Consider the following 72,089-nt stretch of genomic DNA (forward strand, 5'->3'; position numbering starts at 1 on the left):
TTGTCAAAAAATTGGCCATCTACACCCACACACCCACATACCATTTGAGAATCATACAAAAGTCCAGAAGAGAGAAATCCATGCAGATAGAAATAACTAGTAGTTGCTTTTGTCTTGGATAGAAATGTGAGTGAAGATGAAACTTAAAGGGCATAGGGTATTTGGGGGGATTGATGAATATGTTTGAAAATTGATTGTGATGATGGTTGTAATTATCTGTTGAAGAAATAAACAAGACCAAGTAAATGAGCAAATGCCTTTTATCTCTGATTACCATAGCAAAGGAGGACTCCGCTATCATTTCTGTTTGACACAGCCTCCAAGGGAGGCTTTGTTGTGGAAAAAAGTTGGCTCTCTATGTGCCTTGACTGGACCCACCAGAGTTCAGTCAGTTAACTAAAAGCAAGGCATTCTATGTGGTTTGGGCTTCTTCTGGTTGGTGCTCAGAATTAATGGCAAGAATTTTGAAGGCTAGCCTGGGCAGTGTCAGTGAAACCCCACCAGTCATCTGGTTGTGGTGTATGCACCTGTCATCCCAGCTATGCAGAAAGCATAAACAGGAAGACAGAGGCTCAAGGTAGTCTGGGCAAAAATAGGAGATCCTACATCAAAAAATTATTAAAGCAAAAAGGCCTGGAGGCACGGCTCATGTGATAGATCACCTGCACAACAGGGATGAGGCTCTTAATTCAAACTCTAGTACCACATAAAAAATAACATAGATTATGTGTGAGGTATGTATGTGCGAGAGAGATTGATACAGTAAACATGCTATAACTAAGGATTTCATTTGCAAGAAAATTAGTAGAGCTAAGTATCATCACATCAAACCAAATAAGCCAGACTCAAAATGACAAATATTGAGTGTGTGGAATCTAGAAAATAAAGACACAGAAATAGAAAGACTCAAGGAATAGGACTGGGTTGAGGATGAAGGGGACAGGAGAATAATAAAGAGTAAAAAAGGAGCAAATATGATCAAAATACATTGTATCCACATATGAAAAGGTCACAATAAAGCCTAGTATTTTGTATAATTGATATGCACTAATAAAATGTTTCTTTGAAACTCTCCTCACTCTGGAATAAAATATTTTCTAAATTTAATAACTATATATAATGCCTATGATATATTGTTCTTAAGCCAGAATATTAAGCACTTGAAACTTTTTATTTCCTAAGAATGAAAACAATATAAGAATGTATATTCTTGCCACTTATAGTCAACATCATATTGAATAAGGCAATAAATGTCTACAGTATTGCAATAAGGTAGGCCTTTCAATAGTATCACTACTTGCATTTTGGGCTGGATAGTTTTACATTGTTAGAAGTTGTTCTGAATACTTTATAATTTAAGGCAGCATCTCTGATCTCTACAATTGATATAAAAACAGCAACCCATATCTTAGCTATGGTAAATAATGCTGCAATAAATATAGTCATGCAGGTAGCTTTAGTGTGGTCTTGTTTGTGATCATTTGGGTAAATGCCCAAAAGTGGGATTGCTGGGTCATAGGGGAGCTCTATGTGGAGTCTTCTGAGGAACCTCCATACTACTTTCCAAAGTGGTTGAACAAGTTTACACTCCCACCAACAATGCAATAGGGTTCCCTTCTGGCCACATCCCCTCCAGCATCTGTTTCTAATTAGAGTTCTTGATTATAGCCATTCTAACTGGAGTGAGGTGGTATCTCGATGTTGTCTTGATTTGCATTTCTTTTATGGCTAGAGAGGTTGAGCATTTCTTCATGTGTCTATTGGCCATCTTTCTTTCCTCTTCAGAGAAGTTTCTCTTTAAGTCTTTAGCCCACTTACTTATTGGGCAGTTGTTTCTTTGAGGATATGTTGTTGGGGGAATTTAATTTTTTGAGTTCCAGGAGAAAATGTGGTATATATACACAATGGAATTCTATGCCCCATTTGTTAGGAAATGGAAAGACTTGGAAAAATTATATTAAGTGAAGTAAGCCAAGCCCAAAGACACTTAGGTCCCATGGTTTCCTTTAATTGCAATACCAGTGTATGTCTGAGTCAAGCAGAAAAGGTCAGATAAGTTGATGTTAGGGAACTGAACCCCAAGGTAAGTATTCAAATTTTTTCTTTCATGCAATTGTTTCTAACATATTTATAAGAAGATTTCTTTGTTGCTTCGTATGTCCCTCCCCCACGGTATAACCCCTGCTTTCACTGTGTTTGATATTGGTATAATTTGTGGAGGGGAAGGGAAAAGACAAATCGTTTAAATAGGGATACAGATAGAACCATTGCAACAATGAGATATACAAGTCGTTATGTCAAAAAAACAACTTTACAACTTTGGTGGGGCGGGGTAGGATGGGGGGGGGCTGGGGGGCGGATATGGGAATGGATGGGAAGGGGAAACAAAGGAGGAGGCAACAATGCTTGATAAGAAATGTACTCGTTATCTTGCCCATGTAATTGTAACCCCTCTGTACGATATTTTCACAATAAAAACAAACAAATAAACAAACAAAAAACAGCAACCCTTAAGTTGACAACCTAAATAATACATTGCCAATGTCCTTTGGAAGATGTGGGACAAAACCCCATTCATTGTTTATGTGCAATAATACAAGAAAATAAAATGCATTACAGGGCTGGGAATGTGGCTTAGTGGTAGAATGTTTGCCTAGCATGCATGAAGCCCTGGGTTCAATTCCTCATACCACATACACAGAAAAAGCCAGAAGTGGTCCTGTGGCTTAAGTGGTAGAGTGCTATCCTTGAGCAAAAGAAGCTCGGGGACAGTGCCCAGGCCCTGAGTTCAAGCCCCAGGACTGGCAAGAAAAATAATAATAATAATAAAAATAATAAAAGCATTACAATCCAAAGTTAAGACATAGAACACTCTCCGCTTGGCGCTTAAAATTCCTTAATAATTCACACAAAAATTTAGCAAAGTTGAGCTGGGAAGGTGGCTCAGTGGCAGAGTATTTGCCTCACATGCATGAAGCCCTGGGTTCAATTCCTCAATACCATATAAACAGAAAAAGCCAAAAGTGGCACTGTGGCTTAAGTGGTAGAGCACAAGCCTTGAGCAAAAGCAGCAGGGACAGTGCCCAGGCCCTGAGTTCAAGCCCTAAAACTTGCAAAAAAATTTTAATTATTAATTAATTAATTTAGCAATGTTACTAGATGCAAAGTTAATACAGAAAAATCAATTCTATCTTATACATCACAAGCAATTAGCTATTGTGATTAGAACAATAATTTACAAGCAGTATAACAAAAATACGAAGTAACTATTAAAAAATAAATCTAACAAAAGATATAGCATTCTCTGTGTGGTTCTGTTGAGCTCTTATATGGAGAATATTACTGACTGATACTAAAGGCTCAAGTAAGTGTTGAGGTGTACCATATTCATTACTTAGAAATGAGCAACTCAGTCATTCTGTAGTATAAGTTGTGTTGATACAGGAAAATTTGTACTGAGCCTTGCTGATGATAGATGATTAAGTATGATAAGAGCATACAAGTAAATTGTTAACTATAGTATCTGGCACACAGTAGGCATACAACAAGTCTTACTGATTATCATTATTTAATTATAACATCTCCCCTGTCAGACTCTAGTTCTCCAAGCATTAGTTTTCCTTCTTAAAACTGGTCAAAACTTCCCTTTATTGGATTAGTTTAGGCTTTTCTTTTTCGTGGCTTTACCTGAACCTACATGGCATAGAATGCTAGAACTGGGCATCTATAGTAGGTGAACAATTTACCCACTCAGTAAATGAGTTGCTCCAGCTTTCTCTAAAGGAAGAGTTGGAAAAATAGCAAAAGTCGTCCATTATCCTCCTTGTCATAGTATTTTGGCTACAAAGCCCCTTCAAAGAAAAAATAAATAAATTCACAATGTGATTCTCATGTGAAGAAAAACAATACTTGAGACTACTTTTACAGAGTTATAAGATCACCTCAAAATAATGTTATGTGTGTAAGTCAAATTAAACAAGAAAGAAAAAGTTACATAAAATATTCGTGAATATAAACCTATAGCCCCTCAATCAACATTCATATTCAGCTTTCTCTGATGTTAGTTTCTCTAAGTTAAGCAAGGAATCAGACATACCTCTTTATAAAGCATACCCTTTGTGGAAGCTGACCTTACGGTTATTAATTTTACTTCTTAACAATTTTCACATGAGCTGTTGTGGTAATGTTTTGAACAAAAGCTTAAATATAGAAACAAAGAAAAATGATAGTTTTGATTAAATAAGCTAAAACTTGGAAGTGATTAAGAATTCAGTTTTTTTCAACCTTTGCTGGCACCTGCTTTTGACCTGCTCAGAGAAACCAAAAAGGAACAAGCTGTGATGGACAATTTCTGTTGAAACTAAGTAATGAAGCCATTATGCAATGATAAATCAAAAACGAGTCTTTTCCAGTAATGTGATTAATAATTCCAGGGTCAGAGGCAGTGGCAAGAAGAGAATCTGATGACGTAAGCTTATAACCTCCATGACCTAACTGTGTCTGCTAGTAAAGAAACTCAAATATCATTTTATTACACCAGTAACCTTCCTGGGTCAGAAGGGGTAGGAATGGGGGTCAACCTCAGGAAAATCACACACAGCTACAAACTATTTTTATTTGGTTTTATATAAGCAATTGAATATAAATGTGTCTGGTGAGCTGCTAATGAAATCCTTTTCTCTTTGCCATCTAATCAAAATTCACAGCCAGAAGCAACATGGAATGAGTATCCCAGCTGAAACATTAATTATTCTAGTGTTAACACTGTCTCAACAGTGGGTTTCCAGCAGACACATGCCTTGTGACCGGAAATGCTTAAAGCATCATGCTCACCCTTTGATGTTTGCACATTTCAAATTAGATAGGAAGGAGGGCAAATAAGCCATCCATTTTCCAGCAGGTCCTACAGGAATCATGACAATCAGAGGAGAAACAGGAACATTTATAGCTTGTGTCCTTTAAATTCTAAACTAAATGGACCCTTAGATTCTGAAAGTCACAAGCATAGGAACTAAGCCAAAAGAAAAAATTTTCTGTGGGGGGGGGTCCGGTCGTGAGGCCTGAACTCTGGGCCTGGGTGCTGTCCCTCAGCTCTTCAGCTCAAGGCTAGTGCTCTACCACTTGAGCCACAGTACCACTTCTGGCTTTTTTCTTTTTTGCTTATGTGGTGCTGAGGAATCGAACCCAGGGCCTCATACGTGCAAGGCAAGCGCTCTACCATTGAGCCACCTTCCCAGCCCTAAGCCAAATTTTTGAAGATTGAATACCTTTGATTCCAAGTAGCTACCAATACATAGAGTGTCATTGTTTTATTGCTATAGAATTTGTCTGAAAGATATTGTTAAGTTTAGAATAGCCTTGTTTGCACTCATCTGTTGCTGGGTTTTCTCTAAGGGTAGAGGCATCACTGGCAAAGCCAAGAACATGAAGCATCACAGACCAACAGAAAGAAAGAAAGTAAACATCTCAACACTGAGTGCTTGCAGAGTTCTGGGCATGGTGAGCTGTGTAGAAATCCAGTGTAATTTGCCTACCAGATGGCCTATTTTCTGCTTACTTTTTAATGGCAACTATACATGGCCTTCATATGTCATATTATATGTTGATGACTGAAGGTCGAAAAATAATTATGAGTTCTTAGAATCCTGGTTGGCAAAAAGTTAGCCTATTATTAATGATGGTACCAATATTTATAACTAAAATTAACAAGTACTTACTATTTTCCATATCCTTCAGTAAATATTTTGGATGGAAGATGTCATATAACTCTCATATGATGAAGCTACATTGTTGTGTTTGTTTTGTACAGGGAGAAACATGACACTTAAAGGAGTGGTAATTTAATCTAGGTAAATGGTGGACTGGAGTTATAACCCAAAAACAGCAGTGTGGGTTCAGCATTCACTTGGTAAATCATTAGCTGTGGTAACAAGTGGACAGGCTTCAAGCATGACTGTTGGGCCTCCTTCCAAATGCTTGACATCACTTAACTTTCAGAATCCTAAGAAATAAATTGTATTTACTTGCCTGTCTCCTACATAGATGTGTGTATGAGCACTCCACCTGTGATGGAAAAATTATTATTTTGTCTAAAGCCAAAATATGGTTTCCAACTTTTCTTTTAGATATCTCGTTACCTGTCATTGGAGACGAATCTGATTCTGTACTTCTGAACAGATAAAGCTTCAGGTTTATGAAAAGTCTTTATAAAAAGCACACATCTCCCTTCCTTGGAATTAGTTTTAGCATATTGTGGTTTAAATAACATACATTATCATCATCATCATCATCATCATCATCATCATCATCATCATCATCATCATCCTAATAAAGCAGTCAGCAAATCTTTCTCTCTAGAGCCTTGGGGAAGATCATCAGAGTTTAATAGCCATGGGGAGGTAGTTTTTCTGATATGCATTTTTAATTTGCATTCTGAAATTCAGCTGAGCACATAGTCAAGCATGCTTCCATATAGTAGACTATTTTAAGTTATCTTCTAGAAACTAAACCTCACAGCAGGCTAGAAGGCATTCCCTAAGAAAGGGTACAAGGAGTAAGGTATAACCACTGCGCTTCTGGGGAGAAGGCAGAACAATAAAGAGAAACAGAAAGAAGACAGTGTTTGAGACAAGGAAGATGAACAGAGTACATATCCCATAGAGGAAGAAATATGCTTTTGAGAACAGCCATACCCCTAAGAGGAAGTTCAGGACACTTGAAGTACTGTCATTTTTACAAAAGTTAACCATAATGACCAAATGTTTCTAAATGAGTTCCTATTCTAGAACCACTTCAGGAATGAAATCAATATTTGCATTTTCCTCAGAAGTCTAAGAAAATAACAAAAATACCTAAAATAGGATATGGGTTGAGTAAATTTACCCTGTGCCTACAAAGGAATGCAGCTCAATTGTTAAAATAATATTCTAGAAACGCTTAATGAAAAGATATTGATTACATATTTGAAATTTTAAAAATATATTACAAAACAGTAGCCAAGCTTGGGTGCCTTTTTTGTAACCATGTATGTGTATATCTACACAGCTACCAATATGTAGGTGTATATACTTCTTTTACTTGTTTTCTAGTTTTTCTGTAATGAACATATGTTCATTCTGTAAGGAAAGCAAATGTATTTTTTCAGTAGACCCAGAGAGCAGACATAGTGCAATTAGCGAAACACAATATGTCTCAAATGACACCGTTGCTGAGCCTGGGGATTTGTGGTAAACACAAGTGCTTCCCTAGGGAAGCTGTTCTGAGCTCCAAGCCACTGTGGCTAGTCTGTCAATAAATAACTCCAGTGTGGTCAGCTTAGTATGAAGCACTTTTGAACATCAGCACAAGAGCCAAGTGGGAGTTGCTATTGATTAGTTATCTGAGAAGATAACCAATGGTTATCTGCTTGACAATATCATCCCAGGAATAGCTCTGGGAAGGAAGAGCTGGGAAGAATTGGAAATGGCAGCAGCCAGCAAAATATCAACTTGAACCCACCAAGGATATTTAACCCTGTGGCTGGCGAGATCAGATTTACAGCTGGAGCCAAAGAGTCTGTTCTTCTCTCCTTGATTTACTCTTGAAAATGGGGAAAGCACATTAAAGAGATTAAGATGTGCAACTCTGGAAAAATACATCATAAAATACCTCATTGTGTTGGTGGCAGAAGTATTAGAAATCAGAAAAATAAAAGAAGCCAAGAACAGAAAGCTGTACATTAAAATATGCCTTCAAGCTTAAAATCTTTTAGAACAAACCTCAAGGAGGAAACAAATTACTGGCCAGAAAGTCTCTCTACATTCATCCTTCAAAAAATTACTTTTTTTTTTCAAATGTGTTCTCATTTTCTAACAAAATAGAGTAAATAAATTTCTGTGCATTCAAATTGCATTCAAATCATGCAAGTTAGTACAGGTTGGGCTCAAATCATTGCCCAAGAACAAGGGCACTAGCATGAGACTGAGTAGATTCTCCCCACTCCCACCCCCCCACCCCCGCCTCCCACACTGCACAGAATCAGGCAGAAGAAAACACTGAAGAATATCCTGTACCATACAGCCTTACAAAGCAATTTCACCTGCCATACAGGTCTGGTTCACTCATAAAAGTATCCGGTAAGGCCAGACACTGGTGGCTTATGCCTGCAATCTCAGCTACTCAGGAGGCTGAAATCTGAGGATCATAGTTCAAAGCCAACCTGGGCAGGAAAGTTCAGGAGATGCTTATCTCCAATTAACCACCAGAAAACAAGAAGTAGAGCTGTGGCTCAAAGTGGTAGAGTGCTAGCCTACCACTTGGGGACAGCACCCAGGCCCTAAGTTCAAGCCTTCTGACTGTCCCTCCCCCCCGCCACACACACACACACACACATATCAAAAAACAAGTATCCATGAAATATGCAGCGTATTCATGGCTGTTTTTAATCTCTATTTTTCAGGTTAAGACACTCCGTGTAATGGATTATCTACAACCAGAGCATTCTGTACTTGTGAAAATGACTCTCAAAACTGACAGTAGCAAACATTCAAAAACATAGAAATATTAGTTTGATAGATCATTGTTTTATTGCTCACCAGATAGAATATTTTTTCTAATTTAAGTTCTATAGTATGACTCTTAAATATCTACCTACTTTTTAGAAATGTGTTCCTTTATTTTTATAGTTGAGATGAAATTAACATAAAGTTCTCCATGTTAAAATGAACAACATACCAACAAACTATGGCTTAATATATCCATAGTATTGTACAACCACCATCTTTATTTAGTTACAGAATATTTTTATCATCCCAAAATAAAACCCTAATAAGCAATCACTGATCTCACTGCTTTCCAAAAATCATCAACAGTCACTAATCTGTGTTATCCTTTATGGATTTACTTACTTGAACATTTCATGTGAAAGGAAGGATGCAATAGTGAGTTTTTGGTGTCTGGCCTGAGTTTCCATAACATGAACTTCAGAAAACATGTTTAAACCATAACACCTTTCAATTTCAATAGCTGATTCTTGATATTTTTTCTCCATGGATTTTATTGATTTTATTTTACTCCAGTATAGCTGTGCTACCATCAATCCTTCATACTCTTTTATATATGTGTATATATATATATATATATATATATATATATATACAACATATAAAAATGTTGTAAAGAGGGGTTATAGTTACATGAGTAGGGTAATAAGCACATTTCATAGCTAGCATTGCTACCTCCTCCTTTGTTTTCTCCCTACCATCATTTCCCTCCCTACCTCCCAACTCTGCCCTCCCCCCCCCCACATTGTAAAGTTCATTTTCAACATAGTGTCCTGTCCTGTACATCTTGACATCACAATGACTCAGCCTGCATCCTCATTGAAGCATTCTGCAATATCCCTTCCCCTCCCCAAATTACAAAAATGTATATACAAGATGCAGAACACAAGCATCAAATCCAGTTAAAATATGGGTTATACCATGGGGGAAGAACATAGCAAAGAATCACATAGTGCATTGTAAGTACATTAAAAACACTAGCAAGAAAGAAAAAACCACTTGTGTCTCTATCTTGGGGTTCATTTTGCTTAATATCTTCTTATCTGGTCATATGTACATAGCTTTTGATCTTTTCTGGGTGTCCCAGACATATACTACTTATTGCTAATAAGGGAAACCATGGGATCTATTTTTCTGTGGACCTGGCTTACTTCATTTAATATAATTTTTTCCAAGGCTTTCCATTTCCTAACAAATGGGGCAATGTCATTCGTTCTGGTGGAGGCATAGAATTCCATTGTGTATATATACCACATTTTCTTGATCCATTCATCTACTGAGGGGCATCTGGGTTGGTTCCATATCTCAGCTATGGTGAGTAATGCTAGGATAAACATGGTTGTGCTGGTAGCTTTGGTATGACATTGTTTGTGATCATTTGGATGAATGCCCAAAAGTGGGATTGCTGGGTCATGTGTAGTCTTTTGAGGAACCTCCATACTGCTTTCCAAAGTGGTTGAACAAGTTTACACTCCCACCAACAATGCACTAGGGTTCCCTTTTGGCCACATCCCTTCTAGCATCTGTTGTTACTAGATTTCTTGATTATACCCATTCTAACTGGGGTGAGGTGGAATCTCAATATTGTCTTGAGTTGCATTTTTTATGGCTAGAGAAGATGAAGATTTCTTCATGGGTCTAGTGGCCATTATTTCCTCTTCAGGGAAGTCTCTTTTTTAAGTCTTTAGCCAATTAATTAATTGGGAGGTTGTTTCTTTGAGGATTTGTTGTTGGGGGATTTAATTTTTTGCGTTCTAAGTATATGTTAGGTATGAGACCTTTCTTTGTCTGTTGTATGGCTAGTGAAGATCTTCTCCCAGTCCGTGGGCTTTCTATTGATCTTACTAGCTATATCCTTTGCCTTGCAGAAATGCAATCCCACTTGTGAACCATTCTTTGATTTGTTGTGTTTCTGGGTCTCTATTAATAAAATTTCAGCCTGTGCAAAGGAGCCCTAGAGTTTCTCCTATTCCTTCCTGTAAAGTTTTCAGGGTGTCTGTTTTGACATCCAGGTCTTTGATCCATTTGGAGTTGATTCTTTGATTCTTGTGCAAGGTGATATATACGGATCTACCTTTAGTTTTCTTTCTTTAATAAATTTTTAATTGTGAAAATACTGTACAGAGGAGTTACAGTTACATGAGCAAAGTAATGAGTACATTTCTTATCAAGAATTTTTGCCTCCTCCTTTGTTTTTCCCCTACCATCCCTTCCCTCCCACCTCCACAACTACACTCCGCCACCACCCAATCTAAATTGTAAAGTTCATTTTTCAACATAGTGTCTTGTACGTCTCATTGTTACAATGGGTCGACCTGTATCCCTATTTAAACATTTTGTTTTTTCCCTTCCCTTCCCTAAATTAGACCAACATCAAATACAGTGAAAACGAGTTATACCATGGGGGAGGGACATACAGAGCAACAAAAAAAAATCACATGGTACCTTATAAATATGTTAGAAACAATAGCAAGAAAGAAAAAAACACTTGTGTCTCTATCTTGGGGTTCATTTCACTTAACTTCATTTTATCTGATCATATGTACATAGCTTTTGACCTTTTCTACTTGTCCCAGACAAATACTAGTTAGTGCAAAGAAGGGAAACCATGTGACCTGTGTTTCTTTGAGCATGGCTTAGTTCACTTAATAAATTTTTTCCAAGGCTTTCCATTTCCTAACAAATGGGGCAATGTCATTCTTTCTGATGGAGGCACAGAATTCCAAGATAGATAGAGAGAGAGAGAGAGAGAGAGAGAGAGAGAGAGAGAGAGATCACATTTTCTTGATCCATTCATCTACTGAGGGGCATCTGGGTTGGTTCCATATCTTAGCTATGGTAAATAATGCTGCGATAAACATGGTTGTGCTGGTAGCTTTAGTATGGTCTTATTTGTGACCATTTTGGGTAAATGCTCAAAAGTGGGATTGCTGGGTCACAGGGGAGCTCTATATGGAATCTTTTGAGGAACCTCCATACTACTTCCCAAAGTGGTTGAACAAGTTTACACTCCCACCAACAATGCAGTAGGGTTCCCTTCTGACCACATCCCCTCCAGCATCTGTTTTTAATTAGAGTTCTTGATTATAGCCATTCTAACTGGGGTTAGGTGGAATTTCAATGTTGTTTTGATTTGCATTTCTTTTATGGCTAGGGAGGTTGAGCATTTCTTGATGTGTCTATTGGCCATTTTTATTTCCTCTTCAAAGAAGTTTCTCTTTTAGTCTTTAGCACACTTATTTGTTGGGCAGTTGTTTCTTTGAGGATTTGTTATTGGGGTATTTAATTTTTTGAGACCCAAGTATATTTTAGATACGAGACCCTTGTCCATTGTATGGCTAGTGAAGATCTTCTCCCAATCTGTGGCCTTTCTATTAATCCTGCTAGCTATGTCCTTTGCAATGCAGAAGCTCTGCAACTTCATGCAATCCCATTTGTCCAACCTTTCTTTGATTTGGTGTGTTTCTGGGTCTCTATTAAGAAAATTTCGGCCTGTGCCAAGGAGACCTAGGGTTTCTCCTATTCTGTCCTGTAATGTTTTCAGGGTGTATGCTTTGACTCTAAGGTCTTTGATCCATTTGGAGTTGATTCTGATGCAGGGTGATATATAAGGATCTGGCTTTAATTTTCTACAGGTGATTAACCAATTTTGTCAGCACCATTTACTGAAGAGGCTGTCTTTCTTCCATTCTATTGTTTTAGCTCCCATATCAAAGATTATGTGGCTATAGGTCTGTGAGTTCATTTCTGGGTTTTCAATTCTATTCTATTCGTCCTGAGGCCTGTTCTTGTGCCAGTACCAAGCTGTTTTGATTCCTATGGCTTTGTAGTAGAGTTTGATATTTGGTATTGATATTCCTCCAGCACTGTTCTTTCTGTAAATGATCATTTTTGCTATTTGGAGTCTTTTATTGTTTCATGTGAATTTTTGGATTGCCTCTCCTATTTCCTTGAAGAATGAGGTTGGACTATTGATAGGTATCACATTGAATTTGTAGGGGATCTAGCTTTAGTCTTCTACAAGTGTTTAACCAATTTTTCCAGCACCATTTACTGAAAAGACTGTTTTTCTTCTATTCTATTTCTTTAGCTCCCTCATCAAAGATTGGGGGGTTATAGGTCTGTGGGTTCATTTCTGGGTCTTCAGTCCTATTCCATTGATCCTCAGGTCTGTTCTTGTGCCAGTGCCAAGCTGTTTTGTAGTGGAGTTTGAAATCTACAAATTCAATGCAATACCTATCAATATCCCAACTTCATTCTTCAATGAAATAGAAGAAACAATCCAAAAATTCATATGGAACAATAAAAGACCCTGAATAACAAAAATATTCCTTAGTGAAAGAACAGCGCTGGAGGAATATTAATTCCAAATTTCAAAATCCCTCATATGCTTACTGACCAATAAAATAGGGTAGTTTACGCTGAATATCAAAAAAAAATTCTTCTAGTTTTTGTCTATTCTGGAATTTCTCTATTTCAGCTTCACTTCTGAAGTATTGTTTTTCTGGGCATATGATTGTTGGTTCAGTATTTTTGACCCATGGATGGGATGTGACTGCCTGTAGTCCCATACTTTCTGCCAAGAATAACTTACTAGTCTTGTTGGGGTTTCTTTGTAATGATGAGTAATTTTTCTCTTGCCACTTCCAAGATTTTTATCCTTTATCTTTTCCCTTTGCATTTTTAATATTATGTGTACTCATTTGTGATTATTCTCATTGCTTATAGAGTTTTTCTAATGTGTTTTAGGGAGTTTTCAGATATCTTTCCTTAAATCTTTCCTGCTGCTTTCTCTCCTCTCTGTGTGATAATCATAGTGTATATATGTTGGTGTGTTTAAGCTGCCCACATTTTTTGAGACTTTGCTCCCTTTCTACATCTTTTCCTGTCTTTCAGACTACATCATCTCTATGTGTTTAAAAATTTGTATGTGTTATCTAAAATATACTTGGAGCTCAAAAAATTAAATCCCCCAACAACAAATCCTCAAAGAAACAACTGCCCAATAAATAAGTGGGCTAAAGACTTGAAGAGAAACTTCTCTGAAGAAGAAAGAAGGATGGCCAACACACACATGAAGAAATGCTCAACCTCCCTAGCCATAAAAGAAATGCAAATCAAAACAACATTGAGATACCACCTCATCCCAACTAGAATGGTTATAATCAAGAACTCTAACAACAACAGATGCTGGAGGGGATGTGGACAGAAGGGAACCTTACTTCATTGTTGGTGGGAGTGTAAACTTGTTCAACCACTTTGGAAAGCAGTATGGAGGTTCCTGAAAAGACTTCACATAGAGCTCCCCTATGACCCAGCAATCCCACTTTGGGGCATTTACCCAAATGTCTACAAACAAGACCACACTAAAGCTACTAGCACAACCACATTTATTGCAGCATTATTTACCATAGCTAAGATATGGAACCAACCCAGATGCCCCTCAGTAGATGAATGGATCAAGAAAATGTGGTATATATACACAATGGAATTCTATGCCTCCATCAGAAAGAATGACATTTCTCCATTTGTTAGGAAATGGAAAGGCTTGGAAAAAATTATATTAAGTGAAGTAAGCCAAGCCCAAAGAAACAAAGGTCCCATGGTTTCCCTTATTTGCAATATCTAGTATATGTATGAGTCAAGCAGGAAAGGTCAGATGTTAGGAAAATGAACCCATAGATAAGTATTTAAATATTTTTTTCTTTCATGCATTTGTTTCTAACTCATTTATAAGATTATTTCTTTGTAGCTTTGTATGTCCCTCCCCCACAGTACAACCCCTGCTTTCACTATATTTGATGTCGGTATAATTTGTGGAGGAGATGGGGAAAAACAAGTCGTTTAAGGATACAGGTGGACCCGATGCAACTATGAGAAGTACAAGTTGTCATGTCAAAAATGAACTTTACAACTTTGGTGTGGGGGGGGGGGGGGCGGCAGAGGGGGGGGTGGGGGGGAGGCAGAATTGGGTGGGGGGGCGGGGGAGCCTGGGAAGGGATGTAAAGGGTAAACAAAGGAGGAGGCTGCAATGCTTGATAAGAAATGTACTCATTATCTTGCCCATGTAATTGTAACCCTTCTATACAATATGTTCACAAAAAATAAAAATTTAAATTAAAAAAAAAATTTGTATGTGTGTGCATGTGTGTATGTGTATATACACACGCCATGCTGATACTAGGGCTTAAACTCAGGACATAAGGGTTATCCCTAAGCTCATTTTGTTTAAGTTCTCTACTACCACAGCTCCATTTCTGGCTTTTTGATTGTTAATTATTTAGAGCCTCACACACTTCCATGCCCCGGCTGGTCTCAAACCAGCCTCCTCATAAGTAGCTAGAATTACAGACATAAGCTACCAGCATCTGGCTGGTTATTACTTTATTCCACTTCAAATCCATTGCTGAGTCTAGTTAATTTTTCATTCAGTTACTTTTCAATTCCAGAGTTTCCTTTTTGTTCAATAATTGTTTTCCCTTTAATGAAAGTCTCTATTTGATAAGATTTTGTCCTCCTATGTTACTTTATTCTTTTCTTTCCTTTCTAGTGATAGTTCCTTTACAGGCAACTTTGTTGTCTGATTTTTTTTACTGTTTGTTAGCTATGCCCTCCATTTCTTCTCAGCTTCCATGTCAGACACATCACTGAATTCAATATTTCCCAAGGAAAAGACAACAATACTTGAGGGCGGTTTCTTGCGTCAGCATTCATAGCATTGTATTAGCCAAACTTCTTGTCCCCATGACCAGATACCTGCAAGAACAAGGATCAACAAGGAGGAAGGATCAACTTTGGCTCATGGTTTCAGAGAGTTCAATCAGTGGTTGCTTGGACCCAGGCTCTGGGGCAGAGCTTCATGGCCATGGTCTATGTGTTCAGGGAAGCTCTTCAACTCATTGTACATAAAGAGCACAGTAATTGTAACCCCTCTTTACAGTATGTTCACAAAAAATTAATTAATTAATTAAATTTTAAAAAAATAAAGAGCACAGTAAAGACAGGACAGGGCCTAAGCAACATATTCCATCAAAGATATTTTCCCAAACTCGGTTTCATTCAACCAAGCTCCATTTCTACCATTTTCCCACCTCCCAATTGTCTACTCAAATTCTGAATCCATTGATTAGGACAAAGCCCTTTGTGATCAGATTACCTCTTTATACACCATTCAGTGTCCTTTATTAATTTCCTGGCACTTCTGAATCCAATCAAACTGACAGTTAAAAATTAGCCATCACAAACACCATACAACATGTTTGTATGGAGTTTGAACACTGTGTGTTATATGTTTAGCCAAGAATAGAGATGGAAAAAAAACAATGTGAGATTTTATTTTTTCGTGGAGAGGGTTAAGTGGTACTGGGGTTTGAACTCAGGGCCTTGTGCTAAGAAAGTGCTTTACTACTTTAGCCATGCCTCCAACCCTTTTCATTTTTTATTATTTTTCCAATAGGGTTTCACACATATGCCTGGGGTTGGCCTCAGACTTTGAATCTCTTACCTCTGCTCAACTGGGATTACATACCTGATCCACACTGCCTAGCTTATTTGTTGAAATAAAAATCTCACTAATGTGTTGTCTATCTAGTGGCAACCAGTAAATAGCTTGAGAAAATTATCTGGACTTTTCTTCGGACTTTTCTTGCTCTGTGGTTCTGGACCTGTGTTTTATTGCCAGGGATATCCTGTGTCATAGGAAAGTAACAGAACACAAAGGAGCTGATGGGTATTCCTATCATTTGCCATGGGGAGATGGCATAAAAATGGTCAGAGACATGTTATACGGGAGGTAAATTTGATGCCACTGGCAAGAACGCAGTAAGTAGAGTGAAAGTTTCGCTAGTGCTTGGTTATGAAAAGAAGCCAGAATCACCCAAAAGTTAACATTAGTACATTGATTCTAAATTGTGGTATCAAATCACACAAAAGTCAGTCAGTCATCCTGACAGCAGCTCCACGCAGGCCATGAACATCCACTAGAACCATTGATAAGCTCCAGTTCATCAATGAGCCTCTCTCCCATGTCTTCTCCTGGTATCATGAGAAGTACCATGCACAGCCATTTTCTTTTACTTTCTACTTGGCCATGGAAATTTATTTGACTAGGCAGGTGGAAGTCTTAAGTGTGCCAACTTTGAACCTAGACCCTTCCACTCTTCTGCCTTGCCTTTGTCATAAGAAAACTGAGTCCCAGAAACAGAAGAAAATGTGGGGCAAGGTCTGTACATGCAGTGCTGTACTGAAAAGAAGATGGTTAAGGATTTTTGCGCCCTTATTGCTAATGTTGGCAATCGGACATTGACTTGAAGAAGATTCCCAAGTTCTCTTCTCCCATAGAACTGAATGATATAATGGGGAGAGACATACAAAATTATATCAAATATAGTTAGTGCTGTGAACAAAATAAAATGAAAGAGTAGGTGATAAAAAGTTTCTTTAATTGCCTAAAGATCACTAAGAAAGCACTATTTGCATTTTTAAATAAATATGTCATCATCACAGAAACATGAGCTGTTAGAAAATGACTATTACTTTTCTAAAGCTTTGATTTTGCCATGCTGAAGACTGAACCCAGGACCTTGTGCAAGGGCTCTTTACCACCAAGGTACAACCCAGGCCTACTTTACTACCACTTTTAAAAGATGCTCTAATTCTTAAACTATGGCATTCAACTCTCCATTACTGTAATAAATACCTGAGGTAATCAACTTCCAAAGAGGAAAGTTTCATTTTGCTGCCTCTTTCTGTAAGGAGCTGGCTTGTTTCTTTGAGACCTGTGATGAGGTAGCACATAGTGGTATCAAGCATAAAAAAACTGTTTATTTCATGGGCAGTAAGCGAGAGAGAGAGGGGGGAAGAAGAAGAAGAAGAAGAAGAAGAGAGAGAGAGAGAGAGAGAGAGAAGAAGGGCCTGGGTCCCACAAACACAGCCCAATGATCTAAGATTTCTCACTAGGCTTTGACTCAAAGATTCCACTATCTTCCAGTAACATTGAGCTAGGGACCAAGTCCTGAACACATGGGCATTTGTGGACATTTCAGATTTAAACCACCACACCACTGTGATGGTGCTGTTAAGTCTGAGGAAAGGACAAGACTCTAAAGTAGGAGATGAGACAGTAACCATCAATCCAATAATAGAAGTTGATATTGTTACACTGTATTACAGTATGTGACAATAAAATGTTGCTGCTACTTTTGTTAATGAGGAAGACAACATATTAAACTAAATGTTTTACTTCTGTGATCTAATATGTCTGTACAAGTTGAATCTGTGTGTGTGTGTGCGTGTGTGTGTGTGTGTGTGTGTGTGCGCGTGCGCGCACACGCGCATGCACGTGCAGGCGGGCCAGTAATGAGGATTGAACTCAGACCCTTAGCTTTTGTGCTCAAGGCTGACCATTCTACCACTTGAGCCACACCTTCACTTGTAGCTCTTTATTGGTTAATTGGACATCAGATAGAAAAGCTCACAGATTGGGGCTGGGAAGGTGGCTCAGTGGTAGAGTGCTTGCCTCGCATTCATGAGGCCCTGGGTTCAATTCCTCAGCACCACATAAGCAAAAAAGAAAAAAGCCAGAAGTGGCACTGTGGCTCAAGTGGTAGAGCGCTAACCTTGAGCTGAAGAGCTGAGGGACAGCGCCCAGGCCCAGAGTTCAGGCCCACGAGCAGACCCAAAAAATAAAAATAAATAAAAAGAAAAGCTCACCAATTTTTCTTCTTGGCCTGGCCTCCTGAGTAAGCTAGAATGACAGTCATGACCCACCAGCACCCAGCTTGCAAATTGAATTTTATGCAGCATGGCCATCCCGAAACATACCATTAGGTTTTCCAGAAAACTAGTAATTACTGATTCTTGGTTAGATGTACAGTTCCCAAATAAAGGGAAGACATCTTGGAACAATAAGACCTTGATTTACAGTAAGTATCAAAGAGAAAAATAAGGCTTTCTTACCTACAGTGTCTTTGCTTCATCACTTTAAAGAGGTGAGATTCTGTATGATTTTAGTTTATCTCATTTCAACCCTGTGAGTATTTAGTAAATTCTAAAGAGAGGTCTGGTGAGAAAGAAGAGGAGAAAGAAAACAATTAAAAGGTAAGAGTCAAGGTTTATTTCAAAAGGTGAGATGCATAATTGATGAGTCAAATATAATCATACTATCATCCACCCATGACTGACTCTGGATACTATACAATGTTTATACCACCTTCACCAAAACCTAATGTCTTTGATATTATTCATCTATACTTCTTTCATATACTAAATCTGAGTGCAGCTCAAATTTACAGACTCACTGTAACTCCCTGTAACCATCCTTTGACTTTGAATTTGATTTGTGTACTACAATCAACCTGTTTCCTCCCCCAGATTTGCCTTCAGTGATTTGGGGTAACTTTGTAGCTAGCTTGCATCTGTTTATTCTACAAAACTCATCTATTCATAAGAAAAGATAGAAAACCTTCCTCTTCTCTCCCTCAGAGTTGCTTAGATCTGGGCTGGAAAAAAGCCTACACTTGATTAATGCACACTGGGAAACATCAGGGGAGATGAGATGAACCAGACTGGACACAGATGTTGCTCATCATCACAGTTATGCCAATTTGGAAATTTTCACCAACATGCAAGTCATTCAAAACCCTCGTCATTGCCACACTCTACCCGCCCCCTTCTGCTTTTGAAAGTCAGGCATATTGACCCCAAATATGATCCACCTTTCAGACTTTGACCTACTTCATTAAAACATTTCCATAAAAATATTTCCTGGTTTTATCATCTCTCTTGGTTCCTTTGCCCTCAGACACCATGCAGCTTCTATTAGAAGTAAGAAAGTATTTTAAATTGACTAATTGCCGGATATGCATTTGGAAACATACTTCTACAAGCAGAATTTGCTTGCTACCGATAAGGCTTTCTGTTTTCCTCTCTTTAAAGCTTCTGAGCTGTGGGCATCCCTAGGAAACATGATTCCTTAGGCCACCATTTATTACACCTGCTATTTCATATTGCTCTTGAAGCTACACTCTCTCCTTTGGGTATTATCTTGTAGCCATGGCACATCCCGAATCCCCCCAATGACAATTATTTTTGTGGAAGAAAAAGCAGTAACTAGTCTGTTTCAAATTGCTCTGAAAAGCATCTGTTACCCAGAGATGAGGCAGCCACCTAATAGTTGCAGAGCGCAGGAGCGACAGGTGGCCAATCAAGTTTTATTATGCTCCACCTGGTGGAAAATCACCTTTAATTTAAAATCTTTCTGAGACTTGGACTGTTGCAATGATTCCCAAAAGAAGCATTCACACGCATCCCTTAGTAGACCACAGCTGAGTTCATTCTACAGTTATGTTATGCTCTCCTGGCCATGTGCACCCACCATGGACACATCAAAGGGGCATTTAAGAGTTTGGCTTTTACATCTGTCTGGCTCTGATGTGGGGCAGAGTCCACAGTGCTGCAAACTGACCCTGAATTAGAAACACAGGATTCTGAGTAGTTCTAACCACTAAAAGAAACAGAGGAGACACCATTGAGGACTCTTTACATCAGACTTAAGTTGAAAGGCTTTGGTTGTGGTGGTGAGAAAGCAGGGAAGGGCTGAGAAGATGAGTGAAGAAAAAGGAAAGAATCTAGGAAGTGTCCACTGCTCTATTTTTGTAACTGTAGGCTCCTTAGGAATGGTATTGCTCCCATCATAAAACCCAAAGGGATTCTGCAAAGAATCTGTGAAGAAATGCACAGCTCCTAATCACATTCTATTTCTCAATGTGGACAACAATCCATTCTTAGGTCAAGGACCTACAGGGACTTGCCCTACTGAAAGAAACGAAGAAGAAAAAATCCTTAAAGAGGGCTAATTTTCACATTTTTTCTTCTTTCTTTATGTAGAGCCAACATCACCAACTGTTAGTGGATTATAATCAAGTACCTGATAACTAGGTGCCGGGACTTAATTTGATTATTTATTTTAGCTTCAAACCTACATCCAGCATTATACTTAATGGTGAAAAACTAAAGCCATTTTCTCTAAACTCAGGAATGAACAAGGATAGCCACTCTCTCCACTTCTCTTCAATATAGTATTAGAGTGCTTAGTTACAGCAATAAGACAAGATGCAAACATAAAGGAGATCCAAATAGGGAAAGATGATGTTGCAGATCACATGACCTTGTATTTAAAGAATCTCATGGACTCCACTCCCAAATTACTTGAGCTGATTCGAAAATTTGGGAAAGTAGCAGGGTATAAAATTAACCCTCAAAAATCAATGGCTTTTCTGTATGCCAACAATAAGAACAGTGCGGCTGAAATCAGAAAAGAAACTCCTTTTGTAATAGCCCCACAAGAAATAAAATACCTAGGAGTTAGCATAACTAAAGAAGTGAAGGACCTCTATGATGAAACCTTTAAAATCCTAAAAAAAGGAAATTAAGGCAGAACTTAGGAAGTGGAAAACCCTCCCATGCTCCTGGATTGGAAGCATGTGAAAATGGCAATACTACCCAAGGCTATCCACAAATTCAATGATGTGATACCTATCAATATTCCAACCTCATTCTTCAAGGAAATAGAAGAGGCAATCCAAAAATTCATATAGAATAATAGAAGACCCTAAATAGCAAAAACAATCCTTAGCAGAAAGAACAGTGCTAGTGGAATATCAATACCAAATTTCAAACTCTACTATAAAGCCATAGTGATCAAAACAGCTTGGTATGGCATTAGAACAGACCTCAGGACCAATGGAATAGAACTGAAGACCCAGAAATGAAGCCACAGACCTATAGCCATCTAATCTTCAATAAGGGAGCTAGAAAAATAGAATGGAAGAAAGATAGCCTCTTCAGTAAATAGTGCTGGCAAAATTGGTTATTCACCTATAGAAAACTAAATCCAGATTCCTATATATCATCCTGCATCAAAATCAACTCCAAATGGAACAAAGACCTCAGAGTCAAAGCAGACACCATGAAAACATTACAGGAAGAAACAGGAGAAACCCTAGGTCTCCTTGGCACAGGCCAACATTTTCTTAATAGAGACACAGAAACACACCAAATCAAAGAAAGGTTGGACAAATGAGATTGCATTAAATTGCAGAGCTTCTGCATGGCAAAGGACATAGCTACCAAGATCAATAGAAAACCCACGAATTGAGGGAAGATCTTCACTAGCCATACAACAGATAAGAGTCTCATATCTAAAATATACTTGGGTCTCAAAAAACTAAATCCCCCAACAACAAATCTTCAAAGAAACAACTGCCCAGCAAATAAGAGGGTTGAAGACTTAAAGAGAAACTTTTCTGAAGAGGAAAGAAGGATGGCCAATAGACACATGAAGAAATGCTCAACCTCTCTAGCCATAAAAGAAATGCAAATCAAAACAACATTGAGATTCCACCTCACCCCAGGTAGAATGGCTATAATCAAGAACTCTAATAACAACAATGCTGGAGGGGATGTGGACAGAAGGAAACCCTACTGCATTGCTGGTGGGAGTGAAAACTTGTTCAACCACTTTGGAAAGCAGTATGGAGGTTCCTCAAAAGGCTCTGCATAGAGCTCCCCTATGACCCAGCAATCCCACTTTTGGGCATTTATCCAAATGATCACAAACAAGGCTACACTAAAGCTACCAGCACAACTATGTTTATCACAACACTATTTTGCTTCAAGAAGATATTAAGCTGTGTCTGATTTTAGTGCTTGATTCTAAACTTCAATCTCATAGGGAAAGGACAGGAGAAAAGATAGTATATTTCTGTAAAAAAACATTTTCAGCACCAAGGACAGTATCATCCCTTTTCTACATTAAGATACTTACAATAGTCAGTCAGGACGATAAAGTTGAACGTGTGTGTGCATGTACATGTGTGTGTGCACGCGCACACACTCACATTCACTGATGCTGGTACTAAATTCAGAGCTTCACACTCTCTCCTGGCTTTTTTACTCAGGGTCGGCACTGGTGGTAACTTGAGCTACACCTTCACTTCCAGAAAAGACTCCTATGGACTTCTCTGCCCAGGCCAGCTTTGAGCTGTAATCTTCAGACCTCAGTCTTCCGAGTAGCTAAGATTATAGGTGGAAGCCACCAGCATCCAGCTGAACTATTAGATTTGTATTTTCAGTGTTACAGAGCCACCATGAAAATGTCCTTTCATGGATTAGTAGACTAAATCCTGACATTAGCAATCCTGAAGCAGGACATAAGTGTATCTATTCAATGAAGACTTCTATTTTTATATTACCTTTGTTCAGTACATTCAATCTTACTTTACTTGGCATGGTCATTTGTCTTCCTCAACTGCTTTATCCATTGATTTCCAAATTAAATGCAATTACTTAAAAGGAATCAGTAACAAAGCTAAGACTGCTCAGACCACAGTTGGTTCTTAAAATAATTCTAGACCTTTTTCTTTTTTTTACCAGAACAATGTTTAGTCAAGTTTGAAGAATATTTTAAGAGGTCCTAAATCAGATTAAGTGCTGGCTCTCTGGCCTCTGTATCTCGGAATGCTGCCAGATAGCAATCTCTGAGATTGAATCATTTTGCATTAGGAGAGCTTGTTCCAATGAGGCTCAAATGACTCATGGCTTCTAATTCTCTTAAAAAGAGCCATGAGACTTGCGCTGTTAATTACATTATGGGACTACTGAGTGGAGGGGGATTTAATGGAGATGGATCCAAATTATGCATCTCACGCTCCCATCTGCAGAGTATTTGAGAGTAGAAGTTTGTCCCCACAGAAAAGCATGGTGGTCTCATGGTACCAGAGTTGCTAGTGTTTTGCCTTGCAAATATATCTTGAGTGAATGAAATAGCAACTAATATGACCAGTGAGATTAGCCTGTGTTTGGCTTCATTTGGTCCAGGCTATATCAGGAAAGAATGTGAGGGCAGATTTCATGTGGAAAGAAGCCATTCATAGCCAGTCCTCACCCTAAATACAGATGACAGATCAGATAGACAGCTTGCTCCAGACAATGTTTGTCTGCTAGCAGGAGGTATTACTATGCTTTAACCAAACAGGAACTGCCCGCATTTATCAAGAACTATTGGACTTCTATGTTCCCCCAAGCAGTGGCACAAAGGAATTTTGGTTAGCGTAAAATATCCACAAGAAAATCTCTTCCTCACATTTCATCTGTCTACTTTGTGGCGAAGATATCTTGATGATTAAGTAAAGGAATCTAATTATTCTATCATTCCAAAACCTATATTCTAGTTGCCGTGTTGTTTTACAGATAATAGTCTTTATTTCCCACATGCCCCAGAAGAAGCCTGAATCATGAATGATGAAATACTTTGAGAGAGCTTTAGTTATGCAAAGACTACATAGAACTATTAAACTTTAGTTCTGTTAACTTAGTTCTGTAAACCCTATCAGGCTTTGCTCTCTCTGTCTCTGTCTCTGTCTCTGTCTCTGTCTCTGTCTCTGTCTCTGGCCCTGCATGAAGAGCTGAGGGACCGCGCCCAGGCCCAGAGTTCAAGCGCTCTACCACTTGAGCCACAGCGCCACTTCTGGCTTTTTTATTTTTTCTGCTTATGTGGTGCTGAGGAATCGAACCCAGGGCCTCATGCATGCAAGGCAAAAAAAACGTTGAGAGTTATTCATGTGTGTTTATATATGCATGCACATATCTATGTTTATTATTTTGATGCATCACTTGTAAGTATAGTATATTGGCCTCAACTCATTCTCTTGTGCTGTGCCTTCCAAACCATCTAGACAAACTGGACTTTGGTCATTTCCTCCATTATATTATCTTTTAGTTTGCATACTTATAGATTTGTATATTATGTATTTTATTTTTGCATATTTATATTTGCATCTCACTGATTTCCAAAATGTTCAAGGATAATTCACACTAAAAACATTCTTGGATTTATACAGTGCAGAATTATCAGAACTAAATTTATTAGAATGTACATACGTAATCTTTCAGTGAAAAATTATGATAATATGAAAACAGTGAAATGTAAGTATTGCTAGAAAATCAAAGAAAATAATTTAAGAGCTGGGCATCAGTGACTTACACCTGTAATCCAAGCTACTCAGGAGGCTTAGGTCTAAAGATCATGGCTCAAAGCCAGCCCAGGCAGAAAAGTCCATGATATTCTTCTTTCTCATAAATCACCAAAAAAGCTGGAAATGGAACTATGGATGATAGAGCACCAGCCTTGAGAGGAAAAGCTAAGAGGCCTTGAGTTCAAGCCCCAGTACTGGCATACCTAACTTCCTTCAGCATATACAAGAGCATTCAATGACAACCACCATCCAATGTCTCTTCATATCAGAAAGGGACTGATAGATTGCAGCTCAGTAGGGTTTTGGGGGCATTCATAAAGTTTTTTTCACTTTTTTATTGTTGTGGTAAAGGTGATGTACAGAAGAGTTACATAAATCAGGTATATTTCTTTTTTAACAGTGTCACCTCTTCCCTTGTTTTCTCCCAGTTTTTTCTTGACACCCCCCCCATTATATAGTTCATTTTCAACATAATATCTAATGAGTATCATTGCTGCATTTGTTCACAGTTTGTCCCATCATTTCTGTGTTCACCCTTGCCCTCCTCAAAACCGGTAAACTTAAATACAAGCCAAAAGGCACAGAAAACAAAAACAAAGCCAAAGGAGAATTTTTTTAAAGCAAAATAAGAAAAAAAAAACTCGTTTTCATTTCTTGAGGTTTATTTCAATAAAGACCATTTTCTATTATCACATGCACATAGCTTTTAAGATCTGAGGATCACAATACAAAGTCAACCAGAGCAGGAAAGTCCATGAAACTCTTATCTCCAATTAACCACCAAAATAATCTGAAAGTGGAGCTGTGGATCAAGTGGTAGATCACTGACCTTGAACAAAAAAACTCAGGGATAGTGCCCAGACCCTGAACTCAAAACCCAGAACTGGCACAAGAAAGAAAGGAAAGGAAAGAAAGGAAGGAAGGAAGGAAGGAAGGAAGGAAGGAAGGAAGGAAGGAAGGAAGGAAGGAAGGAAGGAAGGAAGGAAGGGAGGGAGGGAGGGAGGGAGGAGGGAGGGAGGGAGGGAGGGAAGGGGAGGGGGTGGAGGGAGGGAGAATGAAAGAAAGGGAAAGTCCTTTAAATTTTTTGCTGAACTGGAAAATCCCTTAAAATTTTTGCTTTTCGTTTTATTCTGATCTGGAATTCTGAGAGTGTTATTGGCTGATCTGCAAGTTCCTGGCCTACCAATTTCTTCAGCATTGCCTTCCTTTTCAAACTTTCTTAAAGCCATATTGGTCTGGGTCCCAAAAAAGAAAATGTTGTGATAAATTGATCTCAATTAAACCAATGTATGGGCTGAGTTAAGCCAAAAGTGTTTCTTGCCAGAAAACCCATTTAGATATTTTAAAGGATTCACCTGCTACAAGAGGGCAGGGTTGGCATATTTAATCATAATGACCAAGTTTTGTCAAAAAAAAAAAAGTTTTCTCAAATCAGAATCAATTTGAGAATTTTCCCCAGTAGGTAATATAACGAAATTATAAAAGGAAAACAGTATGAGGTACTTATCATTCTACCTCCTATCCCCTTTAAAAAAATTTTGAGTCTTGACTCATCATACAACTCCCAATTTATACATTTTGACAACATGCCCCCACCCTCTCCAAGAAGGGCTGAGCTGAGGCTGCACACTTGGAAATTTTGATTGAAGTGCTGCCTTTTTATTCATATTGTTTTCCATGGATAACAAATATGAGGATTCACTTTGAAATCAAAAGAGAACATTTCAATTCTGTGCTTGATGTTATCACTGTCCACAACTGTCAAAAACAACCTGACAAGATGACAGGTCCTCTTGTTAAAGGAGCCTTGCTTCAGCGGTTTGTAACTCACAGCAATTTAGCCACCCTGGCCCAGTTGATGCCTGGTCATCTTTGGAAACAATACCCATTCATTAGATACAGTTCTGATGATAAAATAAAGCCCACGAACTCATTAACTGTGTACAAGTTCTCCTATCCATAAATTCACTTATCCTATGAAAATTATAGAGCTACAAGAATTTTATTGGGTAAAACTCTTTTTTCCATGTATATAGGATGTTCTTTATTTTACCATTGGAAATAATTATTTGAAGTAGGATACGATAGGTTATTTTATTATTGTATATGTACTGTCACCTCAAAGATCTTTTCATTCAAATTTCTCATTCAAATTTTTCATCTTATTTCTAGGTGTTCTAAAGCCAGGGAAAGATTTCCCAAGAGCACTTCATGAGCATGGGCCCTCTTGTCCATTCATAATCACTTTTTCAAGACGAGACTGCTCATGGTTGAATAGCAGGATGGTAACCAATTGTATTGTGTAAAAACATCCACTCATTCATACCACCATCAGTTAATGTGTGTGATTTTCTTTCAAGGACCACAGGCCAAATTCATTGAACTGACTGGGGCAGTTTTGTACATTAGGTAACACTTAGTCTCCTAGTCCCTCTCTGTTCTTCTCTCTGTGCTTCTGCCTTCTAGACGCACTCAGTCTACCACTCCTAGTTTCCTTCCACTCCTTAAGATGAGAAAGGCAAGCTTTTATGATTCTCAGGAAAGTTCCTTACTTAACATGCTAAATCCCTTTTCATGATACTTGTATTTCTTTTATAGAAATATAAGAGAACTCTCCAAGAAAATGTTTTATTTAAAAAAACTTCAATAGTAATATTCAGGGCAGGAAATATTTCACCATGAACTTGAAAATTGTCTGAAATCTTTTCAGTACTTTCAATTCATCCTGATATTTTTTTTTAATTTTAGTGTAAAGATGATGTACAAAGGGAACAGTTACATAAGACAGGTAATGAGTACATTTCTTTTTTTAATTTTGTTTTATTGTAAAGATACTGTACAGAGTGATTACAGATGCATCAATAAGGCAATGAGTACATTTGTCAAGCATTGTCACCCCTTCCTTTGTTGTTTCCCACTATCCCTTCCCTCTCCCACTTCCCTCACTCCCCACTCCGAAGTTGTAAAGTTCATTGCCAATAGAGTGTCTTGTGGATATCATTGTTGCAATGGGTCATCCTGTACCTTTGTTGCAGCAATTTTTACTCCCCTTCCCTCTCCCCAAATTAGACAATTGTATATACAAAATGCGGGGTACCAAAATCAAATACAGTGACAACAGAGGATATGCCTTAGGCGGAAAAAAACATACAAAGGAAACAAAAAAAAATCACATAGTACATTAATAACAACAACAACAGCAACAAAGAAAGACCTTTTGTGTCTATAAATTGGGGTTCATTTCACTTATTATCATTTTTAACTAAGTTTTTATAAAAGCTGTAGAGAGGGGTTACAGTTACATGAGCAAGGTAATGAGTATATTTCTTATCAAGCATTGTTGCCTCCTCCTTTGTTTTTCCCCTACCATGCCTTCCCTCCCACCTCCACAACTACATCAACCCACCCACCGCCTGAATTACAAAGTTCATTTTTCCACATAATGTCTTGTACATGTCATTGTTGCAATGGGTCCACCTATATCCCTATTTAAACAATTTGTTTTTTCCCTTCCCCTCCACAAATTATACCAACATCAAATACAGTGAAAGCAGGGGTTATACCGTGGGGGAGGGACATAAAAAGCAACAAAAAAAATCACATGGTACCTTATAAATATGTTAGAAACAATAGCAAGAAAGAAAAGACCACTTGTGTCCTTACCTTGGGGTTCATTTCACTTAACATCTTCTTATCTGATCTTTTCTGCTTGTCCCAGACATATACTCATTATTGCAAATAAGGGAAACCATGGACCTATGTTTCTTTGGGCCTGGCTTATTTCACTTAGTATAATTTTTTTCAAGGCTCTGCATTTCCTAACAAATGAGGCAATGTCATTCTTTCTGATGGAGGCATAGAATTTCATTGTGTATATATAGCACATTTTCTTGATCCATTCATCTACTGAGGTGCATCTGGGTTGGTTCCATATCTTAGCTATGGTAAATAGCAATAAACATAGTTGTGCTGGTAGCTTTAGTGTGGTCTTGTTTGTGATCATTCAGGTAAATACCCAAAAGTGGGATTGCTGGGTCATAAAGGAGCTCTATGTGGAGTCTTCTGAGGAACCTCCATACTACTTTCCAAAGTGGTTGAACAAGTTTACACTCCCACCAACAATGCAGTAGGGTTCCCTTTGGCCACATCCCCTCCAGCATCTGTTGTTATTAGAGTTCTTGATTATAGCCATTCTACCTGGAGTGAGGTGGAATCTCAATGTTTTGATTTGCATTTCTTTTATGGCTAGAGAAGTTGAACATTTCTTCATGTGTCTATTGGCCATCCTTTTTTCCTCTTCAGAGAAGTTTCTCTTTAAGTCTTTAGCCCACTTATTAATCAGGCAGTTGTTTCTTTAAGGATGTGTTGTTGGGGGATTTAATTTTTTTAGTTCCAAGTATAATTTGGATATGAGATCCTTATCCATTGTATGGCTAGTGAAGATCTTCTCCCAGTCTGTGGACTTTCTATTGATCTTGGTAGTTATGTCCTTTGCCATGCAGAAGCTCTGCAGCTTCATGCAATCCCATTTCTTTGATTTGTTGTGTTTCTGGGTCTCTATTAAGAAAATTTTGGCCTGTGCCAAGGAGACCTAGGGTTTCTCCTGTTTCTTCTTGTAATGTTTTCAGGGTGTCTGCTTTGACTTTGAGGTCTTTGATCCATTTGGAGTTGATTCTGATGATTCCACCTCACCCCAGTTAGAATGGCTATAATAAAGTACTCTACCAAACAACAGACAGTGGAGGAAATGTAGACAGAAGGGAACCCTACTTCATTTTTGGTGGGAGTGTAAACTTGTTCAACCACTTTGGAAAGTAGTATGGAGTTTCCTCAAAAGACTCCACATAGAGCTCCCCTATGACCCAGCAATCCCACTTTTGGGCATTTCCCCAAATGTTTACAAACAAGACCATACTAAAGCTACCAGCACAACTATGTTTAATGCAGCATTATTTATCATAGCTAAGATATGGAACCAACCCAGATGCCCCTCAGTAGATGAATGGATCAAGACAATGTGCTATATATACACAATGGAATCCTATGCCTCCATCAGAAAGAACAACATTGACCCATTTGTTAGGAAATGGAGACCCTTGGAAAAAATTATATTAAGTGAAGTAAGCCAGGCGCAAAGAAACATAGGTCCCATGGTTTCACTTATTTGCAATAACTAGTGTATGTCTGGGACACACAGAAAAGGTCAAAAACTATGTACATATGACCAGATAAGAAGATGTTAAGCACAATGGACCCCAAGATAGGGACACAAGTGTTTTTTTTCTTGCTTGCTGTTGTTTCTAATGTATTTATAATGTCCATGTGATTTTTTTGTTTCTTTGTATGTTCCTCTCCCACAATATAACCCCTGTGTTCACTGTATTTGATTTCAGTGCCCTGCATATTGTATATACACTTCTCTAATTTGTGGGGAGGGGAAGGGAAAAAACAAAATGTTTAAGTAGGGATACAGGTTGACCCATTGTAACAATGAGATGTACAAGACACTATGTTGACAAATGAACTTTATAACTTAGGGAGGTTGGGGGTGGAGGGTGGGGGGAGTGTAGTTGTGGAGGTGGGAGGTAAGGGATGGTAGGGGAAAAACAAAGGAGGAGGTGATTGGAAATGTACTCATTACTTTGCTCATGTAATTGTAACCTCTCTGTACAGTATCTTTACAATAAAAAATGTATAAAAAAAAGAAAAGAGAAGAGGGTTGGGAAGGTGGCTCAGTGGTAGAGCACTTGCCTTGCATGCATAAGGCCCTGGGTTCGATTCCTCAGCATCACATAAGCAGAAAAAATAAATAAACCGGAAGTGGCACTGTGGCTTAAGTGGTAGAGCACTAGCCTTGAGCTGAAGAGCTGAGGGAGAGCGCCCAGGCCCAGAGTTCAGGCCCCATGACCAGACTCGAAAGAAAGAAAGAAAGAAAGAAAGAAAGAAAGAAAGAAAGAAAGAAAGAAAGAAAGAAAGAAAGAAAGAAAGAAAGAAAGAAAGAAAGAAAGAAAGAAAGAAAGAAAGAAAGAAAGAAAGAAAGAAGAGAAGAGAAGAGAAGCGAGAGGGAAGGCAATGTGTTCATTCATTCCCTAAGCTCACCAACTAATCAAATCACCCTCCTTCCACCAGGGGGAGCAAATAGATAGTGGGACTAGGAGGTAAATATGTTTTGTCCAAAAGGCCAATTGCACAGAAAGACATACATTTAATAAACAGCACTAAGAGCTAGAAATATAGTTCCACACCATCTTAAGTATTATGATCCATCTTTGTTAAATTTCCATTACCTAGACATTATTAATCCTTGTTATACTTGAAAAAAGAGAAGCTCAGAAATAGCTTATCCAAGTGGAATTCTACGCCTCTATCAGAAAAAATGACATAGCCCCATTTTTTTTTTTTTTTTTTTTTTGTCGGTCGTGGGGCTTGAACTCTGGGCCTGGGTGCTGTCCCTCAGCTCTTCAGCTCAAGGCGAGCGCTCTACCACTTGAGCTACAGCACCACTTCCGGTTTTCTGGTGGTTTATTGGAGATAGGAGTCTCACGGTCTCTCCTGCCCGGGCTGGCTTTGAACCACGATCCTCAGATCTCAGCCTCCTGAGTAGCTAGGATTACAGGCGTGAGCCACCAGCGCCCGGCCATAGCCCCATTTGTTAGGAACTAGAAAGACTTGGAAATAATTATATTACGTGAAGTAAACCAGGCCCAAAGAAACATAGATCCGATGGTTTCCCTTATTTGCAATAACTAGTGTAAGTCTGGGACAAGCAGAAAAGGTCAAAAACTATACATATAAGATGATATTAAATGTAATGAACCCCAAGATAGGGACACATGGGGTTTTTTCTTTCTTGCTATTGGTTTTAACATGTATAAAATGAACTATGTGATTTTTTTGTTTCTCTTGTATGTTCTTCCCCCATGGTATAACCTCTGTTTTCACTGTATTTGGTGTCAGTGCCCTGCATCTTGTGTATACATTTTTCTAATTTGGGGAGGGGAAGGGAAATAACAAAATGCTGAAATAAGGATACAGGTTGACCCATTGTAACAATGAGATGTACAAGACACTATGTTGAAAACGAACTTTACAACTTGCAGGGGGAGGAGTTGGGGAGGTGGGAGGGACGGGATATTAGGGGAAAAACAAAGGAGAAGGTAACAATGCTCAATAGGAAATATACTCATTACTTTGCTCATGTAATTGTAACCTCTTTGCACAGTATTTTTACAATAAAAAACATATTTAAAAAACAAGTGGAAGTTAGGATTTAAACTTGGACCTCACTCAGTTGAAATCCAGAGTGATTTGTAAATCTTCACACTGCATTCTAATACCTTATCAAGAAAAAATAAAACCATTCTCCCATCTAAAACATGCCCAGTTCAGATTCTAAGTGAGTAAAATGTTTGTGTGTGACATTTTCAGTGATGCACAGCCTTGCTTGAAGCTATAGATTTTTATTTGAATCATTTTTTCAGGAACAAGAGCATTCATTTCTCATTATGTTTCAAAACATGCCTTCTGATTCCCACCATGGATTGGGAAGAGAAGATAATCAACATAGACTCAAATTAAACACCTACAATTTCTCTTAAGTTGGATAAGATTTATTAAGAACTAACAAAATATTTCTGTTGTACCTATGTTTGAAATTAAACGCACATGTATTTCCGACGACAGTAAGTTATACAAAATGATAAGAACTTTCTAGCAGTGAGCCTCATCCTCAGGAATACAAAAAGAATTGTCAAAAGTTACAAGTATACAACTTAACAAAGGGCAATAAATTTATAGAGAAATGGTATAGAAAACATAAAGATGTTAGGGCTTCAAGAGTGGGTAGATCATGGGGGTCGGAGGTAAATAAATAAGGGAAGTAGTAAACACTAGTGTTAGTCTAGTAGATTTGTTGATGCTATCCAGCTCAGTATTCACTTCTCTGTCTCAAATGATAATGGTTGATTTCCTCTTCCTAGTATAAGAGAAGTGGAACCAGGATGAGTCCTGCTTGAAGCATATAGGGGGAAGGCATACAGTTCTTGCTATATTTGCAATTTCTTAATTGTTAGCTCCAAACAACCCTGAAACCAAAGTGGCATCTTTGGGAATGATAGATTTTTTTTTACCCTACTGCCTATTACTGTGATTTCTGTGTAGCACATAAATTTGTTTTTGATGGTCATGTTTTTAAAAATTTACAGAATTCAGATTTTATATATCTGGATATTTTAAGTAGAGACCCTTATCTGAAAGTACACAAGTGTTTCAATTTTTTACTTTCTTTCCGATTTTAGAATAAGTACATATTCTTTTTTTCTAATTCTCACTATTATAAAGGTGATAGACAGAAGGGTTACAGTTACATAAGTCAGGTAATGAGTACATTTCTTTTTTAACAATGTCACCCCTTCCCTTGCTCTCTCACAGTTTTTCCCGACCTTCCCCACTACTTGTATAGCTCATTTTTAACATAGTATCTAGTGAGTACCACTGCTACATCTGTTCATACTTTGTCCCTCCATTTCTGTACCTCCCTTACCCTTTGAAAGACAAACAAACAAGACAATACGAAAAGAAAAATGGCAACAAAGAAAAAAATGGCAACATTTCCTGGAGTTTGTTTGATAAATAGTATTTTATATGATCAGATTACATAGGTATTACGCCTTTGAGTTCCTCTCCTAGGAATATCTTCCTTTGGTCTCACTGTGTGTGAATGTCTAGAAACCTGTATAATTTATCATGTCCCAGTATATTTTTTCTTTTACTATCCAGTGTGTTTACTTGTAGATTTATAAGCAAATTCTAGTCACCACAAATGAGGGAAAACATGCAATTTGGTTTTTTACTTAAGATATTTTTCACATCTTTCCAATTTCTTAAAAATCTTTCATTGTCATTCTTTATGATAAGTGAGTAGAATTCCATTGTGTATATATACCACATATTCCATTCAGCCACTGAGGGGCATCTATGCTGGTTCCATATCTTGGCTATGGCAAATACTGCTGCAGTGAACATGGTTGTGCACCTGTAGCCTTAATGTGGCCTTGTTTGTGTTCTATTGGACTAATGCCCAGGAGTGGAATTGTCAGGTCATAGGTTCTATGTTTAGTTTTATGAGGAACCTCCATACTGCTTTCCAGAGTGGTTGAACAAGTTTATATTCCCACCAACAATGTAATAGACTTCTGTTTTGTCTATATCCACACCAGCATTTTTTATTGTGAGTTTACTTGATATTGGCCATTTTAACTGGGGTGAGATGGAATTTCAATGTTGTTTTGATTTGCCTTTTCTTTATGGCCAGAGATGTTGAACATTTTGTCATATGCATATTGGCCATTTTTACTTCTTCTGAGAAGTATCTCTTTAAGTCATTGGCTTATTTATTAATTGGATTGTAGTTTCTTTGAGGGTTTATTTTGGGGAGTAGTTAATTTTTTGAGCTTTAAACATATTTTGAATATGAGTTCTTTGCCTGATGCATACATGGCAAAAAAAATTCCCATTCTGTGAACTATCTATTTAGTTTGTTACCTATGTCTTTTGCCATGCAGAAACCTTTAAGTTTGATAAAAATCACATTTATCCAGTCGGTCTTTGACTTGTTGTGATTTTGGATCTTTACTTAGAAAGTTTTTGCCTATGCCTAGGAGTCCATTTTGCCTACCCTTTCCTATAATATTTTCATGGTTTCTGGCCTTATATTGAGTCTTTGATGCACTTTGAGTGATTGGTGCAAGGTGATGTATAAGGATCTAGCTTCAGTTTTCTACATGAGTATAGCCAATTTTGCCAACACCATTTGTTGAAGAGTCTTTCTTCCAACCTAGGTTTTTGGTTCATTTATTAAATTTAAGGTAACTATAGGTCGTTGGGTTAACTTCTGGGCCTTCTATTCTGTTCCATTGATCCTCAGGCCTATTCTTGTGCCAGTACCAAGCTATTTATTATTACTACAACTTTGCAATAGACTTTGAAATTTGGTATTGATATTCTTCCAAGAATATTTGCATATTTTAATGAACTATCTTGGAGACAAGACTGATGTTCAAACACAATGTTTATTTGTTTTATATCAACTTATATAGAGACTGCAAATAATTTTGTATAATATGTTAATAATTTTTTAAACCATTTTCTGCTTATGGGATTATACTAATGTGCAAATAACAGGTACATAGAAACTGATTTTGCTGAAAAGTACTGACTCCTTAATTGGGATCACAAGGTAACTAAGAACAGGAAAAAAGCCTTGACACCCCTGCCTTCATTTTACATCTATCTCCTTTGGACCAAACTCCTTCTTAACTCTGCCCAGAAGCATAGTAATAACTCAACGGATGTTTATTTTAAAATGTGTAGTATTGGCCAGCTGCCAGTGGTGGCTCACACCTATAATCCTAGCTACTCAGGAGTCTGAGATTTGAGGATTGCAGTTCAAAGCCATCCCAGGCAATAAAGTCCATGAGATTTATCTCTAATAAACTACTCAGAAAAATCCAGAAGTGGTGCTGTGGCTCAAGTGGTAAAGTACTAGCCTTGAACACAAGAAGGTTCAGGGACAGTGCCCAGGCCCTGAGTTCAAGCCCCAGGACAAGTACAAAAAAAATTTGGTACCTAATTTGTTTCATCCCCCTTCAATCCTGAAGGCACAAAGATTAGGGTAACTGAGGAAACTTACTGTCAGCTTTTACAATGTCCTATTTCAGACCTCCCAACAGACACCTGAAAATCTCCAGTCATTGTTCTAAACCTGCAGTCAACTTGTGATCAGGAACACCAGAGCTTCCCAGGCAGATCATCCCATGCTGAGATCAGTCCTAAGCACAGTACTTTCATGGGAATTGATTGTCTCCCTTCTGTCCTCCTCCTCAAACAATGAGGACTCTGTAGAAACCCTTACTGGACCAGACAAAGCTGATGATCAACCATAGCATACTTTGACCAAAGCTGCTTTGTTACACAAGTTCCCCCCTCCTTACCCATTTATCTTCTATTTTACCTAAACCTGCATCAGTACCCTGAAAATGGGCTGAAACATGTTCTTTCCCTCTTCCTGTAGCCGTGGACCATGTTGAGTAAATCCCCTTTGCCCTTTTCTACTGCTCATTTCTTTCATTAGTGTTTTGGGACAGATGGCCAAACTAGTTTCTTGGAACTGCCAGAACTGGGATTTCAGATTTTAAAGAGTATCATATTTTTTTATTTACAGGTGCTCAACATGTATCATCAACTTAAGTTGCTTTTCAAAACTAAAATTAGTTCATTATTAGGATGATTGCATTCAGGCTGTGATCTTTTAATTTCCTGTTTCATTTGCCTTCAGTCCCCGACCACAGGGGCTTGCACTGGAGTAGCCACCTAAATATGTTTTCATTTCATTTCAGAGGGATACATTTAAAGATGATTTGATCTATGTAACAGTGTTCAGTGGGAAAGGTTCAATTCTAAAAACTGATGAAATATCAATGTTGTTGGGGGGTTTCTTGGCAGTTGTGGGGCCTGAACTCTGGCTTGGGCACTGTCCCTCGGCTCTTCAAATCAAGGCTAGCACTCTATCACTTGAGCCACAGCGCCACTTCTGGCTTTTTCTGTTTATGTGGTGCTGAGGAATCGAATCCAGGGCCTCATGTATGCAAGGTAAGCACTTTACCACTTTAATCACTTCATGAAATGAATACAGATCACTAACTTCCAGCAAATTAGAAATGTATATACAAGTAATCTGTTAGGAAAGCTCTAAATCAAAGGAAAACAATACCAAAAATGCAAATCAATAATCAGACTCCTTCTTATTTTTCTACTTTGGCCACAAGACAAAATGCCAGCCAAAAAGTCATAAGATTTTGAAATCAGAAAGACTTGAGATCAGACCCTGATTTCACCTTGGTTTTCCCATTTATGGAATTGGGGAAAATAGGGCTTCCATGACTCAGTGTTTGGACTTATAGGAATTGACAGGCACAATGCTTCCTAGCACAATAGTGAGACACTGAAAATGTTCTTTCTCTTCCTTCTTCCTTCCATGAGTTCCAACTGACATGTCATGGGTTGGTACAACAGGTCCCCTCTCTCTGTGAAAAGCAAACTACATGAGACAAATGTGGAAGCTCCTAAATGAACTTTACAACTTTGGTGCAGTGGGGCGGGAGAGGGGGGGGAGGGGAGGATTGGGGAGGGAGGATGGGAAGGGATGGGAAGGGGAAACAAAGGAGGAGGCTACAGGCTACAATGCTTGATAAGAAATGTACTCATTATCTTGCCCGTGTAATTGTAACTCCTCTGTACAGTATTTTCACAATAAAAAAAAAAAAATGTGGAAGCTCCTGAAGAGCCTCAATGAGGAGCTTCTTCTTAGAGCCTGAATTCCAATTTAAGGGAGCAAAATTTAAATTCTGAAAAAAGGAAATAACACTATTCAGCATTCTAATTATAACTATATAACTAATATAATAACTAATAATAACTTCATTAAGTAGATACTAAAGATTCCCAGATGAGGAAACTGAGGCATAGAGATTTATCACAGGTCAGAGGGGGAGGGACTTCTGAGACTAGTGGATAGGAAAGGTTGCATCCACTCCAAGTGAGAAAATATCCAAATATCTGCTAAACAAAAAATCAAATCTATGCTCAATATATCAGACTTCAGTAGCAGTTGAGTTTATGAATGAAGAAATACCAAAATGCCTCATTTTCTCCAACAATTATTTTGTATTTAAATGTCATAGACTGAAGATAGTGTCCCATATTGCTATAAGAAGGTATCATGTTGGGCTGTGTGCTGGTAGTTCACAACTATAATTCCAACTATTCAGAGAGCTGAGATATGGGAATCACAGTTTGAAGCTAGCCTGGGTAAGAAAGTCCTTGAGACTCTTTATCTCCAATTAACCATGCAAAAGTCAGAAGTGGAGCTGTGGCCTAAGTGGTAGAGCACTAGCTTTGAGCAAATAAGCTCAAGAACAGAGCCCAGAAATCCAAGGACTGGGGGGGGAAAAGTATCATTTTGACTGTTAGCTGTGACTGATTTGCAGTTTGCATGTTATTATCTACTGTTCTCTAGTAACAAGACTGATCTAAACAGCTAGGAGCCAGAGCAAGTTCTGATGGCTCAGGGTGAAGCCATTCTGCTGAAGATGAAAGACACCAGGAGCCAAATGACTGGACCCAAACGAAGCTCTCAGATGGCTCATGCCTTTGGGAGAGCACATACATCCCCAAATGAAGCAACAACACAGGTAGAGACAGATTGATCAGCTCTAGAACAAGAGCTGGGATCAGGGTGAGGAAAAGGAAGGTGGAAAAAATGAAGCCAAGAGAAATGGGAAATGGTTTCCTTGAACACCAGCTAGTCTCAGAGACACAAATACACAAACCTACTATTGTCTGAAAGAAGAGAGGCAGTTGAAACATGAGGAAGTCCACATAGATAGCGCTGTTCTGTCCTGGCAGGAAGAGTCTTAACAATGATCTAGCACTTAACTGCTGGCACCTATAGCTATTCAAGCATCAAACCCAGACGTAAAACACCAGCTACTCTCTATCAAACCCTCCGAGCCCAAACTGAAACATCATTTGCTCCAATCTCTTGAAAACTTTTTCTCAAACCCCATTTTTCCATGCCTCTGAGAAAAGATTTGATTAAAGGAACTAAGGAATCAATGAGTTTCTATTAAAGTCTCAAGGTCCTAATGCCACCTCTGTGCTTCCTGCATGGTGAGTCACAGACAATGACTCAAATAATAAATGCAAAGTGACATAGCACAGGCCCAGCCATGGGCTGGTGAACCTGGAGTGACCCACATTCCTCTTCAAGGATGTCCTTCTCTCTCTAGGCGAGCTTAACTTTCAACTAGAACTTTTCCAATAAGAAAGAGAAGAATTTATTGCAAAATGGAAGCATCCTGGGGAAGGTGGGCTATTTTACAGTGTATAAATCTGACAGATAGTATCAACTATCACTGATTGAACAAGTTAGTCCATACCATGTGCCCTGCTTTCACACACACACACACACACACACGACTTTTAATATTCAGTAATTAACCTGTTCAGTTAATGGGTGGAGCTGGACAATATCCAAATATTCAGAATATATAAAGCCAAACCCCCAACTCTATTGCTTTAAACTGTTTGTTATGCCACATCTAGGCAAAGGGCTGGTTTTTGGTGTTATTTCAGAGGATTTGCTATGTCCAATGCCTTCAAAAATGTATATGCTGAACCCAGATCCCTGCCAATCCAATATGTCCATTTCAGTCATGAATGGCACTGGGAAGTAAGGTCCTCAAATGAACTTATATAGCAATGTTGAGACCCAACTTATCTATATTCTCAGTCTTTTTGCTCGCAATTTTTGTGAACATATTGTTGGGAAATCCACAGGCACTCAGCACTGAAGTGCTTAGGTTTAATAAGTTATAGCTAAGAGGAATTCTCAAAACACACTTCTATGGCTTTTTCCTTATTTTTTCCATTAGGATTTTTTTTCTCTTTCCAGCCATTGTAATCAATCACCAATAGGTCATTCTATCAGTCATACAGTAAGCCTTTCCCAGCCACAGACACTATTTCCAGTACTGAACAACAAACCTGAGAAATATTTTGCTCAGTAAAAACTGTGAAGTCCAGCGTGGCTTAGCACCATGTCCTTGTAAGTTCCTGGCATAGCACACTGCCTCTCCAGAACCATCCATTTTGTCCTGGAGCAACACTGCTGGGCTGGAAAGTTAAATAAACTACTTAATGCAAAACATTTCCTCTGCCCCTAACTGAGCTGCTCTGAATTTGTGCCAAAATAGCTATTAGTGGTGATTGAAAGTGCAACAGAACAGAGAAGAAACTCCTTCAGCAACACAAAGAGAAGTACCTTTCCACCCTGGGCTCATCAACACTAATGAGAGCTCAGCAGGATTGTCAGGCACCGGGCAGAGAACCGGGCAGAGGCGCCACCAGAAGGCTGCTGATGAATCCATCAGGGGCTTGTAGTATGAAAGAAACAAGTTGGGTGGATTCTTTGTTTATATTATTTCCTTCCTTTTTTTTTCTTTCTTTCTCCCTTCCTTTCTTTTTAATGCTGCTTCATTTGGTTAAGTCGGAAACAAACCAAAGCAAAATTCAGTCTCCATTTATTACAAGTAAACATCATCTCATTCCAAAACAAAGTCCGTCCAAGGTATTGTCACTTGCAAGAGAACAGTTTCTAGACTCACCCAGTCACCAGTAACAAGCTATGCTTCACACTCTAAAACTCAAGAGAAAAATTGTTTTGATCTTTGCTACTGTGGCTTACCCTAGAAGCACCCCCAGACACCCCCACAGTCATGAGATTACAATAACAAACTGGTAAGGAAAGTGAGTTCCCTACCTGATTCTCAGTCACTATTTTGGTTGAAAGCTTGGCTAGTCTCCTGATAAAAATCTATCCAATTCTTCAGTAGGGTTAACATCAGGCCCAGATCTGTCTTTTTGACAATAATAACATGAAAACAAAGTCAGAAGAAATATGAAATGTTACATCTGCCTTATTTTCTGTGAATATATATATATATATATATATATATATATATATATATATATATATTGCTAGTGATGCACCTGATCTTGGGAAGCAGATAAGTCTGAGTTAGCAGATAAGTCTTGAACTTATGTTACAGAATAGTGTAAAAATGGTAGAACACCTAGCACGCTTGGGCTCCCAACTAGAGCAGGTGCACATGCTCAGTGAGCAAGGCTCTTGAAGAACCTGAAACTGGTACCACCCATGAAATGAGACACAGTGTGATTTGGGGTTCCTGTTACATGCTTCCATGCAACTAACATGTGTCTTGTGAGGGCAAGGCCTACTAGATCTGTGAGATTGGTTGCTGGGGAGATTGACATCTCATCCACTGCTGTGCTATTAAATAGCTTTCCCTTGGTTGTGGCAGCCTCTTAGGAACTAGGTGAGCTAAATCAGCTCCAATTTGTCATTTAATTACCCAGTGGTTGAACTCAAAATTATAGATGATTGATGATGTGCCTATTAACTTTAAAATTGCTTTATTTTCACAATAAAACCAGCCAAAAAGTGAAGCAGCCAGAAGGGCTCAGGATTTTCAAAATTAGATTAAATCTTTAAATATTCTCACTTAGAGGATAGCACAGGGAAGCCCCACACAAGTCTAGCTTTTTTATATTAATAACAAGTTGTGAATTTTTCATCTTGAACATTTTTACATTATCATTGTACACAGTCATTTTGAGACCAATCATACAGAATTGTGGAACCAAAATTTAGTGAAACTGACAAGTTGTACATTCCTCTGGCTAACCAGAGAAGCCATCACCTTCACATATTTTGTGGTTTCTCCAACGACACAGAGCCAAAATGCACAGCAAAGATCTCGTGTCAGACATCACTATTCTCCTTCCTCATGAGTGCAGATAGAAAACCACATTAACCCTCAAAAGAAGCCTGAGTGTATCAGCCAATGAGTTTTCAAGAAATTAAAGCTGACCTAGGTACCTGCAGAATCAAGGAAATGATTTCCAGGAACTGTCTCAGAAGTTAGCCCAAACCTCAGAGCCATCCTCTATCTGTGGCTCTATCTGATGACACAATAAAGAAGCATGCCTTTCCTTTCTCTTTCGCCTTCCAATATCACTCAAGTGATTCTGACTGCAGAAATGTTGGTCAAAAATCTTGAGAGAATGTGAAAAATGCAGTTTTCACACTTTAAGTTATTGGGATACAAATTAGACTTGAAAGGATTTGAGATAATATTACTTAGGGGTTGAGTATTCCTTATCTGAAATGTTTGAGACTAGCAACGTTTCAGATATTGTGATATTTTTTATTTTGAAATCTGTTATATACTTTATAGACTAGGCAGCCTTAATCCTAAATATCAAAACCCAGCATACTCTCAAAATCCAAAACTATGAGTAGGCAATGCAAAAGTTTCAGAAGAATGGCTGGGAATGTGGCTTAGTAGTAGAGTGTTAGCCTTGAGCAAAAGAAGCTTAGGGACAGTGCCCAGCCCTGAGTTCAAGCCTCAGGACTGGCAAAAAAAAAAAAAAAAAAGTCAGTAAAATCAGAAGTATAAAGATAGACTCACCTGTATCATATTATTAGAAATTTGGGATGGGGAGTGTTTCATTTAAATATGAACAAGGTGATAATAGCATGATGACTTTGTAAATAAGTGAGAGAAAAATATTGAAGGAAAGAAGATAGATTTTTTTAAAGGAAAAAAAGGAAGGTAGGATGAAGGGGGAAAAGGTAAATAAAATGTGAGAAATTAGGAAGGACTCACTCTGGAAGAAAATATCTTCCCCCCAAAACACAGAATATAACTTAACACGTGTGTTTGGGTTTAGAACAATTTAAGAAAGATCAAAATCTAGATGATAATACAATCAAGTGAGAAGAAAAAAAATTAAGATTGCAAATTGAAAATTAAGAGAGATTTTCTTTTTTTAACTAGAAGTATCTTTATTTCATCTTCATTTTTGAAAGATAGTTCTATGATAAGATCTGATCCTTACTTTTTTAACTTTCAACACTTTAAATGTATTAAAGAGAGATTTTCTTGTATATACATTTTTTTAATTTGGGAATGGGAAGTAACAAAATGCTGAACTAAGGATACAGAATGACCCATTATAACAATGAGATGTACAAGACACTATGCTGAAAATGAATTTTACAACTTTGCGGGGATGGGGGGAAGTTGGGGGGTGGGGAGGAAAGGGATTGTAGGGGAAAAAGAAAGGAGGAGGTAACAATGCTCAATAGGAAATGGACTCATTTTCTTGCTCATGTAAATGTAACCCCTCTATACAACATTTTTACAATAAAAAATATTTTTAAAAAAAACAACAAAAAGAGAGATTTAAATGTTTAATTATTGAGGACAAGCTCAAGCCAAAAGCTAAAAAAGATCCCATCTCAACAAACAAGTTGACATGATGGTGCATATAAATCCCAGCTACCCAGGAGACTTAGGCAAGAGGATCACAGTCAGAGGCCACTCCCAGGCAAAAAGTATACACATTCTCTGGAAAGTAACTACAGTAAACAAGGGGTAGGAGATAGCTCAAATGGCAAAGCATTTATCTAGCAAGTGCTGATTTCAGTCACCCCCCCCTCAAAATAAAAGATTTATTATTGTATTAAAAATAGTTAAAATATGGGGCTAGGAAGGTGGGTCAGTGGTAGAGTGCTTGCCTTGCATGCCTGAGGCCCTGGGTTCGATTCCTCAGCACCACATAAGCAAAAAGAAAAAAGCCAGAAGTGGCGCTGTGGCTCAAGTGGTAGAGCACTAGCCTTGAGCTGAAGAGCTGAGGGACAGCGCCCAGGCCCAGAGTTCAGGCCCCATGACTGGACCAAAAAGAAAAAAAAGAAAAAGAAATACTTAAAATATAATGGGTAATATGACAAGGACATAGAAGCCAGATTAAATGACCTACTTCTAACCAACTCTGGGATATTTGAGAGTTAATATAATTAAGATTAATAAATTATAAACTAGTTGGAAACTCATAGAACGTAGGCATGAATGGATACATGAACACAATAGAGTATCAAGGATCAAATGGCAAATGTGATACAGTCCAGCAGTTGGAAAATTATAATATTACAAAGATCTGGCAAAGAGACCAGAATCATCCATAAGTGCTAAAATCTCAGGGAAATCCTGTGGAGGATTGAGATATGTACATAGTAAATATTTACATAGTAAATATCTCACACTATTATTGTTAAGAGAAAAGAAACAAAGGGCTAAGCAAATAGTAGAGCACCAGCCTTGAGCAAAAAGCCAAACAAGGGCACAAGGCTCTACATTTAAGCCCCAATACCAACACAAAATTAAGAACTACATAAAACAAAAGGAACACCTATTTGGCATCTTGGGTAATAAAAAGAAATAAGAGAAGTAATAGAACTTACAGCTGTGAGATTAAGAGGAGACATGAACTATATATTTCATTCAAAATTAATATAAAGTTTCTAGAATCTTCTCACAAATTCTTTGTTCTATCTTTGGTGACTCCTGGATCTTTGAAGAGTTATTATAACTGCAGCAACCACAACTAGACTTCTAGAACCTACTTCTTTGGCAACATACAAATTGAATTAGTTATGATCCAATTATCATGTTATAGCCTTAGTATTGTAAAATATATCAAAATTAAATTTTAATCTCTGCTTTTTTATGCATAGATTTGACAAGAAATAGATTCAAAGAAAGTCAAATTGCTATCAAAGGCTTACCTACTCAAGCACTATAATTAAGATGGGCATGGTAGCTCATGTCTATAACCCCAGCACTCAAGAGGATAAGGCAGAAGGTTCATGAGATTAAGGCAAGCTTGGATGATATACTAAGACTCAACCCCAACCCTAAAAAATGAAACCATAATTACTAAAGAGCATTGGTCTTTGTTCTTGAAGTATAAATTATTTATCCTACTTGCGCTGCAATTTTTATATCTTGCAGTATAAATTCAACCATATGCCCACTAAATAAACAGCAGGCTGGCGTTTTCATAAGTGAAAGTGTAGATTTCCATTTTTGTGATAGTTGAGTAATAGTCGTTTCAGAAAGAAATGTATAAACAGTGTGAGATAAAGTCACAGCAGCCAGAACAAAGGAAAATTCAGTGTTGTCTACCATTATGCCCTTAATTCCTCCATAGTGTGTTTTCTTAACATGGCTGAAGCTAGAGGGTTTCCACAGCAGTGGATAACGTCACACTGTACATGCCACACTCTCTTTTCTGTTCATAAATGCAAACTCCTTGCTTACTTTTTATTATTGTTCCTTTGGGGGCTTGCTTGTCTTGGGGTTTGAACTCAGGGCCTGGATACTGTGCTTGAGTTTCTTTGGCTTTACTACTTGAACCATAGCTCCACTTCTAGATTTTTGGTAGTTTATTGGTGATAAGAGTCTTACAGATGTCACTGTCTGACTTTGAACCATGATCCTCAGCTCTCAGACTCTTAAGTAACTAGAATTACAGGCATGAGCCACCACCAGGGCCCAGTTTATTATTCCTCTTTGTGTGTGTGTGTGTGTGTGTGTGTGTGTGTGTGTGTGTGTGTGTGTGTGTGTGTGTGTGTGTGTATGCTAATACTGGGATTTGAACTCAGGGTCTTGTGCTCTCACTGGCTTTTTCACTCAAGGCTGGCACCCTACCACTTGAGCCACAGCTTCACTTCCTGCTTTTTGCTGGTTTATTGGCAATAAAAGTATCACAATCTTTCCTTCTCAAGATGGCTTCAAACCATCAATCCTTAGATTTCAGCCATGTGGGTAGCTAGGATTCCAAGCTATCAGTGACTGGCAGTTCTTTTATTTTTAATAGTCTAATTTTTATTAGCATAAATTAATTAGCATAAATAGTACAAAGGGATTTCATTGTGATATCTTCATACAGGAATATAATGTCTCTTGATCAGATTCGCCCCCTCTATTACTCTTTCCTAGCTTTCATCTTCTTACCCCTTTTAACAGTTTTAAGTATTTAATACATGCGTTCTTTTTATCCATATTTTACATATAAGCGAATATGCAGTATTTGTCTTTTTAAGCTTAATTTATCTCACCCAACATGATTATCTCTAATTCTGTTCATTTTCCTAATGACATAATTTCATTCTTTTTGGCTAAATAATCATTGTTGTGTATATATAGCACATTTTCTTATATATTCGTCAGTTGTTGGCACCTAAACTGGCTCCATAGACTGGCTATTGTGAATAGTACTGTGATAAACATGAGTGTGCAGTATATCCTTTAAGTTACAATACTTGCATATTTCTCTGTGTTCCTGAGGGGACAGGGGCAGCCAGGTAAAAGAGTCTTGAATTCAGGTCTTTGCATTCTTCCTTGATTTTTCCTTTCAAGGTTGGCTCTACCACTTGAGCCACACCCCTACTTCTGGCTTTTTGATGGTAAATTGGAGATAAGTGTCTATCAGATCTGTCTGCTTAGGCTAGCTCTGAGTCTTAATTCTCAGTTTTCAGCTTTTTGCATAGCTAAGATTACAAGCATAAACTACCACTATCCAGTTTACATGTATATTCGTTACACATAACTATTGTCAAATTTTGATGGAGTTTTTTGCCTGCTAGAATCATAATGATTTCTGACTTCGCTTTACAGTTAAGGAGGCATAAATAAATCTTTTGAAATTGTTTTTAAGGAAAAAGACAATGTTGCATGCTATATATAACCTTCCATAATAGTCCCTTATATCTTCTGGTACTTAAGTCTCCAATCCTGGTTTTGTAATAAACAGTTTGGACCATTGACTCAAAAGCAATATTACACATCCTCTCTACTATTCCAAGATGCCAAAGAAAGTCTAATTTAGTCAGTACATCCTACTGCTAATTGTATTTTAATAGAATGCTTAGGATATACCCTCAAGAATACTATATTTGTTCTTTTGGGTGGTGGTGGTGGTGGTGGTACTACTGCTGCTAAAAAAAATAATAATAACTTAAGGAATTTTTTGTGTTTTACCATCTAGTGTGTATACTTCTAGATTTATAGACACATTCTAATTACCACAAATGAGGACAACCATGCAGCCCTATGTTTCTTTGGGTATAGCTTACTTTGCTTAATATATTTTTTCCAAGTCTTTCCATTTCCTTACTAGTGGTACAAAATATCATTCTTTCTGATGAAGGAGTAAAATTCCATTGTGTGTATATATCACATTTTCTTGGTCCATTTTTCCACAATGGGGTGTGTGGGTTGATTCTATATCTTGATTATGGTAAATAATGCTGAAGTAAACATGGTTGTGCTGGTAGCTTTCATGTGGCCTTATAGTTCAGTCATATGGATAGACAGAACTCATATATTTTCTATGGAAAAATATGGTATATTGTATGCACTATGATTTTCCTAAAAAGTGAAAATGTTTATATGGAGTTGAGATATAATTACATAGTATTTCAACTCTTTAATTGAATACCTTATATGTAAAATACTTGTTTTGTGGACTGTTTAGCACCAAAGTCCTGAAATTCATTTTGGTTAAGCTTTACAAAAAAAAAAAAACTGTCTTATAAAGGTTCTGCAAGAAAAGGTCAAAAGCTATGTACATATGACCATATAAGATGATGTTAAGTGAAATGAACCCTAAGAAAGGAACTCAACTGTTTTTTTTTCTTGCTTGCTATTGTTTTTAACATGTTTAAAATGTACTATGTGATTTTTTTTTGTTTCTCTTGTATGTTCTTCCCCCACGGTAATAATAACTTTTCACAAGATGCCTGTTTTCATAAGATGCCCTCTGCATCTTCTGTATACATTTTTCTAATTTGGAGAGGAGAAGGGAAATAACAAAATGCTGAAATAAGGATATAGGTTGACCCATTGTAACAATGAGATATACAAGACACTATGTTGAAAACAAACTTTACAACTTTGGGGCAGGGGAGGGAGGAGTTGGCCAGGTGGGGAGGGAAGGAATGGTAGGGGAAAAACAAAGGAGGAGGTAACAATGCTTAATAGGAAATGGACTCATTACCTTACTCATGTAACTGTAACCCCTCCGTACAGTATTTTTACAATTTAAAAAATGTTTTTTATAAAAAATGGTTCTGCAAGCCTAGTGCTAGTGGCTCACACCTGCAATCCTAGCTATTCAGGAGGCTGAGATCTGAGGATCACAGTTCAAAGCCAGCCAAGGCAAGAAAGACTGTGAGTCTCTTATCTCCAGTAAACCACCCCAAAAACTGGAAGTGGTGCTGTGGCTCAAGTGGTAGAGCACTTGCCTTGGGTTGAAGAGCTGAGGGACAGTGCTCAGGCCCTGAGTTCAATCCCCACAACCAACAAAAGAAATAAAAATAAAAATAAAGGTTCTGCATTCTTTGAACATGTTTAAAATACCTGATTAGTACAATGTGACAACTGACTTAAGGGTGGAGAACCAATAATCATAAATACCTGTTTTGTTTATTTAAAAAAACCTTAGGGCAAATTTACCACCTAAAAGTTCCTAGGAAATCAGAGGTTGGGTTTTCACACTGAAGAAGATATGATAGTCAGTTAGCTTATCTAGATCATTTTCTAAAATTTTCACATTTCATACATCAGACAAATAACTCCATTTTCACTTCAGAAAAGGACACTGGAGAACACTGAAAAGTCCAAACAAAGACAAATGCTGACTCGTTCACAATGGCACTCCTAGTAAACAGCAGAAGACATTTTTAACTTCAGCAGAGCACCAGTCCCTTTGTATAAACCTTCTTTCTTTAAATGTGTGTTTCCTCTCTTAAGACAGTGCCATTCAATATGACAAGAAATTGGCTACAGCCTTATTTATTCTTAAGGGCAAAGCCATCTGTTGGGCTTAGATGAGGAAGAATAGTCAGTCATTTGCTAAAAGATGTAACAACTCAAGAGCCCTGGAATTACTCATAAGCCACAGAAGGATGTCCAATATCCTCTCGGTAAGAAACTCAATACATCCAATTCTGTAAAGTTTTAAATTTATAGCAGCATAAAAAAATCAAAAGGAAAAAAATTTATTGCAGCACCCATATAAGTATTGTTTCTGAGCTTTGAGAACTAGATTCTTAAATCCAGTTAAGGTATTTTGAGGTCTCTGAAGTATACATGCTACTCTTTTTCCTGAGTTGCAACATTTTCTCAATAAGAGAGATAAAATCATCCAACATATGAGATCTACAAGTGAATGGTTAAATGTACAGTGTGTTACATAGGAAATCTAAATTCATTCTACTCTAAATTTATTTTGTGATTTTTTTTCTCATAACAATAAGGTACTAAAGAAGATATCAATAATCAAGGCATATTCAAACGGAGGCTGAATACATAGATTTGAAAAAAGCACAATATGTAGAACTGGAACGCATATTTTTTAGTATCTTTAAGAATAAAGCTGAGCTGGGTGCCGGTGGCTCACACCTGTAATCCTAGCTACTCAGGAGGCCAAGATCTGGGGACACTGTTCAAAGCCAGCCCAGGCAGGAAAAGTCCATGAGACTCTAAACTCCAATTAACCACTAGAAAATGGGAAGTGGTACTGTGGCTCAACTAGTAGAGCACTAGCCTTGAGCTGACAAGCTGAGGGACAGAGCCCAGGCCCAGAGTTCAAGCCCCACAATCGACAAAAAAAAGGGGAAAGGGAGGCTGATCTACCCTTTGCAAGCGTACCTTTTGATTAAGAAAAGTTACAAGACTACATAAATATAATTTTTTTTTTAAATTAAATAAAGGTAATCAGGCACCAGTGGCTCACACCTATAATCCTAGCTACTCAAGAGGGTGAGATCTGAGGATCGCAGTTTGAAGCCAGCCTGGGCAGGAATGTCTATGAGACCCTTATCTCTAGTTAATCACAGAAAAAGCCATAAGTAGTGCTGTGGCTCAAGTAGGAGAGTGCTAGCCTTGAACAGAAGGAGCTCAGATACATTGTCCCAGGACCAGCAAAAAAAAAAAAAAAAGAGAAAAAGAAAGAAAAGCTGCAAGAATATGGATTTTTAGACAGATGGAATTTAATGGGCAGAATCATTGAAGTTTTAAAGGTATAACAATTCTTAGATACTTCTGTTTTGTTCCTTTTTTGTACATATACTGTACATATACATTTAACTCAGAGACCTTGTGTTCCTTGCTCACATTCAGCTTTCTTGTTCATGGCTGGCCCTATACCACTTGAGAAATGCCTTTAGCCCAGCTTTTTTGTTACTGTTACTTAGTATCTTAAAGACTTTTGAAGGAGTCATGTTGTCTTGTTTGATGTGGTTTTCTTCCTTTTTATTACCTGTATTTCTGTTTTGAGATTTGCGTATCCTTTGGGATAGATGTCTTTTTCACTTTTATATGATAGTCTTTATAGAGAACAGGCTTCTCCTGACGAAGGTTCTGCATGGGATATTATATTGCTATGAAGTATTGAATGTGTTTCAAATTGGATTTTGTAGTATAGTTTTCTTGTTATATTTTAGTGAAAAACAGTGTATTTTGTGTGATTATACTGGGTCAGAGTTTGAGTTCAGTTTTCTCTTTATATCTCACAAGAGCAAGGTTCTTCTAGTAGATCTGTTGTTGTGATGCAGACAAAGTATAAGGGCAAGCCTTCCAGTCTTGTGAGAACCGCAGTGGTACAGGAGCAACACGCTGTGGTTTACTGAAGGAGTGATGTCATCTTTTTTTATTGTTTCTCTCTGCTGATGTTACAGAGGTAGACAACTAACAGAGGATCTTCAGCCTCCCTGTCCTCACCCATGCCCACTTAGAAATTGGTTCGTGGCTTAGAAAACATTATCTCTTCAATTTTTTTGTTAAACTAGTCTTTCAAGTTTGGGTGGACTTGAGTTATAGTTCAGTTCAGTTCTAGAGCATGCACTTAACATACTTGAAGTATGGAGGCTAATCCCCATCCTCATGGAGAAAGGAGAAAATAAATAACAGTAACTCCTGGTACTTATCAACATGGTGAACCACATACGGAAAACATGCACACACAAAAAAATCAAGTTCTAACTATAATCTCCACAACTCTGAAAACAATAAAGGGATGGTGGGAGCAGATAGACTATGAATCAACAAGTTGTAACAGATGATAAAATATGAAAGTGTGGTGCTGTCATGGGGGGGCCATTTTGAGACTATCACCCTCAAGCTTGCTGTTTGGGGAAATATAAATCTCCACACTTTTCCATGGAACCAACGGCAAGTCCTGCCGCACTGCCCCAGTCTCCACCTTGTGGTCCAGTGTGGACTCCACATTCCCAATGCAGACAGCTCACTGAAAAGTGCATACTGTGGCATTCAAGTGGGAGACACAGAAGGAGTGGCACTCACATTCCCTTTAACACTGATCACTTGGGCAGCCAGAATACATCGATTGGGAGACATAGGAAGGTAGGCAGAACTACAGGAGGAACTAGGCCTTGGGCAACAACAGTCATGAGTAAGGGAAAGCACAGGACTTGCTGAATCCCCTCCACCCATGAGAGGCCATTGTCCAGATCTGTGTGGACTTTCATAAGGTACCTGGATCACCAACCTGCAGCAAAGTTCAGTGCTACCCTGATTATGTGGACACATGGAGTAACTCATCCAGACTAAACTCCAGCAGAGGAAACGCTCTATGCCACCTTATACTAGTAAGCAGGAAACAGTTATTTCAACTAGCTCTAGTCCCGGTCTAATGGCTTTTAACAATGGGCAAGCATCATAGGATAAGAAAGCATTGGGCTGGGAATGTGGCTTAGTGGTAGAATGCGTGCCTAGCATACATGAGGCCCTGGGTTCAATTCCTCAGTACTCATAAATAGAAAAATCTGAAAGTGCCGGGTGCCCGTGGCTCACGCCTATAATCCTAGCTACTCAGGAGGCTGAGATCGGAGGATCACGGTTCAAAGCCAGCCCAGGGCAAGAAAGTCCGTGAGACTCTAATCTCCAATAAACCACTAGAAAACCGGAAGTGACGCAGTAGCTAAAGTGGTAGAGCGCTCACCTTGAGCTTGAAGAGCTGAGGGACAGCACTCAAGTCCCACAACCGACAAAAAAAAGAAAGAAAGAAAGAAAAGAAAAAAGAAAAAGCTGGAAGTGGCACTGTGGTTCAAGTGGTACAGTGCTAGCCTTGAGCAAAAGAAGCTCAGGGAGGGATGGTAAGGGGAAACAAAGGAAGAGGCAACAATGCTTGATAAGAAATGTACTCATTACCTTGCCCGTGTAATTGTAACCCCTCTGTATGGTATTTTCACAATTAAAAAAAAACTCAAAATAAAAAAAAAAGACTGGAGAAATAGAAGGATTTAAAAAAGAAGCTCAGGGACAGTGCCCAGGCCCTGAGTTCAAGCCCCAAGACTGGCCAAAAGAAAAAAAAAAAACAAAAGAAAGTGGGACTGTCTTACAGCTTTTATGCTCTCTGTGCATGACAGACAGACAGATAGACATATATAGATAGTTTTATCTCTCAAATATCTTTTTCATAGTGGTAGAAAGCTCACTAACACAGAAAAGAAGTAAGTGGGTAGGTAGATACATTCATACCTACATACTTTTGATAGAGTTGTACTTTTAATGTATGTACTTTTATATGTATGTATAGAAAGCTGCTTTCTTATTTTCACTTTTTGAATAATCTAATTTCCATTTCCCATTTTTCTCAATTCTTTACTTTCTCTTTTCAGTGGAAACAATTATCTCATATTAAACTTTTTTTTAATTAAAACCAAGAAGTAGCCATGTGCTGGGGTTCACGCCTGTAATACTACCGACTCAGGAGGCTGAGATCTGAGGATCATAATTCAAAGTTAGCCCAGGCAGGAAAATCCATAAGGCTTTTACCTCCAATTACTCACCAGAAAACCAGAAGTGGAACTCAGGTACAATACACTGGCCCTAAGTTCAAGCCTCTCAACCCAAAAAAAAAAAAAAAGGGTGCCTTACTATACTTTACCCACAGGCCATGTGTTGAAGGCTTGGCTGCCAGCCTATAACGCTATCAGGAGGTGGTAGAACCTTTAGGAAGTGCGACATAGTGGAAGAAAGGCCATTGTGGAGGGGGGCATATCCTAAAAGGGAATATTAGAACTTAGCCCTTTCCTCCTCTTTGCTTTGTGGCTACTACGAGGTAAGCAACTTCCTCGGCCACGCACTTCCACCATGGTTTACTGCCTTGTCACAGGCCCAAAAGCAATGACCATTGGTCAAAACCTCTGGAACTATGAACTCCAAAAAAACTTTCCTCACTCTAAATTGATTATTCCAAATATTTTCACAGTGTCAAAAAGCCAACTAACACAGAAAGGAAGCAAACAAAGGCTTCACAACAGGTGATATGGAATAGTGACCCAAAGTTCCTGGGTAGTTCATTCTAAGCTCAGAGTGTACCAGCATCGTCTTCCCATTGTGGTCACAGTATCACCCCATGCACAGCTGGAAACACCAACTAACTGGTCATGTAGTTGTGCTTTTAGATGCTCTTTTTTCCTACAGAATCCTCTCATCCCTTTCTCCTCTCTTTCCCACCTGCAGGTGAAGTTGAGAATGTCCCTGCTACCCTAGGCTCTCCACAACCTCTCCAGGTAGAGCTGCTACAGGAAGCAACATTTCATACCAGTGCTTGCGTCATACTGTGCTTGCTCAGCTGGTAGCTTTAGTTCTCAATGCCCTTTTCTGAATTCTGAAGAGATTTAATAAGCATATTGAAGGCATATGCTAGTGTTGGCAATAAGACTGGGTCTTTGCTGTTTAAGAGAGGGAAGAAGGAGCTTGAAAGGGAGGAGGAAGGGGAAGAAAAGGGCAGACAGAGACCTAAACACAAATCTCTATAACTAGTAAAGAAGAAAAGAGGCACAGCAAGGAAGACTTGGAGAAATTAAGCAAAAGGAAAAACAGCAAGCAATCGTAGACAGTTTGGAATGTAAGAGACAGGGCCTGAGGAAATACTTCCAGTGCAAAAGGAACAATGACTAGAAAAGCAGTATTTTCTTCCCTATTCTGAGCCTTGTGCTGAGTGCAACTTGTGGGGTAGAAAAATAAAAGCTGTCACTGGAGTAAGGAGGGTCTGACTTGGTAGAATTCACCAATGAATAAGACTAGCAGGTTCCCCATACAGAGAGAACTTCCAACTTCTGCAACCCTAGCTTTCTGATCCTGGAATATCCCAGTAATTACACTTTCAGTACTACAATGTAACCATAGACCTTATAATTCTCTTATTTAGTTTCAGAACTCCACACAGGCCACTTGAGTAGTTGCTAAAAAAAGAAAAAGAAAAGAATGATCTGCATATCCTTGACATCTATAAACTCAACATAGAAAATGTTAGTCTTTTTTGCATTTCCCAGTACTGGGGCTTTTTGAATTCAAGACTTCAAGCTCTTGCTTGGCTTTTTCACTCAATGCTGGTGCTCTACCTCTTGAACCATCACTCTGCTTCTGGTTTTTTTGCTGATTAATTGGCAGTAAGCATCTCACAGACTTCTCTGCCCAGACTGGCTTCAAACTGCTGTCCTCAGATCTGAACCTCTTGAATAGCTGGGATCACAGGTATGAGCCACTGGCACTTGGCCAGAAATTTTTATCATTTAAACTATTTGGAGAACTGAAAGGTTCAGCTATACCAAGCTGGAAACCTAATTCCCTTTCCAAAATAAAAATATTTTTTCCTGAAGTCTTCTAAATTGAAGTTGGGGGTGGGGGAAATCCTACCAATTTTCACTGTCATTATCCATCTCCTTCTCCAGCTGTTAGGAAAAAAAGTACAGATGTTCAATTTTTTCTGTCAGCCATTCCATTTCCTGAGGTGAGCATGTCCACAGTTCTCTCTCAAACTACTGTCATTTAGACTGTAGAGGGTGTTCATTGAAATATGTAGTCCAAGGAGAAGCACCAGGTTTTCTCACAAATCCCTTCAACCATCTTTATCATAGTAACTTTACTAAACCCAATGTGTGAAAAATAGCCTGTACTGAATCTCTGCCTTAGCATATGTGCATGCTGGATGTCCATATTGTTACATGACTTGGGTCCATATACCAGACAAACTGTACAGCCATAGCTTTCCACAGCATACATCTAGGAACACAGGGAATTTCATTCCAATCAGCATCACCTTAAAAAAAAACTCCCAAGGAAATTGATAACATGTTACTGTAGACTTTAAATTATTAATCATGTCATGGACTAAAATAAAATGTGAAATCAGGATGAAAATCCACAATGGAGCCAAGTTTACAGGAAGTATTACAGAATTGAGGGGAACAAATAAGAGCATCAATAATTCAGCACCTTGGTAGATTAAATGTGGAACCTATGCCAGCAAGAAAAATCACAACTGCTTCCTGGCGTTTAAGGTTTTAAAAAAGTAATTTCTTTTTTTTAATAGGAAATAGCAACCAGAATATGACTATCTTAATCTTTTTCTTTCAGCCATGGATTTAAAGAGAATATAAGCAAGCCATGAATTTAAGAGAGAGATTGGTTTATCTCTCAAGAAGCCACTTGATATGTTTACAAGTCAGACAAGAAAATGAAAATGTATAGAAAATTCTAGCTATCTATTCAGAAACAGAAATAGTTGTTTTACTGTAAATACTACAATTATTTTTAGATCTTTAAGATGAAATGTCAAGTGGTCAGGAAGGGCGCCTTAAGTACAATTATTAAATACAAATCTGAAAACATGAAAATAAATATTTCTTCTTGTCATGGAAGACCAATTGATGCTGCTTTTCTCCCTCACATTCTGTTGGTGCTGGTGGCTAGGACCTGACATCCCACAGCAGCAAAGCAGGAAGTAGTGGAGCTTTGGTCTCCTACTGTGTCCACTGCAGTCCCAAGCGCATCTCCACTCAGCAGTAGCAGACCCAGATGTCTAGAAGCATACTACTGTGCCGAGGCCACAAAGGGAAAGGCATTAGGGCCTTATGGAGAACAGTTTCTTCCACCTTTGGTCAGTTTCACAGCAATGGCAGTATTGCTGACTCTACAACAGGGCCCTTTCTAGAAAAGGCAGGTTGGATGATTCTCATGGCCTTCCCACAGTGCTGGGCAACAGCTGGAATCAGGAATTTTTCACCAGCTTCTCCTTGATTGATATTTCCCTCAAACATATTCCAGACCATCCCCAAGTATGCAAACACCACACAGGAAGGGTTATATCAGAGCCTTTGGGATTGGATTCTCAACAATCCTTACAATAGTACAATTGGACTGGAGAGATTGTATTTCATCTCTTCAGATGTTTGCATATTGAGTCTCTAGCTCTCTAGGGTTCACAGAAGCAAGGGAGTTGTCTACATGAACAATGACAGACCCAGAAACCATAGCCATGAATAATGCTAAAGCTACCTTTCTTCTGCCTCCAGAGAATTTGTTTTTTTCTACAATCCCTGAAGTTTTCTGCTTGATCCCCTTCAAATAATTATCGTCTTCCTTCCACCCCTCAATGCTGATCTTGCCCAGATATGCCACACTCTTCCTCTCTACACTACACAGGGCAGGACCATCTGTTCTAGTATCCTCATTCACATATTGATGACATTCAAAGGCATTTATAATCCACAACTCCTGAGCCCATGCTGTGTCTAGCATCATTGTGTAAATATTCTGCAGACATCACAAAAACAAGTTCAAAACAGGCCCCATCATCTTCTGTACAAATTTGTTTCTGTACATTACATCTCTGTCACCCAAACAATCTTCCTGAGAACTAGGAAGATTTTTCCTTTCAACTCTGAGGCCTAATAGACTTCAGGAGTCCTCCATATTCAAGGCCCTACCAAGGTTTTGAGAAGCACTCTAGCAACATATGAATTCGTCAGTAGGTTTTGTCTGTAAAAAGAAGGCCCCATCATTTATATTTTTTTAAAAATCTTCCAGGCCTAAAATTCCGGGCAGCTACAACATACTTGTCTACAACCTTCTTCCTACAGCCACTGGGCAGCTACAACATACTTGTCTACAACCTTCTTCCTACAGCCACTGGAAATCTCCACAGTGGGCTTCCCTACACCACTCTTTACCGTCAGATCCATTCTGCATGCTGAAGCCACCATGAGTTTCCGGAAATGGAAATCTGACCATATCATTCTCCTAACATGGATTCTTTAAGCTTTCTTCTGATTTTCAAGATTGTCCTAAATCCCTTAGTCTTAAATCCAAGTCCCTTGATGATCAGGGCCCTGATGATCTGTTGCCTCTCTAAACCCTACCCTCACTCCTATACTATGAGAAAAACTCAGCTACTTGTCATTCTTCAAACATACCATATTCTCATGCTCTGGACACATGCTTAGGCTGGCCCATGCAAGGTAAAACCTCACCCTTCCTGTTCCTCATGCGACCCTACTAAAGATGATATATTGCAACTCTTCTAGCTAAGAATATTCCTTTAGTTCTCTCTGTCATGAACACCTCAATCTGGGTGTAGGTACAGGTGCCTCTTCCTGGGTGTGTTTGGTAATATTCATGCCATGCTATGAGAGTGGGAGTTTTAAAAATGTTTTTTATTGTGAAAATACTGTACAGATGGGTTACAATTACATGAGCAAGGTAATGAGTACATTTCTTATCAAGCATTGTTGCCTCCTCCTTTGTTTTTCCCCTACCATCCCTTCCATCCCATCTCCACAACAGCACTCCCCTTTCCCACCACCCCCACCCTCTGCCTAAATTGCAAAGTTCGTTTTTCAACATAGTGTCTTATACAGCTCATTGATACAATAGGTCAACCTGTATCCCTATTTAAACAATTTGTTTTTTCACTTCCCCTCCCCAAATTATACCAACATCAAATACAGTGAAAACAGGGGTTATACCATGGGAGAGGGACATACAAAAAAAAACCACATGGTACTTTATAAATATGTTAGAAACAACAGCAAGAAAAAAACCACTGTGTCCCTATCTTGGGGGTCATATAGCTTAACTTCATCTTATCTGGTCAAATGTATATAGCTTTTGACCTTTTCTGCTTGTCCCAGATATATACTAGTTATTGCAAATAAGTGAAATCATGGGACCTAGTTTCTTTGGGCCTGGCTTACTTCACTTAATATAAATTTTTCCTAACAAAAGGGGCAGCGTCATTCTTTCTGATGGGGGTATAAAAGTCCATTGTATATATAGCACATTTTCTTGATCCATTCATCTACTGAGGGGCATCAGAGTTGGTTCCATATCGTAGCTATGGTAAATAACGCTGTAATAAACATAGTTGTGCTGGTAGCTTTAGTATGGTATTGTTTGTGAACATTTGGGTAAATGCCCAAAAGTGGGATTGCTGGGTCATAGGGAAGCTCTATGTGGAGTCTTTTGAAGAACCTCCATACTGCTTTCCAAAGTGGTTGAACAAGTTTACACTCCCACCAACAATGCACTAAGGTTCCCTTTTGTCCATATACCCTCCAGCATCCGTTATTAGAATGCTTAATTTTAGCCATTCTAACTGGGATGAGGTGGTATCTCAATGTTGTTTTGTTTTGTTTTTTTTTTTCTTTTTTGCTTATGTGGTGCTGAGGAATTGAACCCAGGGCCTCATGCATGCAAGGCAAGCGCTCTACCACTGAGCCACCTTCCCAGCCCCTCAATGTTGTTTTGATTTGCATTTCTTTTATGGCTAGAAAGGTTGAGCATTTCTTTATGTGTCTATTGGCCATTCTTACTTCCTCTTCAGAGAAGTTTCTCTGTAAGTCTTTAGCCCTTATTTGTTGGGCAGTTGTTTCTTTGAAGTTATGTTGTTGGGCTATTTAAATTTTTGAGTTTCAAGTATATTTTAGATATGAGACCTTTGTCTGTTGTATGGCTAGTGGAGATCTTCTCCCAATCCGTGGGCTTTCTATTGATCTTGCTAGCTATGTCCTTTGTCATGCATAAGCTCTTCGGTTTCATGCAATCCCATTTGTCCAAGCTTTCTTTGATTTGTTGTGCGTCTGGGTCTCTATTAAGAAAATTTTGGCCTGTGCCAAGGAGACCTAGGGTTTCTCCTATTCTGTCCTGTAATGTTTTCAGGGTGTCTGCTTTGACTCCAAGGTCTTTGGTCCATTTGGAGTTGATTCTGGTGCAGGGTGATATATAAGGATCTAGCTTTAGTTTTCTACAAGTAGTTAACCAATTTTGCCAGCACCATTTACTGAAGAGGCTGTCTTTCTTACATTCTATTTTTTTTAATTTTAATTTTTATTTTTTGTGAACATGTTGTACAGAGGGGTTACAATTACATGGGCAAGATAATGAGTACATTTCTTATCAACTTACATTCTATTTTTTATCTCCCTTATCGAAGATTAGATAGCTATAAGTCTGTGGATTCACTTCTGAGTTTTCAATTCTATTCCATTGGTCCTGAGGTTTCTTCTTGTACCAGTACCAAGCTGTTTGGATTACTATGGCTTTTGTAGAATTTGAAATTTGATATTAATATTCCTCTAGCACTGTTCTTTCTGTTAAGGATCGTCTTTGCTATTCGGGGTCTTTTATTGTTCCATATGAATTTTTGGATTGCCTCTTCTGTTTCCCTTAAGAATGAGGTTGGAATATTGATAGGTATCATAACGAATTTGTAGATGGCCTTGGGAAGTATTGCCATTTTCACGATGTTAATCTTTCCAATCCAGGAGCATGGGAGTTTTTGCCACTTTCTAAGTTCTGCTTTAATTTTTTTAGGTTTTTAAAGTTTTCATCATAGAGGTCCTTCACTTCATTAGTTAAGCTAATTCCTAGGTATTTTTTTGTGGGACTGTTATAAATGTAGTTGCTTTCCTGATTTCAGCCGCTCTCTTCTCATTGTTGACATACAGAAAAGCCATTGATTTTTGAGGGTTAATTTTATACCCTGCTACATTGCCAAAGTTTTGAATCAGCATGAGTAATTTTGGAGTGGAGTTCGTGGGATTCTTTAAATATAAGATCATGTCATCTGCAAAGAGGGAGAGTTTTATATCATCTTTCCTTATTTGGATTGCTTTTATGTTTGTCTTATTGCTGTAGCCAGGCATTCTAATACTAAATTGAAGAGAAGTGGAGAGAGTGGACATCCTTGTCTCATTCCTGAGTTAAGAAGAAATGGCTTTAGTTTTTCACCATTAAATATGATTCTGGCTGTAGGTTTGTCTTATACAGCTTTTATTGTATTGAGGAATGTTCCATGGATTCCTAATTTTTCAAGAGCCTTCATCATAAAGCTGGGTTGGATCTTGTCAAATGTTTTTTCTGCATCTATTGAGATAACCATGTGGTTCTTATTCTTGATCTTGTTGATGTGATGAATTATATTAATTGATTTGCATATATTGAACCAGTTTTGCATCCCTGAAATGAAGCCTGTTTGATCGTGGTGTATGATTTTTTTGGATAAATTGTTGAAGTTGATTGGCCAAAATTTTGTGGAGAAGTTTTGCATCAATGTTCATCAAAGAAATGGGTCTATAGTTCTTTTTCTTTGATGAGTCCCTGCCTGGTTTTGGGATGAGGGTTATGATGGCTTCATAGAATGAGTTTGGTAGTGAACTTTCTCTTTCAATTTCATTGAAGAGTTGGAGGAGTATTGGTGTGAGTTCTGTTTTGAAAGCCTTGTAGAATTCCGCTGTAAATCTATCCAGTCCTGGGCTTTTCTTAAATGGGAGTCTCTTATTGCTGATTCTATTTCAATGCTTATTATGGGCCTGTTAAGTTGGTTTAACTCATCTTGGTTTAGTTTTGGTATGTCGATATTTGCTAGGAAAAGGTCCATTTCTTCCAGATTCTCAAACTTATTAGCAAAAAAAGGTTTTTGAGAAGTATTCCCTTATAATGTTCTCAATCTTGGTTGTTTCTGTGGTGATATTTCCATTCTCATCCCTGAGTTTATTTATTTGGGTGTGTTCTCTTCTTTTCTGATAATATTTGCTAAGGGTCTGTCAATTTTGTAAGATTTTCAAAAAACCAAGTCTTCGTTTTATTGATTCTTTCTTTTTCTGGATTCTAATTTGTTTAATTCTGATTTAATTTTAATTATTTTTCTTTCTACTGGATTAGGGTTTAGCTTGCTGCTCTTTTCAAGGAGGTTCAGATGTCTCATTAAAGTGTTGTTTTCAGATCTCTCAAATTTGTTGATGTAGGAACTCAGAGCTATAAACTTGCTTCTGAGTGCTGCCTTTGCTGTGTCCCAGAGGAGCTGGTACCAAAAAGCCAAAGTGGAGTTATGGCTCAAGTGGTAGAACACTAGCCTTGAACAAAGGGACAGGGACAGGGCCCAGACCCTGAATTCAAGCCCTAGAACTGGGGGGGGGGGGGGGGGGAGGGTTGAAAAAAAGAAAGAAAGAATGGTCTCAAGTCAGGCAAAGTATTCTGGAAAATTACTCTCCTCCTAGAAAAGTTAAACAACCAATAGATTGCTCCATGTAATGTGGTAGCTATTAATTACTGGCTATTGAAGTTTCAAAATGTTGGCCATATCAATGCAAAATAACTGCTTGATTTAATACTGATTGCATGATAAAATTTATTTTCTTGATAAATTGGGTAAAAGTGAATCATTTGCTAAAAAGTAATTTCATATTGTACTTTACTTAGTTCAATGTTTTGTTTTTGTTTAGTTTGGTTTTTGAGACAAGGTCTCATAGTGTAGCCCATACTGAATTCCAACTCACAATCCTCCTGCTGCTGCTCCCAAGTGCTGAGATTACAGGAGTATGATACCACGCCAGATTAATGCAATGTTTTTTTTCAGTGTGGCTACCAGAAACTTAGAGTGTGGCTGTGGCTCTATAAGCCAGGACAGATCTAGAAGCTAGAGAACATCCTCTTACCCCTATGTTATTTCTATCTTTGACAACAAAGCTTTGGAGTTTGTTATAGAAGAGTTCTTTTCATTCAGAGAAGATTCTTTCTGTTCTACAACTCAACTGAAAGCTGCTTCATTCAAAACACTGCCATCTGCTGAGAGAAAATAGTAACTACTTTGAAAATAATTCCCCTGAGCCCTGAGAAAGGATTCTCCTTCCTATTTATATTTGCTATTAAATAAAAATACAGTGACTGAGGAGTAAGCTCATTAGAGTAAAAGTTCATCTTTACTTTAAATGTTCCCTGTATTCAGACAACGAACTCCCTTCTTTCTACTAAATAGCACTGGACAATACAGAGATAGGCTAGGCCTCAACTCAGATCATCAGAGTGGCAGGGAGGAGTGGATGTGATTGGTAGAGAGCAGGAACCAGGCAAGGCACTTCTCACTTCTTACTTCTCAGGAGGAGCTGGCTACTGGTGACTCATTCTTCCTATGCCCATATCCTCCTGTGAGGTTTGCTCAGAGCCTGTCTCAGTGGCTAAAGATGCTTTCAAATGCTTTCCAAGTGACCTAAATAAATTCTTACACCTGAACACATCTTAGCCCTCCATTTTAACCTCAGTTTCTCAGTGATCCCTTGGAACCTTTTCCTATAGCCACACCTGGCAACAGCTGCCACCAGGGAGGAACTCAAAGAGACAGGAAACAACTATCATAGAGAAGCTTTGAAGGCCTACTCTTACCTTCTCAGACCATGGAGGGGAGGGAGGCATTTATTTTTAATTGATACATAATAATTGTACATACTTATGCAGTCTAGTACATGATAATTTCATACATATGTACTATGCATAATGATCAAAATCAGGGTTAACATTTCCATCTCTTTAAGCATTTATCATTTCTTTGTGTTTGTAGGCTTTAAATTCTTATTTTGTATGGGTTTGTTGTTGCTATTGTTGTTGTTGGCTTATATGAATTATATAGGGAGATTTTATTGCTGTATCTCCAAACATTGACACTGTGCTCCTTATAAAATAGGTAAGTTGGGCTGAGAATGTGGTCTAGTGGTAGAATGCTTGCCTAGCATGAAGCCCTAGGTTCGATTCTTCAGTACCACATACATGTAAAAAGCACTGTGGCTCAAGCGGTAGAGTACTAGCCTTGAGCAAAACAGGCTTAAGGGCAGTGCCCAGGCCTTGAGTTCAAGCCCTAGGACTGGCAAAAAAAAACAAAAAACTAGATAAGTTATGGTAAACTGCAGTCAACCTACTATGTGCATGACCAAATACCAGAATTTAGGCCTCCTGGCTGTTATTTTGGTACTTGTTATTTGATCTTCTATTTCCCAATCCTAGCCTCTGGTCATCGCTATTCTACTTTCTTCTTATTTGTCATCAACAATTTCATCTTCCACAACCAAATATGAATTAGGAAATATCGTATTTGTCTCTGACCATCATTTGTTTATATGTGTTGGTTTGTTTGTATTAATGATGGGAGCAGTGCTGGTTAAGAATAGCTTCCTTGGGCTGGGAATGTGGCTTAGTGGTCGAGTGCTTGCCTAGCATGCATCAAGCCCTGAGTTCAATTCCTCAGTACCACATAAACAGAAAAAGCCAGAAGTGGTGCTGTGGCTCAAGTAGTAGAGTGCTATCCTTGAGCAAAAGAAGCTCAGGGACAGTGCCCAGGCCCTGAGTTCAAGGCCCAGAACTGGCAAAAAAAAAAAAAAAATAGCCTCCTTGATCATTCTTACTGACAAAAACATCAACACCAGCACTGTTGTTACTCACTTGCATATCCAGGTATGTGCAATGTAAAACTCTTAAAAAAATACTAAAACCCCAGAAAACTTTACTGCATAGAATACTGCTCATTTTCCCCCCTCAGGAAGATATCCACAGTGTGGGAATAGAAAAGGAACATGGGCTTTATTCCAAACAAAAGCAATTTAATCTAGTTTTGCTGAACCTAGGATGCAGCCAGAAACATTTTTTTGCCATTGGTTCTAATTCTACTTCAGATGATCAAAGGTCATGATTTAAAGAAGGACAACAAGAAAATCACTGGGCTCTGCCCCATTTCTCCCTACCAAGAAGTCACCCAGGGTTGTTCCTATGGCCAAAATGAAAAAAAAATCAATTCATTCAAGAATGATATTGACCTTGTAACTAGAGAGCAGTATTGTCAGGAACAAAGAGAATGCTCTCAATATTCAATATACATACTTGGGTTCCTGGTTTTTAAATATGCATTTACTGCTACAATCTTCCTCATGTACAGGGACCTTCTGTCTCCTGTCTACTCAGTTCTATGTGAAAGACAGGTCTATAACCCCAGGAGTAGCCTGTGACAATCTTTCCAGTTCAAACCCATGGACTGAGCACCAGTAACATTGATGGATGGCCTTTTGTCACTCAGCCTTTTAAGCTGTGGCCATTTGAAACTTCAAAACGGATGAAGTCAAACAGAACAGGCTCTCTTGCTCAGTGGAGCAGAGACAAGACTGAGAGCATGCATTCTGTCAGGAAAGAAAATGTTCTTCCCAGAATAATCCGTCAAGTTTTCAAATCTTCTGACATTTTTCATAACCAGCGCATGCAGACTTGTCTGTGATGAATGCAGACAAACATCTGATGAGTTTCATCCACACTAATAGATACAACCAAGACAATGAATGACCCACATAATCCTTCTAACTTAAAAATTATGCTCAAAGTAATTGTTACAGTTCTTAGAATTTATTCTAAATACAGAGCATTTTATTCTCAGATTAAGAGGGGGGTATATAGGATACTTTCAGTTTTCTTCAAATAGAGAGCTGGTTAGCAAATAAGAACTAAAAGTGACAACATTTTAAAAAGTAAACAAAGCTTATAACCTGTTTTAGCTCCATAATTACACTTCTATAAACTTATCCTAAAGATCTAATTAAGTAGTGGGCTTGTTAAAGTGTTGTGTATAATATTTTAAAGGAGGGAATTGCTTAGTAAATTAGAACTAATTAAAACAATTCAACACTACAAAAAATATTGTTAAGATGGCATTTTAGAAGATTATATAAAATATATAGAATGTGGAGTAGCACAGAGTAGAACATTTGCCTAGAATGTGGGAGGTCCTGGATTTGATCTCAATTGCCACACCAGAAAAGTCTAAAATACATAGATAATATATTATATAATACCTTACATATTAAATATAATTTCAAATTTAATATCAAATTTATATCATATATGTAACATTTAGAGCTATAGCATAACATAGATAGAAATGTACATATAAGTTCATTGAGAAAAACACTGAAATCAAATGTTAAAAAAATGTTAATACTGAGTATCCCAATAGTATAATTATGGCTATTTTTTAATTCCTTATATATTTTTGAATTTTCCAAAAATACCTAATTTAACATATAATGTCCTAAGGATTTAAGGGAAGGTTTATGTTTTAGTTTTGTTTGTTTGCTGGATTTGCTTTTATTTTTTGAAGTACCCTAGGACTTCATACATACTAGGCAAGCACTCTACCACTGAGATACTCCCCATCCAACATGTAATGTTTATATAAGAACAATATTGGGAAGTAATCTTTAAATCTCTATCTCAATATATATATATATATATATTATAATATATATATATATATATATATATCTGTTTATTGGGCATCAGCTTTCCTCCTAAGGGTTAAGAAATACTCACTGAAGCTCAGCATATCTTTATAACAGCACATCTCATGTCCTGATGGCCAAGCTCATAGGACCATGTCTTGATTGTGTTAGCAGAGGTCTACCAGAGGTTATCAAGCATGAAGAAAGGACACCTGCAATACTTTAACAGCATCACATAAAAACATTGATGAGAGTTCTCCATTACATGCCTGTAGTCCTAGTGACTTAGGAAGCTGAGATCTGAGGATCTCAGTTCAAAACCAGCTCCAGCAGATAAATTTGAGAGATATTTATCTCCAATTAACCAGCAAAAAGCCAGAAGTAGTGCTGTAGCTCAAGTGATAGAGTGCCACCCTTGAGCAAAAATAAAACTCAGTAACATCATCCAGCCCCTGGAACCCCAGAACCAGCACCAAAATAAGCTATTTTAAAAAAATACACAATCCACACCAGCATTGATTGTTTGCACCTATAATCCTAGCTAATCAGAAGGCTGAGATCTAAGGATTGCAGTTTAAAGCCAGCCTGGGAAGAAAAGTCCATGATACCATTACCTTCAGTTAACCAACAAAAAGCCAAAAATTAAGCTGCTACTCAAGTGGTAGAGCACTAGCCTTGAGTGAAAAGCTCAAGGACAATATTCACGCCCTGAGTTCAAGTCCCAGGACCAGCACACACACACACACACACACACACACACACACACACACACACACACACACACACACAAGCAAACAATTCTTATAATCTGTTTAGCTCTATACATTTATCCTGAAGATGTAATTAAGTAATGAGCTTAATAAAGGGATATTAATTATGTAATGAGCTTAATAAAAATAAAGTGATGTTACTTACTTTTTATAATTTTATAATTTGTGAGCATGCATGTACAATTTAAGCTCAGGATGTTCAACACTAACTCTGATTTATGACTTTTTGATTCATTTTCACAAAATGAAGTTATTCTCCATTTGCATTTCCCCTTTCAAGATCATCCTCCATCCTTGCCTGTCTTGCTCCGTCCAGGGAGATTGTACTATACATAGGACACCATGGTGGCTTCCTGCTGGCTAGTTTTTTGTTGGTTTCAGACAGTGAACAAAATCGCCACAAACTCATAGAGCAGCAAGAGGTCAGAGTATTTATTTTCTGCCCCATTCTGTGAATGCTTCTGGGACTTGCCATGACTTTTCAAAACTACAACTGTTGCCAGGAGCCAGTAGCTCACACCTGAAACCCTAGCTACTCAGGAGGCTGAGATCTGAGGATCATGGTTCAAAGCCAGCCTGGGCAAGAAAGTTCATGAGACTCTTATCCCCAATTAACCAGCAGAAAATCTGAAGTAGGACTATGTCTCAAGGCTCACTAGCCTTGTGTAGGAAAAGCTCAGGGATAATACCAGGCCCTGAGTTCAAGCCCTACAACTGACAAAAAAAAAAACCCTACAACTGTCTCCAGAGGCCCTTTCTCCAAGGCATCAGCTTCATGGCATCTCTATACTACAGGATGTCCAACCGTTTATTCTAGAACCAGTTTCATCATTTCTAATCACTCTTCCAGACTAGAAGAGCTTTTTAACTCGCATCACTATTGTAATATATAATAACTTATATACACATATTTAATTTTTTATGCCAGACTTGGGACTTGAACTCAGAACCTAGATACTGTCCTTGAACTTTTTTGCTAGAGTTAGCACTCTACCACTTGAACCACAGCTCTACTTCTGGTTTTTTAGTGGTTAATCAGAGCTAAGGCTTTCCTACCTCAAATGGCTTCAAACCACGATCCTCAAATCTCACCTTCTTAAATATTCTTAAACATGGCATATAATGTACATATACAGATTAGTTTTTGTATTTTATGAGAATATTTTAATATTTTATATGAATCTTATAGTAATAGAAGAATGCTTATGGAACATTTCTCAAGGAGAAACCCTAGATACACATAAATGAGGGAAAAAAATATCTAGAAAGACATGAACTCAGGTCCAGAAAGACAAAAGATCTATGTTGTTCCTTGTATGTAGAAGCTAGATTCAGCTTATAAACTTATAAGTAAATACATTGTGTTTTATACAAGTGTATACAAATATATTAACTGAAACATGATAGATCCCAGGGGAAACTCAATGTAATTCCTTAGAAAAACAAAGTCAAAGTTCAGCAAAATACACTCAACTGGGGTAGGGTCAGGTCAAGGGGAAAGAAGTAGACAAATGAGGAGGAAAAGAAAAGGAGAATACAGTCAAGAATCCAATGTCTATCCTACAAAATTAAGAAAAGTGAGGGAAGGGGTGGGTAAGGAAGGGATGGGTAGGAGTGTTGAAAAGGGTAACATTAATCAAGATATATTGTATTCATACATTTTTGTTAAATGACAACTCCTTTGTACAATTACTTAAAGATAATTTTTGAAAAAAAAAAGAGGCAGAGATTTGAACATACTAATTCAGGACTTGGAACCTGTTAGCCAGAACAAGAAACAGTCCCAACAGTTCATTCGCTTGATTAGTTGAGGCCTGACCATCACTGATGATGGTCTACAGAAAGTGACTGGACAGGGAAACTTTTCCTGTTGTATTGTAAATCACAGACAGGAAGCTAGAGGATGAAGTTATATGAAAGTGGAGCTCTCCTGTGCAACATTTACAACCATCTCCAACCTTCCTCCAATGCAATCCAAAAAAGAAACACATTGGTAAAGGTCCCAGCATCCTCAAGGATGGCTTACCTTCCATTCTGTGAGAAGGAATCTTTAGAACCTGATATTATGATGAGCACTGGCATGCATGCTCTGATTTTAGTGAAAGAATGAGAGTGCAGAGACCTTGAAGAGACCCATTGATAAGGCTTAGCCATCAGAGGAAAAGTTGGCCCATAGCCATGACATTCCACAGAGATGCAGGAACATGCAGAATGTGCTGACACCTAGAAATCTATGGTTTATTACTGCCTTTCTGGGATGGAAACTGATAGAGTACCTAATACAATCCAGAAATAACTGTCTGATGAAAACATAAATAAAACCTAACTGAGGTTCAAATCTGAATCTATAACTAGATCTTAGACCTAAGCCTGTCCACAGATCCTGGGCCCGCTGGCTTACTTAGGAGGTAGCCAAGGAACTGTGAGAGAAAGACCATGAAGTTTGACCTCAAGGATATGTTGCAGATATTCCTGACTTTGTGTGTGTGTGTGTGTGTGTGTGTGTGTGTGTGTGTGTGTGTGTGTGTGTGTGTTGTGTGTGGGGTGTGTGGGAGAGAGAGAGAGAGAGAGAGAAAAAACACATGTACCAGCACCTTACTGGGGCTTGAACTCAGTGCCTGGACACTGTCTATTAGCTTTTCTACTCAACTCTGGCCCTCTACCACTTGAACCACAGTTTTACTTCTGGTTTCTTGCTGGTTAGAGGGAGATAATTGTCTCACAAACCTTCTGCCTGAGTTGGCTTTGAATCACAAACCTCAGATCTCAGCCTCCTGAAAGGCTAGAATTACAGGTGTGCACCACCAACACCCACAAAATATTCCCTAACTCTTTCTTAGAAAAAATAAAAACTATAGCTATAGATGTTGGTATTGGAGGCATGCCTCAATTGCTAGACTGCTAGCCAATAAGTAAAAGCCACAAGTCCACAAGTAGTGAGTTCAAGTTCCAATCTCAATCCAAAAAAAAAGAATAAAAAAGAAAAGGAAAAGATGATGCTCTGACCTTCAGGAGCTGGTTACAAAGCTGAATGGTGAGGCTGGGATGAGACATTTTACAAAGTCATTCTAAACTCATGTCAAAGTACTCTCACGGGCTCACTCTGTACTTGTTCCTTGGTTTCTGCATGTGTCAGTGGACTAAACATTCTTAGAACTGGGTAATTTTCACATTAATCTCCTAAGTGCTCCAGGTTGGGAGAGGACAAATAGAAGCCACTGAGGCTCCTTGCTTCATCCCTAGGCAAAATGGGAAACCAAAATGGCAAACTAATTTCTGGGAGAAATTGAAAGCTTAGTGTTAACACAATGAACAGTAAATTTAGGATGGTGAAGCCAAGTGGCGTTTGAAGAACAAGTATGAATTATTATAAACTTACTCAGGCTGTGATTATATCAATATAATTTATTTAGAAAATCAACATAGTCTCTGGCACCTAGTACACTGACATTGACTTTAAGTATTTTTCCCCTTCATTTAGTCAGTATTAAATAGAAGCAGTTTGCTTTTACATGGTAGAGATAACAACATATTCTTACCAGTTGGACACAGCCAACTATGCTCTTCTCCCTTATAAAGTTGAAAGAGACCCTGGTCATCTGATCCAGTAATAACATAATTGACCAATTATATATGTGCGCTGTTATCATTACTTATGGTCTTAAGATGAGAGTAGGCACTTAGGAGAGGAACTATCACAAATAACTTGTTGGAATGACATCTTGTCGTAACTAACCAAGCTGATACTAATTTTATAAAACATGGCTACCATATTGTTTACCCCAAGAGGGGCTGAGACTATTTGACTATTTTCCTACATTTTGTTTGGGTTTAAATTGTTTGTATTATCTTCCACTATGGTTTTTTGCAAGATTTTTAAAGGTTTTGTCCACCCTTTGAGGATGTTTAGAATAAACTGGCAGATCAACTTGATTAGTGACACAAAAATTGCCATCAATTTGTCTGCCTGAAGCAAACAAATGAGAGCAGTAGCAATCCTTCCACCATATATGGCTGTGGGGAGGGTGCCAGCATCAAAGACTCGTAATGGCTAACTTATTTATGCTTAACGAAAAAGAAATGGAATCAAACACTGGTGACTCATGCATGTAATCCTAGCTACTCAGGTGGCTGAAATCTGAGGATCTCAGTTTGAAGCCAGTCCAGGCAGAAAAGTCCGTAAGATTCTTATCTCCAAGTAACCACCAAAAAGCCAGAAGTGTAGGGGTGACTAAAGGAGGGGAGGGGGAGGGGAGAGAAGGGAAGTAAAGAGGCTGGGTTGCTGGGTGCAGGTGGCTCACGCCTGTAAGCCTAGCTACTCAGGAGGCTGAGATCTGAGGATCGCAGTTCAAAGCCAGCCCGGGCAGGAAAGTCTGTGAAACTCTTATCTCCAATAAACTACCAGAAAACAGGAAGTGGCACTGTAGCTCAGAGTTCAAGACCCACGACCAACAAAAAGAGAGAGAGAGAGAGAGAGAGAGAGAGAGAGAGAGAGAGAGAGAGAGAGAGAGACTTGGGTCTCTGCTTCCTCTAGATAATTGGCTCTTGATTTCCCCTGATTGTTTCCCTAGATGGTTTGTTTTTCTATTAGGTTTAAGTGTCCTCATCTGGTTTGCTTTGCTCATGTATAACACTTTTGTTATGTTTGATTCCGCATACCTTGAGTGGTTTTGGCCTATGTAAGCTTTGTGCTAGCTGCATTTGGAGCTGCTGGTCTGTGGGACATGAGTCTACCAATAGTCCTCCAGCTCTCCAATAAAGACAAAAAGACCTTTTAAATGGTGGCTTCTCTGTTTCTCAAGACTGAGTTTCCTTACAACCAAAAGAAGGAAGGAAGGAAGGAAGGAAGGAAGGAAGGAAGGAAGGAAGGAAGGAAGGAAGGAAGGAAGGAAGAAAGGAAGGAAGGAAGGAAGGAAGGAAGGAAGGAAGGAAGAAGGGAGGGAGGGAGGGAGGGAGGGAGGGAGGAAGGGAGGGAGGGAGGGAGGGAGGGAGGGAGGGAGGGAGGGAGCAATTCCAATATGGTCTTTGTCCACCTCAGTGGATTCTCACATGCCCTGCAATATGTGTGCTCAGGCTTAAAGACTGACTTATAACAGAAGGATATTCCATGGTAGAAAGATAATAAGCCCCTGGAAAATTGAACAAAAGAAGGAAACAGTTCCACATCTCCTGGGAAAAAAAACAAGAGCCCTAGAAAGACCTGGTAATAAAACTGCCTTCATCCATCACTCTAAATCTCCAGGTCCTTTGAGCTTAGGGAAAAAAATAAAAATGCTTGATTTCCTTCTCTATTTCTTCCAGAGGATAACACAAATCCAGCCAAACATGTATCATGCTGCTCAGTTAATCCTCGGGCTTACAGCCTCATTTAAGAAGCAATGGGACACAGTCCTGTTTTCTCAGAGTTATGCAGTTCATCAGAAGGAATGATGAATTGTTAACTGGGTCCAAGAATTTATAAAATGTTAGGATATTAAATTTACATTCATAAGCATTCTCCCACATTCAATCTTTGTACTTAAAGATGGACGCAGTAAATGGTCCCCACTCTGAGGTATTGCATTCCTGATAGCAAAGAACACTTACCATCAATGAAACACGCTGTGGTGCCTTAGGTGAACATTCCTGATCTTCATGGAGCCCCTCAGGGAGATTTCATTCATCCATTTCCACAGATGTGGAAAATTAGACTCAAAGGATTCAAGTGAATAGTCCAAGGCCATGACATCATTCAATACATAGATACAGGAGTAGAGAGGGTACTCTCTGGAGACACACTTTTTGTACATCCATCCTGACCCTTTCTTACTATTGGTATATACTATAGTATGTTTGAAATCATACTGTTTGTATAATCCTGAGCAGACTACTTACTGTCTTATTAAAGCATCTTTGCCTATAAAATGGTCAGTGGTATTGCTTACCCTTAAAGTTAAGATCAGTTCAAGTAACCAGATACCAGTGGCTCATGCCTGGTATAATCTGAGCTAGTCAGGAGGCTGAGATCTGAGGAGAAAAGCTAGAAGCCATCCCAGGCAAGGAAATCTGTGAGACTCTTATCTCCAATTAACTAGCAAAGAGCCAGAAGTGGAACTGTGTCTCAAGTGGTAGAGTGCCAGCATAGAGCAACAAGGCTAAGGGATAACACCTAGACTCAAGCTCCAGCACAAAAAAAATTAATAAATAAAAGATTAGTTTAAGTGCATAGGCCCCTGAAAACTCCTGTTGTCGTATGTCGTGCTAGTATTTAATAAGTACCAGCGTGATGATATTGATGCAGATGGTGTAAAGTGTCTAGAACATAACAAATGATCCAAATAGGTGCTGCTTGCCCCATATCAGTAATTCATATCCATAGCCCTCCTTCAGGATTAAGACTTCAATTTAAACTAAAGTAGCAGCTGATCGCCCAAACTGCAAAGCATTTATATAGAAGCCTGGTGGTATTTGGATATAAGGCAATCATCTTACTCATAACCATTTTTCCAAGTCTGATCAATTCTTCCTTAAACCAGTCCATCTCAGACTTTTCTTTGAACAGTGCAACTATATTCTTTTTCATTGGAAACCCATTTAATGCTCTGCTATAAAGATCTGTTCTAAACAACCCAAATGCTTTAGGAACTAAAGCACCCAGCACATTTAGAGGACTTGGTGATAGATCTTCCCAGAAAGACGCATGAAGAACCGTGATGATGTTTCACTCCATCGCTCTCCTACACCACCCACAGACACTAAGGGAAAAGGTAGTGGCAGCACTTTGTAGCACAATTTAAGTATTTTGGAACCTGTTGGCTTTGCCGTGAAACATAACTTTCCTAACACTTTCACACTTGTTTTTCATGTCGTCCTATCT

At 38.4% G+C, this 72,089-nt stretch overlaps 1 pseudogene; it reads left to right on the top strand.

The window, feature by feature from the left end:
* The first annotated feature begins 71,912 nt into the window (after positions 1-71,912).
* The window catches only part of LOC122121228, a 1,352-nt pseudogene continuing 1,175 nt past the window's right edge, over positions 71,913-72,089 (top strand).

Source organism: Dipodomys spectabilis, unplaced genomic scaffold (assembly GCF_019054845.1).
Source record: "Dipodomys spectabilis isolate Male_0828 unplaced genomic scaffold, ASM1905484v1 ptg000187l, whole genome shotgun sequence".
Taxonomy (NCBI): domain Eukaryota; kingdom Metazoa; phylum Chordata; class Mammalia; order Rodentia; family Heteromyidae; genus Dipodomys; species Dipodomys spectabilis.